Source organism: Gossypium hirsutum, chromosome A03 (assembly GCF_007990345.1).
Source record: "Gossypium hirsutum isolate 1008001.06 chromosome A03, Gossypium_hirsutum_v2.1, whole genome shotgun sequence".
NCBI lineage: Eukaryota > Viridiplantae > Streptophyta > Magnoliopsida > Malvales > Malvaceae > Gossypium > Gossypium hirsutum.
In genome coordinates this window covers 111,465,905-111,526,852 of record NC_053426.1, presented here as the reverse complement: position 1 = coordinate 111,526,852, position 60,948 = coordinate 111,465,905, and the positions used below count along the sequence as shown (strand labels likewise).

Here is a 60,948-nt window from a genome sequence, read left to right as displayed (position 1 = left end):
GAAAAGAAGGGATTAATGGAGTGTTATAAAACAGTTCTAGGGATGACACATGATAACCCAAAAAAGAAAAAAAGGCTAATTCAATTAAATGCCCTCAAATTATGGTATAGATTTTAGATTGGTCTCTAAATTTTAAAGCATTTTAATTTAAAGTGTTAATATTTTATCAATTAACTGAATTAAGTCCTTTTAGATTAACCATTAACTTGGTTGCTAAGATGTCAATTCTAATATGACATGGAACTTATTTAAAACAAATCAAATTGTAAATGCCTGGGCAGCTATTGCAGAGTAGGGTAACGAGCTTTGGCCTCTCTAAAATGGTAAATTTATATTTAACCCCTTTAAAAATTATGTAAAGCTATATTTGACCTCCCTTCAAAAATGGTAAATTTCTACTTTAAAACCCTCTAAAAGTTGTAAAATTCTATGTTAATGCAATTATTAAAAAAAACATATTTTAACCCCCTCTAAAAATTTATAACTTACTTCTAGTTTCTTAAAAAATTTCTAATTTCACCCTTAACCAATCATATGAACAATTCGGATCAACGTGTTAAAAAACAGCAGCCCTAAATTTGATTTATACTTGTTTTATATTTTAGCACGTCAGATTTAAGTACAATAAATATATATATTTACAATTCGATCCTCATATTTTAAACATGCTTAACATTAAATCCAAAGCATCATTTGCCACTTAAATTAACAAGTAAACTAAAAGGACACAACATTTCAGAATTTGAACAATAACTTAAGAATGTTTGATGCAATTTACCCGAAAAAAGACTCGGGATGGGGTTGAGAGGGGTTGAGAGAATGATATTTCATGGGAGTTTCTACTTTTTATAGGGCCAAAGAACAGCTATTGGGAAAGCTGAAGCCTCGACAGCTCATAGACCGGTGGTCCTCGGGACACATCGTTATCCATTTGATGCTCAAAAAGTTGCATCAAATCTGTAATGTGTACATATATATATATGCATAGCCATTGCAGACCAGATGGGTCTGATAGCTATCCCACTAATAACGAGGACATATTCAATGCACACAAATCTACAGAGAAACTTCCAAATGGTCCCCCTAAAACAGCCCGTCTAGAAAATGGTTAAATTATGATATTAGTCCCTGTATTATGCATAAATTATGGATGTACTTTTTAGCGAAAAGACAATTTTCAAATTCATTAAGTTGTATTATTTTCAAATTTTAATGTGGTAAATTTAAGAATTATAGCGATTAAGAATTATTCAATTAGAGAATATAGACTAAGTTTATAATTTTATACATAATGCATGACTAATTAAATTATTTTTTAAAATTTAAATTTATTATAATATCATTTTTTAATACATTGCTTAATAGTATTAACAATAGGACTTAAATTTTAACATCTTAAAAGTACAGGGATGACATTTTAATTTTTTCTTTATTAATTTGTGGTCCAAGATTTGATACACTTTTTTTTTATCTAGCATCAAAACTAGATTGATAAGTGATGTTCATACTTTGGAATGTGACCCTTTTTTTGGGTATTTATCGGAAATGTTATGAATAGGTTAAATGATTTGACAATTATCTCATAAAGTGAAAAAGATTAGTTCCCATTATCCAAAGTTTATAAAGGGTTGTGTTTTTAATACAAATTTCAAGGTTTGTATAATAGACCCACCAGATGTTTGTTTAAATGCCTCTTCATAGATTGTAATCATGTGTCCAAAATGAAAATCCCAAAAAAGTGAAATACAATGTACCATCCGTTGGAATTAGCATTGTGAGAATACAAGGTATGTTTCATGAAAGATTTCGAAATTATTTTAATTATTTTATTTAAAAAATAAATAAATTAATTCATATATATTAAATTAAAGAGAATTAATCTTTCTGTTAAAAATTTTATCCCTTTGTTCCATTAAAAACTGATCCCTGTATGTTAGCACGAGATAAATGTAACATGTCCTATGTCGTTATCCGATTATTGCCAAGCTAATTTTTAACAGTACAATGAGGTGAAATTTTTTAACAAAAAAATCAAATTTACTCTTTGATCTAATATATAAGAACTGATTTGCCTTTTTTTTAATAGAAGAGACAAAATGCAATCCGAGTCTTAATATAGAGATCTCCATGTTACTTTTACCAATATATTTCAGTTGGAGAAAGGAATTCTTGCTTTGATTACGTGACATAATTTGAATAAAAGTGATATACGTTGGCATGGTGTCACCGTTGCATGCAATCCTTTCTTGTTTCGATAGCTTATCTCTTATCTCCAGCACACTGTGCCTACAAGGGTTAATCAGGATCTTGTAACGAAACAAGTGCTCAATTTTGCATCCCACGTCCGCAAGTAGTGGACCGATGCTGAAATCTCCGGGATCTTCGATCAAAATGATGAGTTTGGATCTTCTTCATCCGAGTCAAATTCAACCTGCAAGCAAGTTACAAGGGGGAAATGGCGTCACTATGCAGAGATCATAAATCACAAGTGACAATAACAAATATTAAAGCAACTCAATTAGCACTTAGCAACCCAATTGAGCCTTAACTTAGTTAGCACAGTTGCTGCTGCATTTAAGCGCAGATTTTCCTTCAATTTACGGGTTTTGGAAGGATTAAAATAGCACTTGGCAACATGTTTACACTATATTCAGGGGAAAAGAAGCTCACATTTTCATCTTTGTACCATTTACCATGACAATCACGTTTCCAACCTGCAGATGTAAACTTAAGTTCTCTCTCTCTACATTCCCGGAAATTCAGATGGTTCTGTATTAGCTTGTGGGATGTTTCATTCGAACAATTGTGATCCCGAGAGAAACCCAGTGTTGCATTTTTAACATCATTCTGTCTTGGTACCACTGTGTTGTGGTTTTCGTTTCTCGAGTCAACCTCGAGTCTTTTATTACCGAGTATCTCAGAAGCAGCCTTTTGTGCCATTTGGATCAATGGTTTGCTTTTGCTAGGTAAATGAGCATTTTGCTTGGTGGTACTCGAGTTAATAGAGGAAGTAGTTGAAGAGCCTTCCAAAGCTAGTCTCTTGTTTATTTTGTTTCGTCTCGTAAGTTCCTTTTCTTTCGCCTTCGACTTTGCAGCCAAATGACGTGATCCTTTGCAATGCATCTGCATAAATCACTTCAACAATCAAGAAAACAGGATAAACTATATTACAACCAGACAGGAAAGGAAAAAAAAAGTCTCAACTGAAGTTCAAATTTCGTAAGTAAACCTTAAAGTTTACGAGTTTGGTGCCTCAGAAACAACTTCCCCTACTCTTCCACCCAAAATCCCAGTGAAAAAAAGGAACAAAACAAAGTCCATATTCCCAATTCAAGCAAAACAGGCAAATAATTCAATCTAGAGAGAAAACATAGAAAGATGTATTCCATTCTCAAATGGCTACAGAGAAAAGGAAGTGACATAGTATGTTGATATTCCTACAACTAGAATTCGAGGACTATGAAAAATCATAAGAAAAACAACATAACATCATACACATATCCATATCCATATTCAACGTTAGACTCAAAACGTTAATGGGTTAATTGCACCGGATGTCCACAAACTATAACCCAAATTCTAAATTGGTCAAAAACTTTAAAACATTCTGATCGAATCTTCAAAGTATTTGTATCGTATCAATCAAGTGCTTCAGTCAACCTAACTATTACCTCGAGCAATAAAAACCAGCTCAAATACAACATGCAACACATTTAAAATACTTGTCTTAAATTGTAAACATGTATGTACTTACTATACAGACAGGCCCTATTAAATTTTATTAACACATCATATCCAAGCTATCCATGCAGGAAGCACACATGTGTTTTAATTAAGCACAACATAGTATCCGAACCAGAATTTAACACCCAAGTTGACGGCCAAGCTAAGGAAGGACATCATCAATACCATACCGATATTGCAAGGACTCAATTAAAATGTTTTGAAGTTTAAGGCCAATTTAGAATCAATTAACCCAAACATTAAGCATAACTAGAACAATTAGATAAAAAGGATTTTCTTCCTTCACTCTAAATTATCTTTCCCAATTCATGAAATTAAGCAACAAAAAAGCCATTCTAGTCAATTCCCAATAATCAACCTATCCTATATAAACTAAAATACCATCAATTCCCCCCCTAAAGTTCAATTAACATAATTATAAACATGGGTTTTTTACAATTTTGCAGAAAATTTTCATACGATAATAGAAGTATAGAAGTTAAAAAGAGTTAAATAAAAGCGAAGCTAAGCTTACCGAAAGCATGAGAGGAGTATCAAAGATGGGATTTTGAGGGCAGACAAGACAAGCGTATTTGCCAGAAGCGAGCTTCTTGTAAGAAGAGCCATGCCCATCATCAATTTCGATCCCTTCTAGAACAACTTCATCGATTCTTCTCTTTCGGTATTGTGCTTCTCTTCCCCAACTATCCCCTCCATACACACTCATTCTTCTTTTTCCCCCTTTTTTTCCGTTTTAAAATTTCCAAAGCTTTTTTCTCTTTGTTTCAACGCCGCCTCTTTGTCGGGGTGTTATTTAGAGGGGTTGATGGCCGGCCCGCTGCCCCTTAAATGTAAAATTTTCAATTTATGATTTATAAAATTTTAAATTAGTAACGGTAAAATTTCACTTTGACCCCCCAAAATAATAAAAAAAATTATTTAATCCTCTAAAAATTTTAAAGATAGTTATTAAAATAGAAAAAATTACATTTTTACTATCATAAACATATATAATTTAATTCCGAATCCAAAAAAAAAAATTCTGACTTCGCCCTTGTCGACCCGATGAAATTCGAGTCAGGTTTACCCTATCATATTAGTATACTTAATGATTCTCTAAATCTAACTCGACGAATCTAAAATTTGTCTAAATTCAATCATATTTATAAATAGATAACATTAATTTGTTTAGTCTTAAGTCCTTGTAGTTTTCTTAAATTTAAAATTTAGTCTCTATATTTTTAATTTTAAAAATTCAATCCCTCTACTTTTTAGTTTTTAAAATTCAAATTAAATCGTTAATACTATTAATTTTTTTTGTTAAATTCAGGTTTATTACAATGCTATTTTTTAGTTATATGACTACTAAATGAGCATATATTGACAAATTATACAAAATAATTTTAACAATGTTAACAATTAAATCTAAATTTTGAAATATGAAAAGTAGAACTAAATTCCTAGAAATAAAAGTATAGGGACTAAATTTAAATTTTAGAAAGAATACAAAAACTTATTGCATATTTTAACTAAATTTCAAACATAGGCATGTATAGTATATTATTGTATTATATTTTTATTTTTATTTGATATATAAATTATATGATATATGAAAATAAAATAAAATATTATAAAAATATAAAACGAGCCAAATCGAATGAAATTGGATTCAAACAAATTAGATTCAAACACTTAAACCCAACCCATATTTTAAACCAACTTATTTTATAAATCACTAAACTCAATAATCCTTCAAATCAAATTATTTGTATATTAACAACTGGAAAGATGACCCATCACTTAGGCATACTTTTGTCTCAAATTCATTGGGTCTATGCTTTCTTCCATCTTTTTTTTTTGGGGGGGGTAAAATTCTATAAAAGGTCCCTCTAATTTGATGTTATTATTCATTAATTTCTTCAAATTATTTGACATGACATTCTTTTTTAAGCATCGTTGATTTATGTCTTATTTATTATATTTTTATCACTCCCATTTGCCACCTCTAATCATAAAAAATATATATCCTTTTGAAAAAAAAAATTCTGCAGGCCCCAACCAAATATAAAAATGGCTTTATACATAAATTCATCCCTAAACTATAACTCAATTCCCAGATTGGTCCTTTCTTCTTTTTTCGAAAGTGACCCTAAACCATCAATTTTATCAGTTTACCCAAAAAGTACACGACAACATTGTTTAAAAAAACTACTTTTGACCCCTAAAAAAACTTTAAAAGATCAATCCGAGAATTGAAGCATATTTTAGGGGCTAATTTACAATAAAGCCAATAATAAAAGACTGATAAAAAAAGAAGGTAAAATTTCCATGACACCCAACTAAAAAGAAATTGTTCCATTGATACAAAAATTCTACACTTTTATTTTATACCAATTGTTTTAAGAAAAGGCCTAAAGGATCTTCTGAGGTAACTTTTTCATCATATCTTTTAATCTAAAAACAATTGGTTCAAGCCTCATATTATCACAGTACAGTTTTTGCTTGAAATGCTTCCATTTGAAACCTGATAAAATCAACATAAAACATTCAATTTCTAAGATTGTAGATAAGCCTTCACAGTTTCCAATTAGTTTCTCAAACAGTTTCACCAGAAAAGCAGACACGGAACATCTGTATACCATACCTACCTAGTATTTTGTACGAAAGGTAAGAGACTATCTTGCTATACGTAAAACAGCAAAAGGTTATTGGTTATCTGCACCTGCATTGTACATTCGCATATAACATCAGGTATCGTTCATGTCACAAGTGGAAATAAGAAAAACGAGCAAAGCCAAAACCAGCACACTCGACATACCGATTGAGTTTGGTTGGAACATCTTACGGTACCTCCTTCTCTCCTCGTTGCGTCGATCATTGATCTGTGCTCACCAAGTTTCGTTGCGTAAATACAATTTGTTTTATATATGTTTGAGATTGCCACAAGATAATATGAATTCGGTTTTATCTACCAACCTTTTTCATAGCAACAGCAAGCTCTTTCTTTATTCCACCTGAACGCAGAATACATGGCAAAGAGATAGTAAAAAGTCTCGATAAGTTCTAATGTTGACGACCAGATAACATTAACTATACTTCCTGGGAATCTCATAAACTTCTAAAAGGGAGAAAATCCAATACTAAGTTGATTACTGACCATCATTTGGCTCCAATTGCAAAGCTTTCTTGAAGCTTTCAACAGCAGCATCAACATCATTAAGTGCCATGTGTGCCTGGAAGATAATTATCACAATCATTAGGGCACGAATAAGCTTGAATTAACACAAAGTAAAGCATAAGAAAGATAACCGAAAAGGTAGCTTCCAAGGAAGGTCTACAGTATGCATCTCAACAAATTTTCCTGGAGAGATGATTAGCTTAAGACTGAATATAAGCTAAAGCCGCCAGCATCGAAGAGATTAAACTCGTTACCGACAAGAGACATACTAACCTGACCTTGCCGAAACAGGGCTTTCACGTTGTTATCTCCATCACGCATAGCAAATTCTGTGTCCAATAGTGCTCCTTTCAGATCCCCTAGTTTTAGTTTACAGGCCTAAAGCCGCATAATCCATAACGCAGTATAAAAAAAATGCAAGATAACTATGCTTAGTCCGAAAGACAAATAGAATAAACAATAACAGTCTACATTTAATCAACTCTAGGATAACAAGCTTAGGGGAATCAAGCTTACAGAGCTATTTGTGAATATCTGGGATTTCATTTTTCTCAAACTCGAAATCTTCTCTGCAAAGACACAACATAGTATATGCACGGTGAATCGAGAATCATACAATACAATACCCTTTAGAGAAAAGAAATGTAGTCACCTTCGTCGATGCCAGCTTTCTCCCAGCAGATATCTAGATATCGTAGAGCCTTCCTGTACTTTCTAAGAGCCATCTTATAGTCTTGCTTCTGTTAAGAACATTCATTAGCACAAACGAGAAACAATGAGCAATAAACTGATGAAGCACCATCAAGAGAGCACAATGCGGCAATGAACCGAATAATTCATTAACACATAAACCGATTACCTTATAATGTTCATTTCCAAAAGCCTTAATAGACTCTACAGCAGTCATCCACCAAGAGAGCTCGTTGGGGCTCTCATCAAGGTCAGCAGGCCAATCAGCATAAATATCGCCGTCATTGAAAAAATTTGATATCCCATCATCTGCCCCCCCAGGGATTTCTCCACAATCAGCAATTGTAACATCGACAGTGGGACAATCAGCTTCACCGGTTGTTACGTGTTCAATTGATCGAACAACTCCCATTCCTTTGACTACCTTACCAAACACAACATGTTTCCCATCTAAATGAGAAGTGCGAGTTGTCATGATGAAGAACTGAGATCCATTGGTATTAGGACCAGAATTTGCCATAGATAACATTCCTTTCCTTTCATGTTTCAATTCAAAATTTTCATCTTCGAATTTCAAACCGTAAATTGATTCTCCTCCAGTACCATCTCCAGCAGATATATCCCCACCTTGAACCATAAATCCTTTGATAACTCGATGAAAACGAACTCCCTGGAATAAGAATGGGAGAGATGATCATTTTTTATCCTAATACATAAAAACTAATGCTTCCAAATTGGAATGATGAGAGGAGAGAAAATGAGAGAGATGTGTATGTTAGTTCAAAATTATGCATTTTTCAAATGTTTTATTTTCTTTACTTTCATTTTTCGACTCTACCAAGCAGAATGCAAATAAAAACCTATGGAAAAAGAAGTTTATATTTTCCATCTTCCTATTTTTCTTCCCCTTCAATTTTCCAATTTTCTTTTCACTATACCAAGCAAAGCTTAAGGGTTTGCTTGATTTAGTGGAAAAAAATGAAGGATTGGAGGGAAAGGAAAAGTTGAAAGAAAATAAATTTTGAGTGTGTTTGGTAGGGGAAAAAACTGAGAGGAAAGAAAATAAAAGAGATGACAATTTTCCATCCTAATAGATAAAAATAAATCATTCCAAATTGGAACGATAAGAGCAGAGAAAATGTATGGAAGTTCAAAATTATGCATTTGTTAAAAATTTCATTTTCTTTCTCTTATTTTTCAAATCTGCTAAACAATAAATGGAAAGAAAATTATAATTTTTCTATCATTCCAACCAAAAAAATTATGGAAAGAAATTTTATATTTTCTATCTTCCTATTTTTGTACTCCTTCAATCTTCCAATTTTCTTTCCATTCTACCAAACAAAAGGAAAAAGCATCATAATACATATCTTAAAATCAAGAAAAATCAATTAACAAAATTCAATAAGCAACAACTATCACCAAATGCATACATACATATATTAAACTCAAGAAAAAAACTTATAGATCTCACTCCAAAGAAACTAATTCAAACAGTTAAAAACAAGTCAAATCTTCCATTCCAAGAATACAACCAGAAACAAATATATATATTCCCATGGCTTTGAACAAATCATTTAATATAACCATAAACCAAAATAAACCCAGATAAGCAAACCCCCCTACATCCAAAAATACCAACAAATAAAGAGAAAGAGAGAGGCAGAAGGACCTTATAGTGAAGAGGCACACCAGTGTTAGGACCAATGCCTTTTTCACCAGTACATAGAGCCCTGAAATTCTCTGCAGTTTTGGGTACTACATCATTGAACAGTTCAACTATTATTCTTCCTTCAAGCTCTTCTCCTATACTTATATCCAAATAACACCGTTGCCTCTTCATCATATTCCCAATGTATATCGCTCTCTAATGACTTTTAATTTTTCTCTCTGTTCTTGCTGATACAGTTTGTATGTTTTTATTTATATAAATATACATACAGCAAATTACCTAACTCTTTTATTTCTCTCTCTAGAGACTTCTCTTCATCTTCTCTGTAAAACCCTAATTCCGCTTCGTTCGTTTTAATTTTTTTTTTCTCCCCCAAAATTTTCAAATATAAAAATGGGGGTTGACCTTCTCTTTGGAGTTTGGGTAAGCATTTTGTCTGTACCTCTCTGTTTATTTGTTTTTTTCTTTGATGTATAATTTTTGGATAAATTACATTACTAGTCATCCGATTATGTTCTTTTTTCTTTTTTGGTCACCTTAACTATGAAAAGTTGTAAAATAGTCACTCAAATATTTAATTTTATATTTTTTGTCACGCAACTATTTTGAGTTTTGGTTATTTGCATTTTTACGTTAGTTGGCTGGTGAAAAAAAGAGAGACAAAATTGAATAGTTAATGACAATTTTGTAACTTTTCATATTTAAGTGATAAAAAAAACATAATTGGGTGACCTCTTCTGAAGTTTACCCATAATTTTTTAGTTTAAATTCAGGTTGATTACAATATTATTATTTTTAGTTACATAGCTACTAAGTGAGTAATGTTCCAGATTTAATGAAAATTTTTAACAGTAATAATAATCGGATCTGAATTTTAAATTTTGAAAAGTAAAAAATTAAATTCATAAAAATAAAAATATAAAAACTAAAATTTAAATTTCTAAAAAGTATAGAGACCGGTTGGACATTTTAATTTTTTTCGATAAGGAATAAAAATATGAATTGTCCAAAAATTAAACTTGTATTAATGTATAGTTTGTTTTTTTTTAAGGTTTAGTCTATGGTTTCTATCCTTATTATTACTATAATAAATTTAGAACTAAATTCACATGTTTACATGAGATGAGACTCAAACATAAAATCTCGAAGTTATAAAAAATTTTAATCTTAAAATCGGTATAAAGTTTTTTTTTTCAAACAATTAATATTATTATCTATTCGAGTTAGAATATTAGTATTGGTCTTTTTTTATCAATGCCCGTTTTAATTTATTATGTTAACGCGAATTTTTTTTTATGTTGGAAGGGCCATGTTTAAGAAAATTTCACATTTGAATCAAATTAGAATTTGCTTGGAGTATCAGTTCGAAAAAAGGCATTGGATCGATTGGTCTGAGAATCAATACGGACCAGTTGACCAGATTTTTTTATGAACTTTTAATAATTTATTTAATTAAACCAAACTAATCGATCGAACCAGTTCGACCACTTATCCAAATATGAAAAACTTGAAAAAATCACATTCACATTTTAGTTGAAATGATTAGCAGCCTTGACTATTTAGATTAACTTGAATCATTATAAAAGCATGGGAATCAAATTATAGAAATTAAATATCAAATCTTGAGTATAATAGAGGGACCAAAACTACAAATTGACATTGATTCCGTGACTTTTTTTATAATTCTTTGTATTTTCTTTTCAGGACACTATTTTTGTGGGTTTATAATTTTTACCCCCAAATTGCTGTCACTTCATCTTTGAAGTCTAGAACATCCATTGGCCATACCTTAATAAATTATTTTTCTATAATTTATGGTTGAATCATATAGATTTTATTTAAACCAAATATAATCTTAATTTATATTCTTGCTCAATTCCTAATTAATTTAATAATAAGTATGATAAATTGTAAAACTATTTATGAATTTTGGTCTAATATGCATTTTTATACAATAATTTTAATTTTATACAATTTTATACATAAATTTTTTATTTGATTCGATTCTCATAAATTATTAATACAAATATTAGTATAGTATCATTTTATGTTTATATATTGCATGCATTAATAATTATATTTATCAGGTATAAAAATAAATTGATATATTTATTTTTACAGATGTATACGATTGAATCAAAATTAAGATCTTATGTATACATTTGAACGGCAATCAAAATTTCATGTGTACAATTGCATAGATTTAAAGTTAATGTATAAAATTATACATTAGACCAAAATTTATATATAAATTTGATGTTTATCTCAATTCCATTATGAAAAATTAAAGTCATATCTATATTGAATTAAATTATTTAATTTAGTATTTGTAATTATCGCTTTTAACTAAAAAACTTGTAATGAAGTTTTTTTATGTGCAATAAAAGTCTTTCACTACAGCATCTATGGGTAAAAGTATTATGAAGACGTTTATATTAGGAGTCAAGTTACATTTGTTCTCTCTACTTAAAATATGGGAAAATTAGTCTTTATACATTATATCAATAAGCAGATTGGTTAATTCTGTGAAAAAATTCATTCATTTTTACTGTTAAAAACTACCGTAGCTGACAAAACAACTAGACAATTACATGTGACATGCCACATATAACTCATTTTGCACATATGAATCAATTTTTAACAGTAGAAATGGATGAAATTTTTAACAAAAATGATCAGTTTGCTCTTTGATTTAATGTATAGGGATTAATTTACTCATTTTTTATAGTAAAAATGACAAAATACAATCTCACTATTAGTGTAAAACATCCATGGTATTTTTACCTATATCGACACTAAACCAATTATAATTTATTTGAATAATGTTTCATTTGGCTAATTGACTAGAAAATATTGTTGTACTGTCGTTATCGTTTTGACATTAAAATTTTCACTTATTATCCAAATAGAACATTGTCAATAACCTTTTTACCCTGCAATTTAAAAAAAAAATTAATCTTCCATTTAAATTTTCATCTTTTTGGCTTTTAAATTAGTTTTTTTTGTTAAATCACCCTAAAATGAATGAAAAAATTTACATTTTTTAACTTTGTTGACTTGCATACACGTGGATGACACGTCAACATTTAATTAATTTTATAAATTTAAAAATTTATAAAAATTTATTTTTAAAATTAAAAAAATCATTAAACATTATATTTTTTAATATTTTAAATAAAATAATTAAATATTGACATGTCATCTATGTGCCAATCCACGTGTATGATATGTCGACAAAGTTACCAAACATTAATTTTTCTATTTATTTTGGGATGATTTGACAAAAAAATATAATTTTAAAGACTAAAAAAGGCGAAAAATAAAACGAATGACTAAAATGATTCTTTTTATAAAACTGGAGGGCCAAAAAATCATTATACCTTATTATAACATTGTTAAATATGTCAATGGTAACAGAAAAAATAATGTGTAGTGCTACTATGTTGTCCTCAAAGTGGCCCCACACGACATAAATATAAAACAATGTTTAACCAAATTTCAATTGGGGTGGCGGTGGTAGTAGTGGCGGTGATGGCGATGATGGTGGTGGTGGATGATTTTCAAATGACAACTTGCAGCCACTTATATCCAATGATCATGCTTCATGATGGCCTGCATTTTGGGTATGTTAAAATTGATTCCATGTGTGTATTGATATTTTAGGATAATTATTTTATACGCTATCGTTGAAAGGAAAATATAGGTTAGATCGATTTTTCAATTTAATCTCTATTAATTTCGAAAGTAAACAATTAAAGATAAATAATCACAAATTTAATACCTTTCATCAATTGTACATAATATTGATTAGTATAATAACGAATCTAGCTCTCAATATTTACATATTTTATCAATTTAATATTGATTCTAAAAAATTTTAATAAATTTAACCTCAATATTTATAAATTTACACAAACGTTTAGGGCAAAATTTGTTAGATCAGGACTACATTGACAAAATGGGTACACATTCAGGGCTAAGTTTATTATTATATTAATCAAAATTACGTAAAACGCTATAATTAATTGTCTTCAGTAGCTCACTTTTGAAATTCACAGGAATTAGATTGCTTCGATTTTGTTGAAATAGACCTATTTACTCAATTTCAAAATTGAAAGAGATTAAAGAGATACTTTTACGAAAAGAATTATAAATGGGTTTACGATGCTATTATGTGTATTTTTTTTGTTTTATAAATATATATATGTATATATGACAATATTTTAAATTAAATTATAGTTTTTTTATTTCACGTATAATGTATAAAATAATTACTCCATATTTTATTAAATCACTTAATTGACTAAAGAAAAGTTGTGGGGTTTTTGAGAATGAGAAGATGAGGCAATTATATTGATAGTTTTGATTAAAAAGTAAAAATTGGATAGAAAGAAATCTTTCATCAACACCCACCCATGGGACCTTAGAAAAGGATTGATTGATGATTATTACTTTTTTATTTAATTTGATTTTTTTTTATTTTATAAATATTGAGAAATTTTTTTATTATTTTGACATGTGAATTTTTTTTTATTTTATAAAAATTGAAGAGTTATTTTTTTAATAAATTCTTTAAGGTTTTGATCATATATACTCTTTTTGAAAAGATACCTAGAATTATCTATACTCTTTCTCTAATCCATAAATTGGAGGATAATACACTTCAACGCACCCACGTCCTCCTGCATTGATAACAATATTCATACCAATCAAACTAAAACTCAATTGGCAAATTAAAGAGTTAGTTCAATTGAGTAATATTATTCCATGCCTTAAATCACTAACTTAGAAATAACATGTCAACAATTTATACGAAAGAAATTAGTAAAAATTAGGAATTTAGTTGGGTATATTTTTAAATTTTTATAAAACACGAAACTATATTTTGATGAAGTGAAATATAGAAATTAATTTTCAATTTTTTTTTTGGTAAAATAGAGAACTAACTTCATACTGAAAGCGATTGAGTATTAGTTCAATTGGTATGAGAATTGTTGCAAATGTAGGAAGACGTGAGTTCGATTGCACTGAAACGTATTATCTCCTATTTATGAGTTGGTGAGTGACTATGGATAATTCTAAGCATTGTGTAAAAAATATATATATATATAATCCAAAGAGAAAAGATCATAAAAAAAATCATATAAAAAATTCATAAAAAAACAAAGTGAAAAGAAATATATGATTCATATTATATACTAATGAAAATGTTTGAAATGGGCCAACATGAAAGCCCAATTTTCAGCTCCCAAAGCCCATCAACCCAGCAACAGGTTTGTAATTTTATTATTTTGGGTACAATTGGACTAGTTCGGTTTGGATAAATTTATTTTTATGAAAGTGTTACGGAGAGTTAAATTGTACTTACTAAAAAATAAGTGAATTAATCGCCACCCTATATTTGATTTGATTATCGGATATAAATATATGATATCGTATTTTATTGTCAAAATAATTCATGTCAAATAATACTAAAATTCATATAAGTAAATTACAAATACATATCAATCATAATCTAATCAGTTAAGATTTAGGTTGAGTCTAATACGAGATTAGGAATCAAATCCAAATTCTTTTTTTTTAAGTTTTAACAACATATTCGAGATAGGCCTCTTTATAAATTTTGAAAATTTTCTTTGATATTTACAAGTCTCGAGGAAATGAAGTTCATGCCTCGAGATAAATTGTTAAATTGCTTATATTTTTACTAATATTTTGTATATTAATTTTTTAATTTTTATAAACTAAGGTGATGAAATTCATAAATAAATTTTAAAAAATAAAGTAGAATCAATCGTGATCATTGCAAAAATTTCTTATAATATTTTTTATATCGAATCGATGATCGAATTACTTAATTATTAATTTATGGGTTTGGTTAATTCGATTCAATAGTTGGTTGAATCTATTTGTATATTAAAAAAAATACTACAAACTGATAATAATAATAATTGAGTTTCACTCCTACTTTCATGTTGCTTTTGTCCTTTAATTCGAGTACCTTTCTTCACTCTTTTCTTCCTTGATTTCTTGATGAGTATCCTCTATAGGAACCGTCACAACCGGCGCCTCCCGCGGCGGAGAAATGTCGGGTCGACCGTCAAGGCAAGAAGAGCACTTCCTCTCGACCCAACTTTCACAATCATACGATGGAGCATGGCCCATGATACGACGGCGGCCTGAACACAGTCTCCCGATCATTGCAGCAATGATACCGAGGATTGTGATCACTGTAAGAACGGCTATGACAGGTCCAACCGACCCTTGACCCTTATGAACCGTGTAGGCTTGTTGGGTCACTCCTCCATATGGTGGTGGTGGTGATTGCTGCTCTAATGGTGTAGAAGACATCAGCAAAAGGAAGAGAAATTTTATTTATGAATAAATGTAAATATTTGAAGGGTTTTTTTTTCTTAATTAATTTATGGTGGGTTTTTATAGGGTTTAAGCTTCTTAGTTTGTAATAAGAATATTGGATGAAAATGAAAATGGTGACTGATTTATTGGGGTTTTGCTTATTGGACAAGTTTAGTGTCATGAAAATGAAAATTAAAAAGTCAATTAAAAAGGAAAAAAAAAGTTGATTGGGCATGGAGGAGAGATAAACATCATGTTATTGAAAAGGAAGTCATACTGATTGAATCGTAGTTGAAGTGATATAGTTATTACTGTAACAATAACGAGAACATAGATAGAACATGTTTAAATATGTTTTTCTTAAATTTAAAAGATTGAGAGAGCTATAGGTAGAAGTAGATATTGTATAAAAAAAGTATTTGAGTTATTTTCTATATTTATTCTAATTAGTTAGAGTTAGATTTGTTTATAGGTTGGGCCGAGCTTGAATAAATTTTTTTATACTTTGACTTGATTAAGTTGGAATTCAATATAAATAATAAAATATATAAAATATTAATATACACATATTTTATTATCTTTTGAATTGTGAAACGAGTTTTATGGGTAGGTTGGGTTGGGCTGGAAATGGGCTTAGGCTTGAAAATTTTTTGGAGCTGAGTCACAGCTCGGCCATCAACAGATCTAATTAAAATTTAGTTGTTAAGTTAATTATGCTTAATTCCAATTGATATGTATAAGTAATTTATGTAGGAGTGAGTATTCGATTGAATTGTGTGAAAAAATTTCGACATAATCGAGTTGATGAGTCCTATTTTATCATCCTAATTTGATTTGAGATTTTTTCAAATCGAGTCAAGTGAAATAAAATTTGAGTCGAGTTGAATCGAGTGAAATTGTTTGAATTAAATTAAAAAATTAAACATGTCAAATTAAAATCTTATTATAGTATAACTAATTCCACGTTAGAGCACATAAATTTGAAATTTTTTTCAAAGCAAAATAATAAAAAATACATAGTACGATAAACTTGAATAATTTGTAACTTTCTTCATATATTATTTAGAATTTTTTAAAAATTTTTATAATTTTTTTTAAAAATATAAATTTTGAAATTTTTATAAATATTTTAAATTTTAAAAATTATTTAATTTTTTTTTTGTAATTTTTGTTCAGAGAGAGACTAATTTGTTCATTTTCAAAGTTGACAGGGACTAAAGGAGTATTTACACCAATCTATTAATAAAATTGTAAAATTCAACTCGAAACTCAAATTATTTATTCGAGTTGACTCGAATAACTCGAAATTTAATTTTTTTTTCAATTTTTTTAAAATCGAATCGAGTTTTAGTCACTAAATTGATGTATTAAGTTAGGAAATACTTTATTTAATGCAGTGGATAGAGACTGAACTGCCTTACTCCATAAGGCAAAGCAACTTATTAGTTTATACAAAGTTGTTTTTCTATACTTAATTGCCATTGGATTTAGATGACTGTGCCTTTGTTAGAAAGGTCATAAAGTTAATGTAACATTATATAATTTTCCCTTTTTCTATAAAAAAATGAAAAGAAAAGAAAGTTGGAATTAAAGTTAATGTAACATTATCTAATCTTCCTCTCTATTTAAATAATAATAATTGTCCAATGTTCTTCCTCTCTATTCAAAAATAATTAAAAAAAAAAGTAAGGACACTTTTAATTTAAAAATGGGGTAATATATAATTTTGCCTATAACTTTTTTCATTTGTACCTAGTTGGTCCTTGAATTTGTATTCCGGCAACTAGTTTAGTACCTCCGTATTAACATCATTAGTTTACCACATGGCACCATTGGATTACAGGTACAATGGCGGAGCCTGAAAATTTTTTTGGGAAGTTGGAATTAAATTGTATATTTTTACTATAGTAAAAATGTAATTTTATCATTTTAATGGTCTATATTTTTATAATTTTTAAATGATTAAATCAAAATTTTATCATTTGGGGAGAGAGAGTGCAATTTTACCATTATAATTTAAAATTTTATAAATTATAAAAGACCTAAATTAAAATTTTACCATTTTAGGGCCCCCTATTACTTTCTGTCACTAACTAGATATAACCCCTCCCTAACCCTTAAATAGGAGAATAAAACATGCTAGAGCACTCAAACTTATATCCTCTTACACTGATAACAATACAAATGCTAATGAACTAAAACTCAATCAGCGTGTTTCATAACTTTCTATAAGTTTAATCACAAACAGTAAAATCCAAAATTTTTTGCAACCATAAACCCTAAACGTACGTTAGAATCCCCTCAACATAAAGTTGGGTGGTGATGAAGATGGATCAACATATTAGTAATGTTGCATTTGCTTAGCAAAATGGTTAGGAAAAAGAGGCTAATTTAAGCTTTTTGTAGTAAGAATCGAGCTTAAAGTCACACGTGATTAGAGCAAAAGTCTTGACCTGTAATACTCTTATTCTGTTGAACTCGTTTCCATTTAGACAGTCTTAACTATTCATGCTCTCAAAAAAGGAGACAAAACCTTAATAGTAGACAGTACCAACTTGTTCCCAATGAACCGTACTTCGAATTCTTTCAAAGAAAATCTCTCGATACTTTCATATTCGATTTTGAATCTAAGCACATATTGTTGGCCTTTTTATTAAATCTATACACATTTCAAATTGTTATAATAATTAACCATTAATTTGCAGCAGTTTTAAGATCTCCTATCATTGCTGTATCAAGGAGTCTATGGTTTTCAAGCAATCGAGAGAGCCGAAGCGAACGAGTGCCGAGTTGGTTTATCTGTTTAGGTCATGTTTATTGTTCAAAATAGACGTAATTTCACCGGTTTGACAGAAAAAGATGAAAAAAACCGTACGCGACGTTTCCGGTCTTATTTCGGATACATTACAGAACCAAAACAGAATGATGATGTGCCAAAAGAAAATGGCTATCTAAGGAAGAAGCAGTACTAAACTATACAACCTTGCATTATTGGTATAACATATTATATAGGCCACACTATGCATGGCTACTAAATCATTTCAATAGTAGTTTGGTTAATGTAGATTGCAGACAAGAAAAATGAAAATGAAAATAATGTGCGGTCGATCACTCCAATAGCAAACTTAACGGTTTGCCTCGTCCCATAGTGAAACCCCGAGTTCCATCCGGCATTCTCGGTCCCTTGGTAATCTGTTTCACAGATGCCTCACATTGGACTGCATTGCTAGGTTGAGGTGATGCAGCGAGTAACCCGCGCCCGCTGTGGTTTTGGGCACATCCCCGGACTTTCCCGCGCCCTTTAGACCATCCCTTTTTCGATCCCACTGTGTTATCTTCAACCTACCGGAAGAGGTAAATTTTTTATCCGGTCAACTCTTAACACGATAGTCTAAACTTAGTAATGGACGTGATTAAGGAACATTGATGCTTACAATGTTCTCAAATGATTCAGCATTGTTTGGTGGAGAAGAACCTTCGGAGTGTTCACCTCGTGGTGAATCATCGTCGTCTAGTATCCCATCGAATTCCGATTTTCTAGTTTTCAAAACGGATTTTGGCTGCATTTTCATATCAGAATACTTAAACAGACCGTACATGAATCGTGAAAGACGCAATGTAATGAATACGTAATCCAGACATACCGAGAGTCTAAGCAACAACCTTACTCGGAGCCCTTTCCTCCAATTCCTTTCATCATTTAACTTCTCAACCTGATTTGCAAAAAAGGAACTTATAGAAACAATTTGATTAAAAACAAGAAGTTCTAGCAAGCTATAACGCTTTTAACATACCGCCTTCTCGGCGACCTTCGTCGACTCGTATTCCACAAGTGCATGTAGCTTAAAGAACAAGAAAAGGAACCATAAGGCCAAGTTGTGTAATCATCTTTTAGTCTTTAACTAAAAAAGCATGTTTGGTCCCTACTTCCATTACCTTGTTAGACATAACAAAGTCGTTTTTCGAGCGAGACGAATTCGATTCTTGGGGATGACATATTCGGATGTTCTTCACACTGTATCGAAAACACTAATAGCATGAGTTGCAAGCGAAACTTTCCACACATACAGAAACAACAAGAAACAAGAAACCGAAAGTGACGAAAAACCGAACCTCCCAACAACATTAAAAATTTTGTCAAGGTTCTGATGAGAGTGATCTTCAGGTAAATTCTCAACAACAACGGTACGAGACTGCACTTGTTCTCGTTCTTTTTCAGTGAATGGGTGCTTACGACGGACCTTCTTGCCGTCGTCGCACACAACCTTATACCGTGCATTGCACGTCCAAAGAGAAAATATATCACTTTAAAAAAAGAAGGATTTTTGCAGTTGAACAAAGAACAATGAAACTAAAAGAACTTACAAGCTTTAAAGAGGAACGAAGTGCTTGAGCTAGCAACTGGTGATTGGTAATAAGGGATTTGATTTTCTTTGTTGAAGCAATGAAAGATATCGGCACTAAAAAACAAGGCCATGATACTTTTTAGATATTGAAATTTCGGGTTAGAATATACTCTAAGTTCCTCTACTCTAATGATATTTTGAAATAATAATAAAAACGATAAAAGTATTATATAGGTCTTTGTATTAGGATTCGATTGCATTTTACTTTTTTTACTTAAATTAATCATTGTATGTTAAATCAAATAGGAAATTGGTCAAGATACATCAGGATGAGGTACTGTCTGGTTATTCTGTCAGTCATTTTAACTTTAAACAGTAGAAATGGATAAAATTTGTAACAGAAAAGACCGGTTTGCTCTTCGATCGAGCATAAGTAAAGGAGGTAAAATATAATCTGACTTTTAATACGAGATCGTTCATGGTACTTTTACAAATAAAAACTCACTTGATAGCTATATGTAACTAATAAAATGATGTTTTAATATTCAGGAATTTAGCAAAAGGATTTTACCAAAATTAATAATTTAATTTATATTTTTAAATCCAGAGAATAAAAATATTAAATTCTTAAAAATAAAAATAAATGACTAAATTCTAAATTTACGAAAACTATAAGGATTTAGAGCATATTTTAACCCCACAACAAATGCTAATAGATTCATAAGTTTCCTCACCATAACCTTCAGGATCTTTACTTGTTTGCTTTGACAAAGATTCATTTGCTAGAAGACTCATGTCACTGAACTGGTATTCCACCTGTTTTACACTCCCAATTAGTATCATATTCCTGATTAAATTAGTTTATTTATTATTTAACAGAGTTGTATTTTAATATTATAAGATTAAATTGATCTATTTAATATATAAAAAAACTAAAGGAGATTTAGATGGGTAATTGAGTGCTGTGTTGTGTATTTAGTTTACTTTTTGTCTTACACTATAATATCTAATCTCATTGCTACCGTTACTTTTACACTAACCGCAGATAAATATTCCGTCCATCCAAATCCACTCTAATTTTATCCAATCACTATACTAGAGTTACTTCACAGTTACTTTCACACAACATTTTCACACCACATCTATGCATGGATACACCCTTTCATTGTCTTAAAAAGGAAGGGTTAATATAATTTTTAATCTCTGAACTTAGTAATTGTATTTATTTTGGTCCCTAAATATGGCAAACGTGCAAGTTTGATGATGTGGCACAATCATTATCAAATCTTAATGGAATTCAAGTTTAGGAACCAAAGTAGACATAGTTGTCTGGACAGAAAAGTATAGGTACCAAAGTGAACATAATTACCAAGTTTAAGGACTAAAACTTATATTAACCCTAAAAGGAAACATAATTAAACAATTAATGAATCATAAAAAGAAAAAAAGGAAAAAAAAATAAAGAAGAGCCAGAATGAAGATAGACCTGTTTAATGATCTTTTGTCGAAGATCATCAGTAAGAACATTCTTAGAAGAACAATTAGGTATGGAAAGATTAGGGTTAGAACTCAAATAAGCAGAAGGTTCTTGTTCACCAAGAAAGAACCAATCGGAAGCAGCAGCCGCAGCACCACCTAGGTAATGAAAACAAGGGTAGTAATAACCCGAAATGGGCATTTGTGTATGTGATTTAGGCACAAATTCCGGTGCATGTGCATTGAATTTGAACGTCACACCATTACCATTACCATTACCACTACTACAACTAGTCCCCTGTTTAGCAGCAGCCATGGAAATGGCATTATTATTACAACTGGATGTAGGTTTTGTAGAAGAAATCATAGTAATGGTTTGGGGTTCTTCTTTAATCTTTTCTTCAGGTTGGATTTGTGCCATATTTTGTTGTTTTTTCAATGGATTAATTACAAAAAGAAGAAGAACTCAAAGTAATGTCCTGTTTTTTTTTCTTTTGGTTCTCTGTTTTGCTCTGTTTCATTTGTGTTTTTTAAGAATTGTTGATATTGTGTATGTCTGTCTGTCTGTTTGTTCTGGTTTTTGTTTTTGATCTCCTGAAGTTTAGCTAACTGTTAAGTTTGATAAATTTGAGTGCTTTGAATCCACATTTGGTGGCCAAAGAGACAAGAAACAGTCGATTTTCTTACACGTTACCGCTGCTTTTTTGGGGTTTGACCCTTTCTTGAAGGGTCTGATTTGGCTATTTGCTGAGGAGGATCAGGTTCTGGTTAAGGTTAGGTTTAATTCTACTTTCAGTCCTTTTACTCTTTGGTTTTTTGAAATTTTGTCTCTTTTTTTAATTCTAGGCAATGAGGACTTGGCATTATTTGCAAAGGCCAACCCATGTTTGAGTCTCAATGTGTAATTAATTGTTATGTGAGAGTTGAGTGACGGAACATGACATTAAGTTTTAAGGGTCTAATTAAAATTTTTAAAACTTTTGAAATGCTTAGTGACAACTTTCACGTATTTTTAACGTCATCTAGCTCTCATTACGTCCTACCACCGTGTTGGTCTTCAGTCTCACTATGAGCAGTTGTGATATATGGATTTTGTCCGATAATATTTTGATTTTTCGTCCGTTTATAGTTTATATTAATTTGATTATATTTCATAATTATTCGAGTATATATTTTTACAGATAATTGTACTATGTTTATATTTGTGAACTTCCATAAAAAAATTAGCTTAGAATATTTGAATATTAAAATTATATATTTAAATTTAACAGAAATTTTTTAAATTTTGATTTTTAAATTAGGAAAATAAAAATACTGAATTTATAGAATTAAATATGAAAACTAAATTTACAAATTTTAAAGAATAGGTTTGTATTTTATTATTTATTTCTCAAGGTATCTACTAGGGTGAGCTCAATACTTAATTTTTCACGTTCTACGTTTTGTAAGCCTATTAAGAGGTAGATGCTGGCCACGAATTTTAAAGTTACTCCATACTTAATGCAAGGATCAAACCCTCGATCACTGAATGATATATAGTTCATGAATAAAATACATTGATTTAGTTTTTATGATATTTAATATATTTAATATCTACAGTCAACCCTCTCTATAACAGACTCATTTGTTTATCCATATTTTACCTGGTATAGAGAGATGGATAGTTTACTACAGAAACCATATCGTGAATTTTCATCGAATAAAAAAATAGAATTATGTTTTTAAAAAATAAAGTGAGAATCAAATCAACAAAATTACAAGATGTATAACAAGTGCATGTATTATTACATTTATGCATATTTTATTTTTTATTCTTTCACATGATTAATTATACAGTTCATAAGTTTAATGAGTTCAATTAATCAATATGAATTATCAAATTAAATTAATTAATTTATCACTGGTTACTAAATTCAAGTAATCAGCTTATAAGTTTACGATGTTTCAAATTTATAGTAGAATATTTAGTTAAGAAATTTAATAGTTTATTGTATTGATAAATTTCACTCATTCACATTAAATTTAATCGTTTTATTGAAATAATAATTTAATTAAGATAATTTTCATTTCATATATGATAATTAACAGGGTTTTTATATGAAATGACTATAATTTTATTTAAAATTTTAGTCAATATGTTGTTATTTTAAGTGAAAAGTTGTTTGAAACGATTAAAATAAAAATATAAAAAATAAATTATGCTAGGAACCTGGTTGTTACAGCAAGTTGTCCTAGCGAGTGGCTATTATGGAGAGGGATTACTGTATTTGATTATTGACAAAGTTGTTTTCTTTTTAAAACTACACTGCAGGTCACTCTAAAAATGGCATTGTTCCTCTTTTGGTAACTGTAAAATTTTTGTCAATTTAATCACTTTAATTAAGATAATTGCTTGAATTGGTCACTGCCGTTAAAAATTTCGTCAATGCAACAACAAATTATTGATGTTGCATTTTTTTAATTTTGACTAAACTTGGGGATATCTCTATAATTAGGCCAAAACACCTTTTTTAGTTTTTTTTTATAACATAAGAAGCACCAATACTCATCACCGTCTATTCCCTACTCACTCATCTATATTGCACCTCACTCCATCTTCCCCACACCATAATAAACACCTTACACAACTGTTTATGTTAGCAGTGATGGCAGCTCCTTTTGAAGATGTCTACATTCCATAGAAATTTCAAGGTTTTGATAAATATTGAAATGGCAGGAACTATTTTAAGATGAGGATTGGTGCTTGTTGCAAATAAATGATAAAAAAAGGATTTTGGGTTAATTATAGATAGGTATTTAGTTTTAGTCAAAATTTTAAGAAAATGTCATGTCAATAATTTATTAATAGATTAACAAAATGTTTAACATAGTGATCAATTCAAGTAATTATTTTAATTAGAATAACAAAATTAAAAAAATAAATGATTAAAATAAAAACGATGCAATTTTAAGGTGACATGTGATGTAGCTTACCCTTTTATTTACTGGATAAAGTTCTTATGTTGAAGTGGTTAGTATGCATATGTACATGAGTAGTTTGATTATCAAGTAATTAATATATATAATTTAAAGATGAAGTTGGTAAAATGTGATTTTCAATATAGTTGGAGAAGGATCCACTTACACAGATATAAAATTAAAATAATTTTTTATTTTTTAAAATATTTTATACGGTTAATATTTTAGCAATCCAATCGTTATATTTCATACTCTGTTAATATAAATTATAAATGTTAAGTTTTGCGTAAATTAAAAAATTATAATTATTTATTTTATATAAAAAAAATTCAACCATTAACTATTTATTAATATAGACAATATTTTAGATCGATATAATAAAGATATCGGATCGATTTAAAAATTTATATGTATGACATACAAATATCTTAATAAATTCAATATTTAAGTTGTTGAATATAAAAATTACTAAAAAAAATTAAAATCATTTTAGTTTTACATGTGGATACCACCCTTTTAACTTATTAATATACGTAATTCAACATTCAAAACTAATTGCAAGTTAAGAGTATAAATAAATAAATGATAATGTATATAGGTAGTGTTTGAAAAGTCACCTAATAATTGAATTTAAGTGTAATTGTTTGTAATTACACAAAATTGATATGCTCGGGTAATCATTGTAATCGATGGATTCCACCGAATTGAGTGTAATTGGAATTCTTCAATTACACTTTTCAATTCTTAAAGGGAAATGTGTGAATTGAAGTAATTACACAGATAATTACACCCAAAATCAATTTTTAAAAATTATTTTTATGCAATTTATAAAATTATATTATAAGTATGACATGTACGAGTGTTTTGAATAGTCATTGCCAAAAATTTCTTATATTACGCATCCTAAAAAATATATTATAAAATAATGCGTATTTTATAAAATTAAAATAAAAATATATTATTTAAATCCTAAAAAAATTCTAAAGCTACGGTTAAAAATTTTATTATAAAAATATAATTTACATGTTATAAAAAAGTCATAATATATTTATTTATGATAATTTATGATCAAATATAGATATAACTTTTTTATAAAAATAACTTCTAAAAGTAATAACAAAAAATTATATTATTTAAAAAATGTGTTATGAAAATTTTGGACAACTTATAAAACATTTTTTTATAAAGGTTAAATTTTATATATTTTATATCATTTTAAAATTTACATATTATAAAAAATAGATATAAACATAACATAAGTCTTTCTCCAAATTAAGTTTATATAAATTTTTATACTTAAAGCTACAAATTATTTGAACCATGAATCTAAATATTATAAGGTCAATGTTAATTATGCAAATAAAAAAAAAATTATACCGCATGGGGTATGATACTATTTGAAAAAATAGTACCAAACACAAACACCATAAACAACTCACAAACTCTTTAATTTGACACATTAAAAGCTTCCGAAATGTGGTTGAAAAGACATTTACTATTTTAAAAAAATATTTCTCATATTAACATTACATTACCATAGCATAAAAAAAATAGATCATACTAACATTTTGAATATTTTACAACTTTAATCATAGGTGAATTGAGATAATTTATATATTTCGAAGACTATATGAAAGATGAACACGATAAAAAAACTAATAGATGATAAAAAGTATATCTTAAATATTAAAGATAGAACAATCCAATAAATATGCACCAAAATAATTAGATAAAATTATATACAATGTTTATTTTTTTTGCTAGTTTTATAACATAATTTTATTTTAATTTTTATTACTTGTTTAGAAATTAATTTATCATACTAATATTTTTTATATGATTTAATATTTTTTTTAAATATAAATCATGTAACTATATAATTACAATTTGTATTACTACACATAAATATAAAGATTTACAATGTAATTGCCATAGAGATATCTTATCAATCAATAATCCTTTAATTAGTTGAAACTTTTACCACCCAATAAATTAAAATTCACTAAAACTTATTTTAAAAACAATTATTAAAAGAAATATCAAACTAAAAATTTGATAAATTAACTAAAAATATCAAACTATTATTTTAAAAAATCCATTATATCACATGGAGGATAATAACAATAATAATTTATATACAAAACTATATATAAATTTGATAAATGAAAAACTATACAAAAATACACATACATACCCATGTGAGGAGCTAATTTGAATGATACATGAATTGATAGGTTGATCATGCATTTAGTCTCAAACACATTTTACCTATTAAACATGCATGCATAAAATTTGATAATCATCAGGGCTAACAGCATGAAGTTTTTAAACAACTTTCCTCAAACATGCTGCTTTCCATTTCTAGCACATAAAATTAAAAAGAAAGTAACAATTACCAGACAACAGCAAGAACCCTATTTTTCATCTCCAAGCAAAATTGCCCATTTTTTAAATCATGGACTTTATGTTTATGTTTTGTATATACAGAAGAAAACGGACTCACTGTTCCATCTTGATGAAATGGGTGGTCAGAAGCTTTGTCATAGCAAAGCCATTGAAGGAGTCCACCTCGAAAAGTTCTTTGAGCTTATCGTCGCATAAAATCCTCCTCTTATCAGATGGATCCTTTTGGAACACCAAAAATAAGAAACACCATAATAAGATAAAGAGTTCATACTAGACAATAGACTCAAAAATTGCAGATAAAATTCCAAAATGCTGATACGAGGTCTGAAAGAGACAACTTGACAAGTAATTGTTATAAAACTTGGACACTATTCAAAGGAACAATATCAATATCAAATGCACCAAACACAGTTCAGGTAACCGAATGGTTTTTTTAAACTTACAACAGCACTACAACTTCGGGCATATATAGGTAAAAGTATCATGAAAGCCCCTTTACTAGAAGTCAGATTACATTTTGCCATCTTTACTTAAAAATGGGCAAATTAATCCTTGCATGTTATATCAAAAAGCAAACAAGTCCTTTCTGTTGAAAATTTCATCCATTTCTACTATCCATTTCTACTAGTAAACACTAAAAATAGATGGAAATTTTAACAAAATAACTACTTTGCTCTTTGATCTAATGTATAGAGACTAATTTGCCCTTTTTTTTAGTAGAAGGGGCAAAATGCAATCCTACTCCTGGTACAAGGGCCTCTATGATACTTTTAACAGCATATAGATATACATATACATATACACATACACATATATTGCATTCAGTGCCTAGTTGTAAATAGTGCATCCCCAACTTAGGCAATGGGTAAGAAGCCTGGGACTAAATCATAAATTAGGGAGCTTGGCATGATATATTTATCAAAATAACTTTTGGAAGAGGTTCAGATGCTCAATGCATGAAATGGAGATCTTATCATCCAAAACATGTTTAAAGTTTACCAAAAATCAGAACCAATAACAAATAATGATAGAAAACAACAAGGCAAACCTGTAGATCATTCTGTTTTATGTACTCCCACATTTTCTTCACAACATCAGCACGAGATAATGCATTTTCACCAGTAGCGAAAAATTTCACTAGAGCATCTGAAAGAGGAAGAGGAGCAAGAAAACCAGATGCCCCTTTCTTCTGCTTCTTTTCTTTCTGTTTTGGTTCTTCTGCAACTGATAAGTTAAAAACATAAAAACAAAATTGTCAGATAGAAAACCTCACATCCATCATCAGTAAACCAAGGTAAGTTATTCATTGCTTCACATAGGCAGCCGAAATCTTGTAGGAACCTCGTAATTAATAGAATGGAAAATTTACTCACCCCGTTCCCTTGCTTGTTTAGATTTTCTTTCTGTTTTTGCAGAGTCAGCTTGAACTGCCACTTCAAGGAAAAAACACCAGTGTAGTGCAAGTCAAATGGTAATGCATATGAACAAACCCGCAAACAAATATTAAAGCTATCAAATTTCAATAAAGAAAAAGTATTTGGGTAATGTTTCTTGGACAGCACGATACAGAACCCAATTGTTTTGAAGGAGTAAAAGTTTCAATTTCTACTATCCAAATATGCATGCTTGCAATGAATGAATTCAAATCTTCCAATGAATAAAACACAAAGAAAAACATAAGCCCTTCAAGATACATGCTCACCCTTCAAACATAGGTATATACAAATAGAAGAGTCAAAGGATCCCTTAAAAGAAAACTCTACCAATTTTGCATTTAGAGAAGTAATTTGAAAGGGCTAAAATTGCTAACTTTGCAATTATACAAAATATTTTGAAAAGGCCACCTTGTTCAAGACTTAAAAGCAATTGATAGAATAAAAGGTAGGCAAGAAGAGTCCTGATAAGCTTTGCCAACAAGCCAACATGTGATGTTAAAAAAAAGATTGAATAAACATTTATATTGAAGTCTCATAATCTAATAGGGGAATTGTGTTAAGTGATACCTTCTTCCTCATTTAATGGCCATATGTGTTTAGACAGAGCTTTATTCATCTGAAACATGTTGATGGACTTCACACGAAAAAGAGCATACAATGAGTCATCACATAATACATTTCTTTTGTCCTTTGGATCTTGCAAATTCTTCTCTCGGATATAGGTCCACAATCTCTTGACAACCTAGAATTAAAGAAAGAAAAGGCAAGGAAGAAAAAAACATCAACAGATAACCAATGTCCGATTTTGATTAGAAAAAAATTACTTGGTTAATACAGATTAGCGTGTTGAAATGGAAATTTCTAAACCTCAGTTCTGGCCAACTCAGATTCTCCAATAAATGCCTGAAGCTGTGGAGAAAGACTACACAATTTAGTAAACCCACCTCCTCTTCTCTTCACATCTTTATCTCCTTTAGATGACCTACAATAATTTGTTAGAAACTTGCCTTAGCAACGAGTAGCTTAAAAAATATTTTCCCTTAAGTAGATACTCAATAGCAATATATTGCAGAAATAATCTATTTTCACTTATCTAATGGAACCAGGATAACCTAAACCACAGAATCCAGGGATCTTGCAAGTTCACAACTTGATAAAATGTTACAAACCTTAGCAAATACATAAGCATATAACAGAAACTAACAGTATAGTTGCATTAAGTACAGTCTATCTGACAATTGATAATCTAGTTTCAAAAGGAACATGCATCACATAAATACAGACCAACATTGAGCATATAAATTTGACAATGAACTTGTACAACTTGATCAATGGTTAGGAGAGTATAAGCAAAAACCAGCAAAAGTTACAATAAAAAGGGAAAATAAACCTTTTTTTCTTGCTTCTACGTGAATTACCCTCTTGCTCTTCTTCTTCTTCTTCGTTGTCCTCCTCCTCCTCCTGCTCCCCTTCCTTTTCCTCTTCTTTCTCTTCTTTTGAATTTTCAGCATTTAAAGATTCAGAATCATCTTCTTCCTTTTCCTCTTCATTCTCTTCTCCCTTTGCACTTTCAGCATTCATGGATACAGAATCATCTTCCTCCTTTTCCTCTTCTTTCACTTCTCCCTTTGCACTTTCAGCATTCATGGATGCAGAATCATCGTTGTCTTCACATTCCATCTCATGATTTGAATCTTCTGAATTTAAATTGATGGGACAGCATCAAAATTTAAACAACCACAGAAATTATGCAAGTTCACGACAATGCCTTCAGAGGAAAGACATAAGAAAATTACATTATACCATTAGTGGTACAAAACTGTAGTTCAATGTGGAAGCCTGTTTGAGGAAGTTGAAGTTGAAATTGCAGAAAAATGTAAACATCCTAAGGTAATCCAAGACTGGAAGAAATAGATTAGTTTGCACATTGGAAATATTACGTATGACATCCATTAGAAAGAAAAATGACCGACGGAAACAAAGAAAATAATGAGCATAGAAATTACTATCGATACATAATCCCTAATTTTGAAATTTTCTCCATTTTACAGCAACAGGTCATATATATTTTTGTACATTACTTATCCAAGTTGAATTAAATTTTTATAACTGTTTCAATTTTATCATTTCCTGCACAACTTTTGGAGATAGGTCAATAGCGAAGGCACTAGGGCCTCATAGTTAATGGAAAGTATTGCTTCAAAATTGCAACCATCTTAGCTAAGACTAGCATTAGCAAATTATAACAAACTGACATAAATAACATGTGTTCATTTAAATTGGAAAAAATGGTGCCTTACAAGTTACACCTCCAGTAGAAAGTTCTCTCACCAAATATTTTCAGTCAGATTAACCGCAATAAAGGAGTCATGATAAAGAATGACAGCATTCCTCACAGTATTTGCAAGTAATAAATACAGAGAAAACTTTTAGCAAAGTTAGAATTTGAGATCCTCGTGTGTCATGTGTCCAAGTGTCATTTCATGAATAATTGTTTGATTGCAATGATCAATGTATAGACATAGAAGGTACTCAAAATGAAATCACCCTGATAAAATAAATATAAGTCACATAGGCAAAAAATTTAAGAAAATGAACACTGATAGCAAATAACATTAACTGTGTTTAAAGTAAATACCATCTTCTACGCTTAACGGCCAGATATGCTTGGTCAGGGCTTTATTCATTTGGAACATATTAATAGAATTTACTCGAAAAATGTCATAAATACAGAGAAAACTTTTAGCAAAGTTAGAATTTGAGATCCTCGTGTGTCATGTGTCCAAGTGTCATTTCATGAATAATTGTTTGATTGCAATGATCAATGTATAGACATAGAAGGTACTCAAAATGAAATCACCCTGATAAAATAAATATAAGTCACATAGGCAAAAAATTTAAGAAAATGAACACTGATAGCAAATAACATTAACTGTGTTTAAAGTAAATACCATCTTCTCACCAAATATTTTCAGTCAGATTAACCGCAATAAAGGAGTCATGATAAAGAATGACAGCATTCCTCACAGTATTTGCAAGTAATAAATACAGAGAAAACTTTTAGCAAAGTTAGAATTTGAGATCCTCGTGTGTCATGTGTCCAAGTGTCATTTCATGAATAATTGTTTGATTGCAATGATCAATGTATAGACATAGAAGGTACTCAAAATGAAATCACCCTGATAAAATAAATATAAGTCACATAGGCAAAAAATTTAAGAAAATGAACACTGATAGCAAATAACATTAACTGTGTTTAAAGTAAATACCATCTTCTACGCTTAACGGCCAGATATGCTTGGTCAGGGCTTTATTCATTTGGAACATATTAATAGAATTTACTCGAAAAATGTCACGAAGTAATTCATCACAGATAATATTCCGCTTGTTCTTTGGGTCTTGCAAATCCTTCTCCTTGATATATGCCCAAAGTTTCTTTACAACCTGGTAGCATAATGAAGTGGAGAAAATAAAAATTCAAAATTAGGATTCAAATAATCCAACCATCCTGGGAAACTAAAAGAATAAAAAAATATATTATATATATGAATCATACCTCAGTTCTAGCCAATTTAGACTCTCCTACTACTCTTTGAAGCTGAGGAGAAAGGCTACACACTGTCTGAAAACCACCTCCTCTTTTCTTCGCTTTCTTATCAGATTTACTTCTCCTGCATAAAGGAGAAGGGCGGAAACTATCCATAATATTAATACCAGAAACTTGCTACCAGAAACAACTATATATACTTGCATTTTTTTATGACAAATCATTACTTATAAACTGAACTAATTATTGTCATCGACAAATCTATTCTTATGTGAATGAACTGATTATTGAAATGCAAATATAACTGACAAGAAAAACCCAAATTATATATAACTTTTGCTTAATTCATTCTTCAAAGAAAACAAATTACTTTAATTTTTAAATAATCGAACTCGAGAAATCATTGCATTCAAAATTGAACACTGAACAGTTAAAGCGCCCAATTTCTGTACAAAATCACTATTTATTCAACAACCAAACAAAAAAAAAAACCTGCCTTGTATTTTGACTTCCTTCTCCCTTGCTTTCCTCTTCTTCTTCATCATCGTTTTCTTCTTGAAGCTCCTCATTTTCAGATTCCGGCGCTTGTTCGTCTTCTCTTTCTTTTTCATTATCTCGATTTAGGGTTTCTAAGAAAATGTCGATTTGGTCCCTAACGAAACTTTTCCTATCAGATAAGTCGATGCCGAAATCTTTCTCGAGTTGTTTCCTTACGCTACCGGCGGTGGCGGTGTCGAGGTCCGAATCCCGGAGGATTTCTCGGAGCCGGGCTACGAGGTCCGAATCCGATACCATTTTCTTTTTTAAAGTATAATAAAATGAATCCGGTTTCTTCCGGTTCGGTGATATTTTTGCCGGTAAGAAAAACGAGCCGTCTTTTCCGAAAAATGGAGTCGCATGCAAGTTAAGGCAAATAAGCTTTAAAAAGAACAAATAAAATATAAGAAAGGTCAAGCCAAATTAGGGGCATTTTTGGAATTTCCTTTCTTCTAAGGGAAAAATGAGAACGACATTTTTAATAATAATATCCATTTGTCCGAGATATTTTTTTTGACCAAAAAAATTTTATCGTTGGGTTTTTGGGTTATATTTTGGGCTTTGAACCCTCTTGGCCCATTGGTTTGGGCCGAAGCCTGCTAATTATATTTTTTGATTTTATAATTAAAATTAAATCATTATAATATACAAATAGATTAAAATCAAAATATATCCAATTTTAAAGGGAAATAAATTTGTCAAGTTTTGCTTTGAGTAATGATTAGAGTTCTTGTTTAACACTTAGATGACGCAAGGAGAAGGGCAGGCTCTTAAAATTAAAGATTATAAATTGATAATGATAAATTTGCATTTTTATCTTCTTAAAATAATAAAATTATGATTTAATTTTTTTAAAAATTATAATTTTTTTAATAATCTCGTTATAAATTTTGATCATATCTGTTCTTTCTTAGACAATACCTAGAAATACACATATCCCCTCCTCAACTTTAAATAAGAGGATAATACGTTTCAACGTACTCAAACCCAAGTCCTCCTACATTGACAATAATGCGAATGCCAATCAAACTAAAACTCAATTAGCAAAAGTTATAAAAATTTTAAATCTATAATAAATAATAATAATTTAATTTCACCTCTCTAAAAAAAATTTTGACTTCACCCTAATGCTTTTGCTCAAAGTCTTAAAACAACATAAATGTAGAAACCAGTTCACGAGGTCTAGTGAACCGTAGCCCAAAGTATATATGTATCTCTCAAGCAATGTTGAGCCGAATCAACTTGGCTAAGTTAGATGATTTAAATTTTTTAAGGTTAATATATCATTTGGTACTTATATTTATCTTCAATGTTCAATTTGTACCTCAAATTAAACAATATCATGTAGTTCAATAAATATTTGACATGTGTGTGCTCTAGTAAAAAATATGTACTTAATTGGAATAAAAAGAAAACTTAGGAACCAGATTAAACATTAAAGTAAAATTTAAGTACTTGTATGGAATAAAGAAAAACTCAAATTTCAATTTGGAAAAACTTACATACCAAAATTCAAATTAAATATTATTATTCATTACATATCTGAATTAAAAAGAAAAATATTTTGATTTTATTAATATTTTTTTGTACATCTAAATCCACAAAAATTCAATTTTAAATTTACATTCGTTACCCAAATAAGCAATGCAAATTTATATAATTCGATTTTCATAATATCTATTTGTATTTACTCTGAATTTGCTATAAATAGTATTTTTAAAATTCAAATTTTCAATATATAAATTCTCAAAAAATTCAAATTAATATTTACGAATATTCAAATCTCCATAAACCCGCTTTAAAAAACTAAATTAAGTAGAACCCTATATAATGGTTAAGGGTATTTACAGCCGCAAGTATGACTTAAATTCGAGTTGCACTAATCGCGTTTGTTGTTCGGGCTTTACCGCGTCATTCAAAAAAAAATTAAGTAGTAATTACTTTAGACATCAAAAGTATTTTTCGAATCTAGAGATATTTCTATTTCAGTCCATGATTTAATCTTTTTGCCATAATTTAATCCTCAAAGCTCTTTTCTGTTGGTATTAATTAACTAAAAGATCATCACAAGCCTGAATTGCAAAAGGCCCATTTTCACTTAGGTTTTATTCATTATTTGGTCCCTGAACTATATCTATTTTTCTATTTTGACATCTAGACTTTTTTTTCATCTCGCTTTGGTATTTGAATTATTATTTTCAACCCATTTTACCCCAACCGATGACCAATAAGAATATGTCATGCTTCACATTTTTCATTATTTGGCCCTTGAATTATACATGTTTTTTTATTTCAGAGCCTAAACTTTTTTTTGTCTCACTTTAGTACACATTATCATTTCCATCCATTTTAGCCCCAAATTTACCAATGTTCTTAGTAACAACCTTTTAATTTCAATATAAAATGAGACGAAAATGATAGTTCATGTCCCAAAATGAAAAAAAAAGTATAATTCAAGGACCAAATCGTAAAATTAAACTTTTTACATAAGAAATTTTCATCTCTCACAATTAAGCCACTATATTTTTGACACATGTTGAAAGCTCTCTAGAACCTATATATGATTCATAGGGCAGACAAAAAGTAGTTCCTTTGGATAATGCATGGATAACTTTATAAATTAATTTGATGGGTTTTTTAATTAAGGAAATCACAAAGTTTCCATTTCAGCCAAACAACATAATATTAATGCTTGGGCTTTTCCCTCTTTGATAGGGAAACCCTAAATTTTGTTCTTCTAAAAAGTTCCAATAATTTGGGGGCATCAAATTGAGGTCCTTGTAGGCAAATTTATATCTATATCTACTTTTTGAACTGCAAAATCCCCACCACCAACTTATAACTAAAAAGCTTGAAAATGACTCTCATCACCTGATCTGTTGGGCAATTTTTATGGGTTAATTTCATCAAGTGTCCTTGAACTATTGTTCAGATTTTAAATTTTAAAATGTTTTAATTAAGTCTCTCAAATATTAGTATTGTATCAATAAAAGTCTCTTAAGGAGCTGGAGCATTTTTTATGGGTTGATTTAACCATGTGTCCTCGAACTATCGTTTGGATTTTAAATTAATTTTTAAATTTTAAAACGTTTTATTTGAGTCATTAAAGTATCAATATCGTATCAATAAAGATCTTTCATCCATCTTAGCCCTTAATTTAGACATTAAATGCTGATTTGGATATGAAATGGAACATATTTGAAAGGCTTGATATAACATTTGGTACCTGAACTTGGTTTTTTTTCTAATTTGGCATATAAACTTTTATTTGGCCCAATTTGATACTTGAACTTGACACTTTTTCCTAATTTGATACCTAAACCTTTTTTTAGCCTAGTTAGTTCCTAAACTTGACATTTTTTTCTTAATTTGGTCCCTAAGCTTTTTAGGATCAATTTGGTACCGAAATTTATTAAATATTTTACAAATTACGCAAAACACTAATGGTATTAATTTTTTTTATTACGCTACAAAAAATATTGTTCGCATTAGAGGAAATTAATGTTAAAAAATAAGATATTGAGCTATACTTAATGAAATAATATTAAATAAGAAAAAAAGAATTTTAAAAACCCAAATTGAAATAAATTCATTATTTTCAATTAATAAAATAAATAAAACTAAAAGTTATTGAACATATAAAATGCGAAAAAAATATCATATCATCAGTCATATGTCAATCATACATTGATTATTTTTGCTACCTCATAAGAAAAAACATTGTTAGTATATTGGAGTATTTTGTAAAATGTTTGACAAGTTTAAGCACCAAATCGAATAAAAAAAGGATTAGGTACTAAATTAGGAAAAAGAATCAAGTGCATGTACCAAATTGTACCAACTTAAGAAAAACTGTCAAATTTAAGTACAAAATTAAGAAAAAGTGTTAAGTTCATGTACCAAATATTAAAAATAAGTGGATCAAACAGTTTGGCTACTACATATACAGCTTGAACGCGACGTGTTAAAAAAATAGACAATATCAATAAAATTTAAAGGGCTAGCTATTAATTTATCTATACAAGAGGTACATATCTATTTTAGTTAACATTTAATACCCAAATTAACCGTTAGATTAAAGAAAGGACACCTGATATAATACTATTACTTTAAAGACTCAATTAAAATGTTTTACGATTCAGGGACCAATTTAAAATTTAAATAATATTTAAGGGCATCTGAGGAAATTAACCAAAGAAATTATACTCTCTTTTTTTTTTTTCCTATTGGGGATTTGGGGACTATGAAATAAGGATACAAAAGGCAATGCTGAAAACAGTGGGTCGCCCTTAGTTTAGCAATGACAGGCTTTTCTATGTTTGGGAATTTGGTCACGGCTCAATCATCACCTTTGTATAAAACAATATATTATAAACTAAAAAAAAACCGAGAAAGTCTCGAGCCTTAAATGTTTGAATTTGAATTCAATCTATATTTGAGATAAATCTTTTTTTTTATTAAAGTCCATTGTCTAAACTAAATATCAATGGTGGGGTCAGGAGGGCTAGTAATTCTCGAACACCTTAAAATGAAAAGTTTCTTTATAATTTATAAAATTTTAAATTAATAATAATATAATTACAATTTGACCCCTAAAATAATAAATATTTAACTTAATCTTTTAAAAGTTATAAAGATATAGTCCATTAAAATGATGAAAATATATTTCTATTATCGTAAAAATATACAATTTAATTCTGACTCCCCAAACAAAATTTTCAACTTCACCCTTGTTTAATACTTTTGCCGAACACTCTTATATTTCGGACGAACTTTCAAACTTAAATAGAAAGAAAATAAATAAATTAACTTAATTTTTCAAAACTACTTTTAATAAAATAAAAAATCCATTGTTTAGCATTGTTATCCCGATTTTCTCGAGACATTAAAAACAATGCCAAATACATCCTAAACGTTTTTCAACGGCAACAACAATATTAAACTATCGATTAAACTACATTAATTTTATAGTAAAGAGATTATATAATTTTTTTATTCGTGAACTTGACAATTAAGTTCATTTTGGTACTTGTATTTTGTTTGTCCACTCTAGCATTTAAACTTGATAGTTAGGTCCATTTTGATCCATAGTCTGGAAAAATATAAGACTTTGATGATATGACGCTATGAGATTGTGTTACGTCATCACTTGAAAATTTTAAATATAAATTTTCAGGTGATGATGTGGTACAATCGCAAAGTAGCACATTCAATTTTTTAGTAATGATGGTTGAATAGGTCAGACCACCGGTTCTGAATTCAACTAATTCGATTGGTTTGACTGTCAAACCAATAATAATTAAATAAATACTTAAAATTTCATAAAAATGTAAAAAATTAAAAACTGATAAACCGATTTAACTTGTTCAACTGTTGATTTTTGTTTCGGTTTTCAATTCTTACCAATTTCAAGCACTTTTTGAATCAATTGGTTCAACTATTTTGTTCAGACCGTTACATTGATCGGTTCTCAATATACCTGACTTGGTATTGTTCCAGTCACATTGATCACATCATTAAATATTGACAAAATCAGAGTTTAGGGATCAAAACGGATATAGTTTCCAAGTTCAAGGATCAAAGTGGACAAAAATAAAGCATAAGTACCAAAGTGGACTTAATTGTCAAGTTTAAGGTCTAAAAATTATATTATCCCGTAAGTTTGGTTCAGTTTCCGTGTCAATCCAGAAAGAAGTTGGCCTCGTAAGTTGCAAAACCTTATCCAAGTGAAGTAACATCATTTGTCCCTCACTTGAAAAGAAAATCCGGGACATTTATGTAATTCCACCACACTTTATTTTTAGTTTAATTCTTTCCTCGATCTATATACTCTTTCAATTTTTGTAATTTAATCCTTCAGTTGGTAATAGGTTAAAATACGCTCCAAATCCCTGTACTATTTATTTATACATTTAGAATTTAGTTCGTCTACTTTTAATTTTAAGAATAGAATTTTCTTACTTTTAAATTTAGGTCCAATTGTTAACATTATTAAAATTTTTCTTTTAAATTTAGGTTCTAGAACATTTTTTTCTGTTACATGATTATCAATTGAGTATTTTATTATTTTAAAATGTCATAACAACGAATTTAATAGAATGATTTTACTGATGTTAACAATTAGACTTGAATTTTGAAATCTAAAATGTAGATGGACTAAATTCCTAAAAATAAAAATAAAGGGACTAAATTTCACAAAATGGAGAGTACACATTTGAACTATCAACTGTGGCAGAGCCAGAAAGTTTTTTTTTGGAGCCGAAATTAAATTGTATATTTTTACGATAGTAAAAATACAATTTCACCATTTTAATAGTTTATATCTTTTATAATTTTTAAAAGGATTAAATCAAGTTTTTATCATTTTTGAGGGGTCAAAGTATAATTTTACTATTATTAATTTAAAATTTTATAAATTATAAATGGCTTAAATAGAATTTTTTTATTTTCTGGGGGTTTCAACAAAAGAATTTTATCGACTTAAATTTCAAAATCTAAAAAGTAGATGAACTAAATTCTTAAAAATAAAAATAAAAATAAAAAGACTAAATTTCACAAATGCATATATTAAAATTGAATTTACATTATCAATTAAACTTTAGTTTTAAAATTAAACCAAATTTAACCAAAGAACATTAATAATGTTTTAGTTGAATCGAATAAGTTGAGAGATTAAATTCTTAAAATCAAAAGTAAAGTGAATAAAGTTTTATTTTTTTAAAAATGCAGGGACTTAATCCAAAATTAAACCAATCTTTTTTTTTTCACAGTATTCATAGACCAATCATCGTTCATAAAACTTTCTTTCCACTGAGAATTTTTCCCAAAAAAAGCTTCCTTTCTGTCACACTTCATGTCAGTTTTGGATAACCAAAAACAAAAGTTGGTAACTTTTTTTTTAAAAAAGAAGATCACAACCTTTTTTTATTATAAAAGGAAGGTAAAAAAAAAATTGGGATCAGAATTTAGAAGAACGAAAGGCAAAAAAAAGCCACAAAATTTCACGAGTTTTCTTCTGTGTTTATTTCTCAAAAATCTGTCATCAGACCCTTTTGAATTTTTTTTTTCAAGTTGGTGAAGATTTCACGGACAAAATCCCATTTCATCACCAACCAAAGCTTAAAAAAAATTTAAAAAAACCCATCAAACGATTCTTGTATTGCCACGTTACCCTCATCAACATCACCGCCAAGCTTGATCCCAAACTGGGTTTATGTTTTTTTTTTCCCTGAAACCACCACATGATGATAATGTGAAAAAAAGCTTTGGGTTTTGCCTCTTTTTAAAGGTTTAAGCTTTGAGTTTAGCAAATGGATCGATCAGCACTTACAGTGGGACCAGGGATGGATATGCCAATCATGCATGATAGTGATCGTTATGAACTTGTTAAGGATATTGGTTCTGGGAATTTTGGTGTAGCTAGGTTGATGAGAGATAAACAAACAGAGGAGCTTGTTGCTGTTAAGTATATCGAGAGAGGTGAGAAGGTTAGTGTTCTTTTAATTTTAAAAAACCCTAAAATTTTTCTAAAATTTTTAGTATTTTTTCTGGGTTTTTCTTGTTTTGGTGATTAAGAGCTTGAATGGAGTTTAATTTGGTGAAGAGTTAGGTGAATTTTTTGTTTAGTTTATAGCTAGTTCTGGTGATCAACTTAATTGAATTTCTTATTTGAGTTCAATTTTGCAGCTGCAAATTTTGATTCATACTTCCAATTTATTACATAAATGGTATTCAAATTTAGAAATTTCATGTTTATCAGTTTGATTTTGTGTTTATTTTCATTGTTTTTGTGTGTGAACAGATAGATGAAAATGTACAAAGGGAAATTATCAACCATAGATCACTAAGGCACCCTAATATTGTTAGATTCAAAGAGGTTTGTTCCATTGTTAAATGTTTATCATTTTTTATTTATTTAGGTTGATGTTTGCTTAACTACTAATATTATTAGTATGTAAAAGTATCATGGATGCTTAAGTCAGATTGAATTTTACCTTTTTTACTCAAAAAATAGGTAAATTAGTTATAAGATCAAAAAGTAAACTAGCCCTTTTTGGTAAAATTTCATCCATTTTTATTGTTAAAAACTCGTGTAGTTGATGGAATAACTAAATAATTACACGTGGCGTGCTATGTGTTTTTAACAGTAGAAATAGATGGAATTTTTAATAAAAAGGACAAGTTTGCTATTTGATCTAACATATGGGGACTAATTTGCTCGTTTTCCAAGTAAAGGGGGCAAAATGCAATCTAACTCTTAGTATAAGGGCCTTGGTACTTTTACCAAATTAGTAACATCAAAAACTGGGGAAAGGGATGCAGCGTTTGAACCTGTATCATCTAATTGCCAGACAAAAGCTCTAAACACTGCTTGAAGCAAGTCTTGGCAATGTTTATCATCCTCGAGAAAGGTTTTTAAACTTGTGAAACTGTTATGTCACATATAGGTAATATTAACACCAACCCATTTGGCTATTGTGATGGAATATGCTTCCGGTGGCGAGCTATTCGAGCGGATATGTAATGCAGGCCGGTTTAGTGAGGATGAGGTTACTATCCTACAACCCCCGTCTTTGTTGTTTTAGTGATAGTCATGTGGAATTTTCATTTACCTGTCTTGGTGTATTTGCAGGCACGTTTCTTCTTTCAACAGCTTATATCGGGAGTTAGTTATTGTCATGCAATGGTGAGTAACTTTGGTTCTGTTTGTGCCTTATCTGAAAGAGAATTCGAGTTGTGATTCAACTGACCTCCCTTTTTGCTGATTTTCTATTTAAAGCAAGTATGCCATCGAGACTTGAAATTGGAGAACACGCTACTCGATGGGAGTCCGGCTCCTCGTTTGAAGATTTGTGACTTCGGGTACTCTAAGGTACAAGATATGTCTATTACCATTTGCTTGTACTATTATTGATTATTGCATCAAAGGGTGTTTGCAAAGCATGCAAACATCATTATCTTAATTTCCTGTATAAATTTATGTTGACATCGCATACTTTTTTCCAGTCCTCAGTGCTGCATTCTCAACCAAAATCGACGGTCGGAACTCCTGCTTATATAGCTCCGGAAGTGTTACTCAAGAAAGAGTATGATGGAAAGGTAATATTGCTTTGTATTTTCCTGATTTAAACTTCTGTATACCAGTGGTAGTGCAACTTACCTCTAACTACGAACGTTATGTTCTCAACTAACTTATTCTAGTCTTCCGGTATTTGCACCCTTTTCCTGTTGTAAACATTTGATAATAGCATTAATGATCTATTCCGATTGTCGTTTATTAGTTGCCATACTCTCCTGTCTCAATTATTTCATTGCTATACTGTTTTTCTGGCTTCATGTTTTAAAGTTCTTTACCTATCATTTCGGAGTGATAACATTAACAGTATGTTGGCAAAAGGATTATGGAAGCCCCTGTAGTAGGAGGCAAATTGCATTTTGCTTCTTCTACTTGAAAAAATGGGCAAATTAGTCTCCTATATATTAGATTAAAGAGCAAACTAGTTCTTCTGTTAAAAATTCCATCCATTTCTACTAATAAAACTGGTCTTTGTATGTTAGCATGACATACATATGGCACGCCACATGTTACTGTCCGGTTATTTTATTAGGCAAACAAGTTTTTAATAGTACAAATAGATGAAATTTTTAATGGAAAAGACTAAGTTGCTATTTGATCTACTGTACAATGACTAATTTGCCTATTTTTTGAGTATAGAGTGCAAAATGTAATCTGATTCCTAGTACAGGAGCCTCTATAGTGCTTTTACCCCGTATGTCTTACTATAATGTGGCCGAAAATGAACAGTGCAAATCTCAGGGGTTAGGCAATGTAAACTGTTCAACACCAAGTTTGGTCCATGTTTTCCATGCTTTTATGTTACTACACGTCTTCTACAATGTCTAGTTTGGACAGGTTAAGAATAGCCGCTAGCGATGCATCCTAGCAATTGTGACAACTTGATAATATGTAGAACGAGGGATTTAGAATTGTTTGAATCATCGATAGCCGTAATGGTTATGGTTAGGATCAACAGATAACATAGGACTGTAGAGGCCGATTAGAAATGTAGTCTGGCAGGAAAGACATTGTCACTTACTTGCCGGGGTTATTTTTAATAGCTTCAATGGTCGTGTCACTCGATTGTTGCTCTGCTTAAGGTTTTATGGTTAAAATTATACGCTAAAATCTTCTTTTCCGACGAAATATGTCAGATTGCAGATGTCTGGTCTTGTGGGGTAACCTTATATGTCATGTTGGTTGGAGCATATCCTTTTGAAGACCCCGAGGATCCTAAGAACTTCCACAAAACGATTCATGTAAATGCATTCCTTCTTCAGTAACCAAAAATGGAAACTACTATAGAATGTTGACTGACTGATATAACCGATTTGTTCTTGCAGCGGATTTTAAATGTCCAGTACTCGATCCCTGACTATGTCCATATATCTCCCGAGTGCCGTCATCTGATCTCGAGGATCTTTGTGGCCGACCCCTCACAAGTTAGTTCTCTCTTTATTGAAACCCAAGTTAATTTTTCTTGCCTTTTGTTTCCTAAATTCTAATTGTAGGAACTTCGATTCGATTTTTTTCGCAACAGAGGATATCCATTCCCGAAATTAGGAACCATGAGTGGTTTCTAAAGAACCTACCGGCAGATCTCATGGACGAGAACACAATGAACAACCAGTTTGAAGAAGCTGATCAACCGATGCAGAGTGTCGACGAAATCATGCAGATCATTTCCGAAGCTACTATCCCTGCGGCCAATACGAATAGTCTCAATCATTATTTAACCGGTAGCCTTGACATTGACGATGATATGGAAGAGGACCTGGACAGCGATCCTGAACTTGACATTGATAGTAGTGGAGAGATAATATATGCAATGTGATTGTGAATCTTGTCCGTATGCTGAGAAGGATGATCATCTGATGTTAATCGAAGTGTGTACCCTTTGAACAACCTTTTCCAGGGACAAAAAATGAGAGACCGAAAATATGGGGTAAGGGATTTCTGTTTAAAATGTCCATTATGTACTGTCTTTTGTAACACAATGTAATGAAAGTGTTGAAATCTGTCTTTAAACTGCAAGTGGTGGTGTGACTCATTGTCTCCATTTCTGGCAAAGTTTGTTATATATAGACTTTTACAGTTCATGAAATGAATCCTATGTGCAAACCCTAACTGTGCTAACCGAGCACCTTGTAGAAGTAATTATATGAATGAACTGAATTAAGGTAGGAAGTTATCTATCGATACGAACATGATGTGAGAAAAATGATTAAAATACAGTCAGAAGTATCAAGAAATTTTTTGTACAAAGAGTTGCATCATATTTTAACCCATTTTTTTTAAAAAAGAACAAATTAATCCATTACATTAAATTAAAGAATAAACTAATCTTTTTATCAAAAATTTTATCCATTAATTCATTACGTTAAACACATAGCATATCACGTGTAACTATCTAATTATTCTATCAATCACATTTATTAGTAATTTTTTTAAGAAAAATTTTCAGTTTGCTTTTTTGTTTAATTATAGAGATTAATTTACTTATTTTTTTTGAATAAAAATAAATTGCAATTAAACTTTTAGCATAAATTATCTCTATAATACTCAAAATATGTAGTTTTGAATGAAAGAAATCGCGATGTATACTTTCTTTGATTAGATATACAATGTCAAGGTTTGTGTAAAAAAACAAATAAAATAGATTAATATATATATATATATACACAAAGTGTAATAATTAAGATCAAATGGCTATCGATCTAATGTGGAAAGAAATGGCCTTTTCGGGGTATGACAGTTTTCATCTGTTCTTGCACTCGCCGGAGGTGAAGTCTGCGGCATTAGTTCTGACAATCTGTTTCTTTCACTATAAATCTTATTCTGCACAACAAAATTTGTTTATTTATATCAGTCGAGAAAAATGTGTATGCATGTATGAAACTTGCATGTAATTACACACTTGCTATCATAAAAAATTTAATGTAGATTGAATTAACTCGAAAACCGGCTTCCGGTTTATAACAATATAATCAAGTAAAAAGCTAGTGTGTTTATTATTTACATACTTCTATCCGACACTCATCACAAATTCGGGCATATAACAAGCATGTAATTAGTTACATGCTATCATCAGAAATTTATGTAGATTGAATTAATTCGAAAACCAACATTCAATATTTAACAATATAATCAAGTAAAAAGCTTATCTGTCTGTTATTTACACACTTTTTATTCAACCTGATCATGAGTTCAGGCATATTGAAAGCATGTAATGTAATTACACACTTGCTATCATCAGAACCTTAATGTTGATTGAAAAAACTCGGAAGCGGGCTTTCGGTGTCTAACAATATAATCAAGTAAAAAGCTAGTGTGTCTGTTATATTTACACACTTCTATCAGACTAATCGCGAGTTCAGGCATATAGCAAGCATGTACATATGCATGTGTATGCATGTATGAAACTTGCATGTACATATCGGACAATAATACTTCTATCCAACACTCATCACGAGTTCGGGCATATTAGCATGCTTGTAATGTGATTACAAGATATAACAGAAATTTAATGTCAATTGAGTTAACTCGAAAACCAGCTTCCAGTATTTAACAATATAATCAAGTAAAAAGCTAGTGTGTGTCATTTACCTTAAGTGTCAAACTTTGCAATTCTCTTTCAAGTGAGATTACTTTATTCTGGAGTTGTTCAAGTGCCTCTTCAGCAGCCGCAGGGCATATATCAGAAATAGGCATTGTTATACCGGCAGCCTGAAAGTTTGGTTTGAATGAGATAAACGAAATCTGTGATCGTGATAAAAGAAATCCTTAGACATCAATCACCATTGACTTTACCTTTAAAACACTTGTACACAATGCCAATAACTTGTGCGCTAGTTGCACCCGGTCTTCATCAGACTCCTGTAAATGATTTAAAGATGATTTTAAACAAACTCTTAATACTCTGCTAAGCCTACTATAAAGAGGACATCTCTAGGGACTAACCCTCAGTTTGTTATTCAAACGTTGCTCCTCGTCGAAATTAACGCAAGGGCTTTTCCCAATAGAAGCACGATAATGACCGAGCTCTTCTCTTACACGTGAAAGTACAACCTCTGTTCGCCGCAGCTTGACGCCGAGCTCTTCATTTTGGATTTTTAGCATGTTATTTTCTTCCTAATGCATTGTTCAAAACATAATAAAAATAGATTCAGAATTGGCATTGATTTTGAAGGAGATAGTCCACCAGAGGAAGAAAATGCATAAAAACTTGCCTTAATTTTGGCATGATGGTGAATTCGTTGTTGGAGGTTTTGTTGGCCAGATAGTTTCTTCACTTCTCCTTCAAGTTCCAATACCTTTTTCTTGTAGTTTACATTCTCCATCTGCAGATAGTATAGGGAATTAGGTCCAGGAACCAACTAAACTGACACTTCACTAAGGATGAATGTACCTGAGAGGTCCTTGTATTATAGGGACTGGATTAAATTAGTCCCTCTTCTATTAAATGGATCAATTAGTCCTTGTACTACTAAAATAAGTCAAAATTGGAATAGAAATAACATTTACTATTTACCAGAGTTAATATTTTTAAAATTATTAGGATTTTGTAAATGAAATTTTTGTTTGGAATTGAACTGCAATTGAAAAAAATAATTTTCAAAACATTTTTTATACAATAAATATCAATTCTGTTACAATTTGGACTTATTTGATTCTTTTTACCAGTATAGGGACTAAATTGATTCATTTAATAATAGAGGGACTAATTTGATCCAGTCCACAGGACATTCAAGGTATTTTAACCCTTTATTAAGTACAAAAGTTCAAGATCTTAACCTTGAGCATTTCGTTTTCGATTTTAAGCAACTGATCTCGCTGACGAACATTCTCCAATGCTACGTGCACTGCAGTTAGCTCAGCTTGTTTTCTATCAATTTCCTCAAGCCACCTGTCAAAATAAGATGCAACAAAACCTGAACATACTGAACAATATGAAATAGCTAATAGGTTTATTAGCCCACATTAGCATATCATAAGTTCTATTGGTAAAGTTATGTTTGCTCACCCTTGCCTCTCCTCAACAAATTCATTGAGCTGCTGCTTGAGCTTGACAACCTCGTGATCCTATCGGCATGACATAATTCAAATAAATCTGAACAGATAATAGTGCCCAAAATAAATTCAAAGTAACCCAGAAATCCATACCTTCACTTGAGATTCTAAATTATTAAGTCTAGCCTTCTCTGTTATTTTCTGCACTTGCTGATTATCCAACAATGACTGCATTAAAAGGAAGAGAATAATAAGATAGGAAAATTTGGTTAGACTGTTGTTTATTTTGCTGGGGGCAGGGTGTATTATTGAAATTCTTCCAATGAGGAAAAAGTAATTTCTTCTTTGATCCGGAAATTCAACATATATTATTAAGTTCCAAGACCCATTGTTAAAATGATGGATATAAGTAAATTTGGTTACCACATAATTGGTCATGTCCAATTTGACTCCCAACAGATCTCGAATCACATCATGGGTCATGCTCTCTGCAGCTGCTAGTCTTGCATTGAGAGAAAATATCTGTGGCAAGTAACATGTTTAGAGAAAGTAATTAGCGAGTGCAAACTCAAAGCATAGTTGTTGGAACTGAACTGGCAGGTATACTGGCCTGGGTTAAGAGGTCGAATTTATTGGACTGCAAACAGTTTTGAACCAGTTGTGCCGACGGTTAAACCAGGTTTATAACTTTTTAATTGAAACTAGACTGACGGTCAGACCAAGAACCGGTGACCTGACCAGTTCAATCACCGTCCGGTTCCAAAAACCATACTCAAAAGTTTCTAAGAAAGTTGTAAAATCAGCATCCATGTGATAAAGCCTACCTCTTTCTGGCGATTTGCTGCTAAGGATTCTAATTCTTCAATGCGCAGCCTTGCAGCAGTAAGATCCTCATCTTTCTCTAATTTCATTTGTTGTGCCAAACCCAAACCAATGCATTTGAATGGGGAACCAGAGCCTCGAGGCTTTGCCACATTTTTCTCTAACTTGTTTGATGAATGACTTTGGGCATTGCTGGCATAACCTTCAGGTTTAACTTGTTCTGCCATGGCTTCCAATGCCTTGAACTGTTTCCAATTTTAATAATTCTTGAAATGGTTAGAAAATCAAGGAAAAATGGCTAGAAAAAAAATGCAGCAGAACAGCCTAATCCTATCAAGAACCTTTAGCATACCTTCTGCTTATACTCCTTTGCCTGGGCTTCGGCATGCACATTTAGTTCAGAAATATGTGTTATGCATTGGGCAATCTGTTGAACAATAATGAAGACTTACCAATAAAAACACAGAACATATCTTGAAAAGCAGAAACCAAAGACGTCAAGAATTTTTCAGAAAATTGAATTTTCAGCATTATAAGCTCAAGAGAAAGTCAATGATAACTAGCTAAACCACATCTAAACAAAAGGGTTTTCACCTCTCTGTCCTTGTCAGATATGTCAGTTTCAAGAATTTGTATCTGATCAAGTGCTTGTTGAAGATCCTTCGTCTTCTCATCCAAACACCTACAGATAGAAAGAAATCATATATTGCCAATTGGAACAATTTGTCATCATTTAGCAAGGGTATAGGCATTACAAATGAGATAGAATTGGCAAACCTTTTCATGTCTGCATCAGCATTTTTAACATTCTGCATCTGAACTTTTATAGCATCCAGCTCTGATTCTAGCTCCTCTCTTTGTAATCGCTGACGTTCAGCTTCCCCTTTGATAATGTCAACCTAAAACAAGTTTGGGATTTATTAACATGGTTTTGATAGAAGTAGTACCTTCATACAGCTTTATCATTGTTCGACATCTTACCTTGTTCTCCAATACATTTATAGTACATTCTAGCTCTTCAACAGATCTCTCTAATAGTTTTACCTCAGCTTCCTTCTCTTCAGCATAGGTCTTCTTTGATTCAGCCATCTATCATCAAATTGTATCCATACAATTATAAGATAAGATTATATATTAAAAGGAAACAGAAATAATATTTTACACAATGTTAAAATAGACCATACCTGTTGAGCTTCCATTGCATTGGCTTCACTTTGTTTCGCCTCAGCCTGTGCCTTTCTAAGCTTTTCTTCCAAGCTAAGCACCTCCATGTGAAGCTCATCTCTTTCACCCGAAACTTCATTTAGATTACTACTCAAGAACTCTATGGTATCTTTCATTTCGGAAAGGGTATTATTCATTTCTGAGATTTCCACCTCTAAGCTCTCAGTGATCTTCTTTCTCTCTGTTAATTCATCTTCAAGAGAACTTTTTACTGCCAAGGCATTCTCAATATGAGATTTCAGCTCCTGATTTTCAGAGTAGAGAAGCTTCAAAGACTCACGTTCACCTTTAATATCCAGCTGAAGACTGGTGATCGTCTCTAGCTTCTCCTGCAGTTGCACTTTGAGCATATGACTATGACTAACAGCCTCGTTAAGTTCACTTGATTTTACAGCAAGCTCGTCTTCTAAAGCCTCCAAAGTAGAAACCATTTCCTCCATTTCATCTTTTTGATCCTTGGTATTAGAAGCAGACTCTTGTAGCAGGCTGAGATCAAATAAAAGACCCCTTAAAACCTCATCTTTCCTTGATAACTCTGCATGAAGATTCATATTTTCAGATTCCAGCTCTTCAGTTCGGTTCTCTAAGAACTCAAACTCTTCTATAAACTTTGATATCCTTTCCTGCTCCTCCAATAGCTGCTCTTTCAAAAATGCATCTACTTTTGCAAAAATTATTTCTTTCTTTAAACCATCAATGACAGCATAAGCATTGGTAAGCTTTTTTCCGGTGTCTGCTTCCTTCTCGTCCAAATTCTGGAGAAGCAGACAGTTTTCTTTCTTCATCTTTCTTAACTCAATTTGTGCTTCTTCAACTTTTTCTTGTAGAAAAGACAACTCACTTTCCTGCTCCACCAATAGCTGCCCTTTCAAGTATGCATCTAATTTTGCAAAAATCATTTCTTTCTTTAAACCATCAGCGACAGAATAAGCATTGGCAAGCTTTTTCCCAGAGTCAGCTTTCTGCTCCTCCAAATCCTGGAGAAGTAGACAGTTCTCTTTCTTCAACATTCTTTGCTCAACCTGTGCTTCTTCAACTTTTTCTTGGAGAAAAGACAACTCACTTTCCCGCTCCACCAATAGCTGCTCTTTCAAACATGCATCTAATTTTGTAAAAGTCATTTCTTTCTTTAAACCATCAAGGACAGCATAAGCATTGGTAAGCTTTTTCCCAGAGTCAGTTAAGTGGACAATCATTTGTTTCATCTCTGAAGAGAAAATAAGAGACTCAAAGTCTTTTGTACATAAGTCTACCATAGAAATCTCAGCCTGAGATTCCAGCTGCACTTCTTTATCTTTGAGCAGTTGCTCTTGATCAAGAAGGGAAGATACAAAATTTGTGTTACTCAAATCTAATTCCTTCATTAAAACTGCAAGCTGAGATCCCATATGGTTAGACCTTTGCAACATAACTTCCTCTTGAAACTGTAATGCAGATATCTTTTTCTCGAAAGTGACTAATTTGATACTAAGCTCACCGGTTTCCTCTTCCTTCTTTGATATTCGATCAAAACTATTCTTAATATCAGCTAGAAGTTTTCCCTTAATATCTCTACACATTTCAAGCTCTCTTCTTGACCTGGAATTGTGTTCCCTCAAATTAGCTATAACAGCATTTGACTCTGACAATCCATGCTGAAGCAAACCATTTTCTGCATTCAGCCCTGTCAAAGTTTCCAACAAAATTCCCATATGACACAAGTGAAGAACTGACACTGCACAGTCTTTCACAATTATCTCCGACCAGACATCTTCAAGCCATGAGCATGCTAGCTTCATTGAATCAAACAGAAGAGACTTAAGGCAATGACTATCACAAGCTACAGCCTTGACACTCTGAGAAAAAGCAGTTTTCAGTTCAGTGATGAGACCCTCCAGTTCAGCAACCATAAACCTCGTCTCTGTCAAACTTGAACCAAACTGCTCTTCAAGGTCTTCAAGTTGCTGATCCTTCACAGTATTAATAGATTGCAAACTTTTAACCTGATTAATTAGTTCATCCCTCTCATTTAGTAGCACAGTTTCCACTTGCTTCCGCCTCTTGATATCAAGTTTCATTTTTTCATTAGCAATCATGAGCCCATTGATCATAATATCTGCTTCTGTTATGGTATCTTGCGCCTCTTCAAATTTAGCGAGAATACAAGAAGCCTCTGAAGCTTTCTGAGTTGCAATTATCTTTGCATCACCAACTTCAAGTTCAAGGAACTGCCCAAGAACATTGAAAAAGGAAAATATAAGGTAATTATTATTTAAACTAAAATATGGGTTACTTCTACTTATAAGGTAAAAGTAAATGAGAATGTGTTATTGTGATTGTCCACTTGACTAAGCCACTCCACTCTTCTCTTGCAAAGTGCTCTTTTGTTGGCTGATTAGTGGATAAAAAGCTCTGTGGATGATGAAACGGCCAAACCAACCAAAATAGGGGAATGGCTAGCCTAAAAACTAACGGGCAAGAAAAATCTAACCCTTGCAAATAGTCACCTTTTAAAAACACTCAGAGACGTAAACAACATCAGAAATTTTTGTATCATGGTTCTAAAATTATACATCTAAACATTTTAAACAATTTACCTCTTTTTTCTGGCACCAATGAGTACTGATTTCTTGCACGGTTTGCTCAACAGTATTTATCTTTTGATGGACAGCTCTAATCTTGACTTCCAACAGCTTTCCGAAGTCATTCATTGCTTCTTCCAGAGCAAGTGCATGTGCTGCAAGGCACTGTAGGCCTTCCTTGCTCTGTTTCTCAGACAACCGAATCTCCTCTTTTTCATTGCATATTCTGGCCATCTCAGCTTGAACCTCTTTTAAGCTTTCCATGGCAGATTCTATTTCCTTTTTCAGAAGAATAATAGTCACGTCTCTATCGCACTTGTTCTTGCAAGTGTTTCCAGACTCAATAGTTTTCTCATCACATCGAGATCCATGTAGACTCTCTACAACTTTTAAAGAACAATCAGGTGTACCAGTTTCCTGCCCCTGAATAGAGTGCAAATTCTTGGCATCTGCCCTTTTGTTTGACTGCAATAACATCCAGGTGGAGTAAAAAAATCGATCACCCATTTCAAAGAATAACTACAACAGAAGTGAATATCTGCAGTGAATGAGCTGTCTATCAGAAACCAAGAGCATTAGCTTACCCGTCTTTCATCTCTGCCATCATTAGAGGTGTAAAGGTTTTCTTTAACACTTCTTTCAGGGCTTCTGTCACTATCTCTATGCATGCCCATGTGAGCCCTGAGTGAGGATACACCTGTTCTTAGCTTAGACAGCTCCTCCTGTGTCTTCAAAATGTCATTCTCCACCATATCTTCAAGCTTTTGTTCAATAGCAGCAGCATGCTGCCCCTCCTCAAAAAGCCTTTTCTGGAGATCAGTGCAAACTTCCTCTGACTTTGCAACTTCAATTTTAAGGGAACGAATATTTTTTTCTGCTTCTTCAATCATGGTAGCTTGGTCGATTAGAAGAGCATCCTTACCCTTCAATGCATTGAGATGATTATGGTTTGCCTCTGATAATCTATTCACAAGTACAAAAGCAACAGTTGCACAAGTAGATGCATTTCTTAGGTCATCTTCAGCCATCTTCATTCTGTCCTCAAGTTTAGACAGCTCCTCCTGTGTCTTCAAAAAGTCATTCTCCACCATATCTTCAAGCTTTTGTTCAATAGCAGCAGCACACTGCTCCTCCTCCAGAAGCCTCTGGCGAAGTTCAGTGCAAGCTTCCTCTGACTTTTCAACTTCAGTTCCAAGGGAATGAATACGTGTTTCTGCTTCTTCAATCATGGTAGCTTGGTTGATCAAAAGAGCATCCTTACTCAAGATCGCCTCCGCTGATTCTGCAAGTTGTTTGTCCTTACCCTTCAATGCATTGAGATGATTATGGTTTGCCTCTGATAATCTATTCACAAGTACAAAAGCAACGGTTGCACAAGTAGATGCATTTCTCAGGTCATCTTCAGCCATCTTCATTCTGTCCTTAAGATTAGACAGCTCCTCCTGTGTCTTCAAAATGTCATTCTCCACCATATCTTCAAGCTTTTGTTCAATAGCAGCAGCACGCTGCTCCTCCTCCAGAAGCCTCTGGCTAAGTTCAGTGCAAGCTTCCTCTGACTTTTCAACTTCAGTTTCAAGGGAATGAATATGTTTTTCTGTTTCTTCAATCATGGTAGCTTGGTCAATCAAAAGAGCATCCTTACTCAAGATTGCCTTTGCTGATTCTGCAAGTTGTTCGTCCTTACCCTTCAATGCATTGAGATGATTATGGTTTGCCTCTGATAATCTATTCACAAGTACAAAAGCAACAGTTGCACAAGTAGATGCATTTCTCAGGTCATCGTCAGCCATCTTCATTCTGTCCTCAAGCTTTCTAATGATTGATGTTTTTAAGTTCAGTTCTTTCTTCAGTAGAACAATTTCTTTCTCTTTTTCATTGCATTCTTGCTGCTGTGCTTCATTAAGAATCAGTGCAGCACCTCTTAAAGACTTCAGCATGCACTCCAGCTCACTTCTTTTATCTGTTGCATCCTCCAGGCATCTTCCAAGCTCTTCAATCAGTAATTCCTTTTCAGAAAGTACTCTGACCACCCTACCAACTTTCTCAGAAATCCAAATCCTTCTCTGTGGAAAAGAACTGGAAAGGAGTTCCAGTTGATTACCAGCATCAACAAGTTCCTCGTGACCATCAGCTAGTATAGTTTCAATCTCAGAACTTAGCAGTTCCCACTCTTCCATTAATGTTCTTAGTTCCCCATCTTTCATTTCAAGCCTTCCAAGTAACTGTTTATTATCCTCAGTCAACATACCTACCTTTTCTTGCAATTCCTTCAACTCAGTTTCTAAAAAGACTGCACCATTTTGAGCCTCCACCTCCTTCAAATGACAATCTTGGATTTGTTGCTGAAGAAGAGTAAGTTCTTCCTGCAAACAGACAATAACCTCAGCAGTTTCAGCTTCAGCCTGCCGACAGATTTCATCCACTTCTTCTTCATTAGATGCCATAAAAGCACGATCAGTTTGGTACCAAATATTCATCTTTTTGGCATTCTCAAGGGAGTCATGCATCCTCTTCAATTTCAGCTGTAGGCTGGATTCTTCACTCTCTATCTTTTTAGGTGGAACAGCATCTTTAAAAGTTCTACCAGAAAGTTGCTTTTTCAAGGCAGTAATTTCAGCTTCCTGTTCACTCAAAAGCTTTACAAGATCACTTTTGCTTTTCCTCAAGTCCTCCATCTCGTTGATTGAAAAAATCTGTTGGGACTCAAGTGCTTCAATTACAGACTTTGCCTCCTCTAGATCGCCATTTGCATCCTCAATTTCTTTGTTCAGCATCACAAGTTTGCCTTTTGCCATCTCAAGATCTCTAGTCAAGCAGTCCGCTCTTTCTTCAACTGCAGCATGAGATGTTTTCTCTTCTTGAAGAATAATCTTTAGTATATCCAATTCCAACTGCAAATCCATAATTTGTTCCTCACTTGTCATTTTCTGAACTGAACTCATCTCCATTGTTTCCCCATTTCTGTCTGAATCCTGAAATTGATGTTTACCTCTTGTTAGCAAGTAGGTTGCAAAAATAAAAGGCAACAAATGGCTGGTCAAATACAACCATTTTGTTAGGAACATAGGTATTACAATCATCCTTAAATCAATAAATAAACTCGGCACCTGTGTGTGTTCTTTTTTCTATCCTAGTTTGAGATCCCGTAAGCTAAAACAACAGAAATAGCAAAACAAAAAGTACCTTTACGGCTTTGGAGTTGCCATCTTGATGACAAGCTGAAGACTTGAGGCTATTTAACATAGCATGTAAATTGTTAATTTCTCTGCAGAAGAAGCAAGAGAAAATTGCCTCAGACAGAAAGAAAATGCCTGTTTTAAACATTCAATAAGGAAAGACATAGTTTAGCTGAAAAGAAGACCAGATTATCTAACCTACTAAGTTTTGCATTCTCCTCCAAGCAAGAATTAAGGTTGTGCCTGCATTCTTCTAACTCATTGAGAGTGTTCTTTAACTGAAACAATTAACAAAGAACAACATGTAAGCCCCAAAGACTAATCTTAAATGCATATTTCTGCCGAACAATGAACAAACAAACCTCAGACTGTAGGGAGTCATTTTCTTTGCTGATGCGAACAGCTTCCTGCATTAGAAGAAAAATGAAATAAATCCTAGGTAATCCAATATTCATAAACTTTGAGACCTCTGTTTCCATTCAAAAAACTAATGTAAAGAAAAACAAACTTGTCCTTCCTCTTGTAGGTTCTCTATACAAACAAGTTTGGGTGACAGAAAGTGTTAAAAATATTATAATAGGTTGTATTAAAGTGAACCTGCAGACGATCATTTGAGCTCGGGCAGCTAAGATGATTAGACTTCCCATCAAGAAATCGCAGCAGCTGCATGTAGAAATTTTGCATTATGCCATTATCCAAAAAAAAATCAAACAAAAGAATAACAAGATTTTGGGCCAGATAGAAATACCTGATCCCGCAATTTGGATATTTCGTCCAATAGTATCTCTTTTTCCCCTTCCTCGTAGAATTCTTGAAATCTATAAGTGCCACAAAGAAAATAAATAGAAAAATAATTTGTAGAATATCGGCACTATCATCTGTTTTTAGAATCTACCTTCTAAGTTGGTCTAAAAGCCTTATATTCTCCAACGCAAAACGAGTTACTTCAGGATTTTTATCAACTTTAGCCTGAAGTAACTGAATCTCTTCAGAGAGTGCTTTATTCTCTTCGAGCAAAAAAGAATCTGCAGGTAATGAGCCACGAACAAGTGATTCCATTCTTTGAATCTTGTCTTCACGAAACCTAAGCATCATTTTACTGCTTCTGGTGTCTTCTTCTCTGTGACGAACCTGAAAAGTACTTGGTGTTGAAAAATTAAGGTAGCAGTTTTTAAGATAGAACAGAATTGAAAAGTCAGGAGGCACAAAAGAAGACCAAACGATTCAGTTGTTCAATCTCTGCTTCAAGCTCTTTGATAGAAGTTTCTGCGTTTTTCTCCCTTCTCAAGGCACCAGCAAGTGTTGCTTCCAAAGAGTTTAACTGCAAAGTTTTCAGAGTTCAAAAGAGCATAAATGTTAATACACTTGATTTGACACTCTGTAAAAGAAATAATAACCACAATTGCAGCACATGCCAGCTACCTGCTTAAAGGACATTCTCACAGTGCTTTTGGATTCATATCCCAAATCATCCTCTTCCAGACACATATCATACGTGTTACCATCATCAAGACTTTCTTCCAATTGCACTGTACCAGTGATTGCTGCACCAAAAGACAGGGACCGGGACACATTCTGACGTTTAAGAGCAGAAAGCTCTTCCTGTTTAAGAAAATCAGTTCAGAGTATAATTCATATGAATTTGGAAAGAAAAAATAAATACACTATGATGAATGTTCCACACCTTTAGAAGTCGTATCTGGTTTTGTAGTGCAATGACATCTCCAGTGGAATCTTCGTTCACCACAGCCTACACCATCAACAGGAGAAACTTGAATAGTGAAAATTGAAGTATTTTTATACAATATGTGAAAACATGCAATGGGAGTAAACTCACGTTGTTTTGTATTAATTTTGCTCGCTGAGCAAACTTTAGAGTGTTAAGCGTTTCAATTGCACAGCTGAAAAAAAAGGAGAGAGATAACATAAATGTAAGATAATGGAAGTTAATCAGAATCACCGTAGATATTCGTGTTCAAGTTGGAATTGTCACAAATAGAAACCAACCAGATAGAAGGGCTGACATTAGCAATTATCATTGTTTTAGAATTTCCACCAAGTGAATCCTGTATCACATTTCAGATCAAACGTTACATCATAAACAGTAACCACAATACATAAAGACAAAGAATAAAAGAGAATCAGAAACTGACCTGAAGAAGAAAGGTGAGCTTTGAGTCTCTATATGGAACATGTCGTTGCTTTCCGTTAGCAACATCCACAAGAATCATAATTACATGACTGCAAATGATAATATGTACTCATAATTTGACTAGCAAGGACTATAGGTAAAGCAAAGGCGATATATAAAAAAACATCAATATCTGATGAAGAAAAATTGAAATGGTTTTAAGTACCCAAGTGTTGATAGAGATTTATTTATGCTAGCTGCTTCCTTTAAACGCTCACCCTCAGCCCCAGAAGTTTTTTGCCTGTAGTAGAATATCAAACAGGAATCTCATTACACAAATACAAACTAGAACATATATATATAGACACGGATGCAGAGAGAGAGTTCAACAAACTGGTTTAACCGCACCTTTCTGAACCAGCAAGATCAACCAGGTTTAATCTTGCAAACCGTAAATTAGTTGTGGAATCTTTTTCCCACCTGCTCTCAATAACACATGTAAAAACACTATGTGAACGACTGCTCTCCCTGTTCATATTTGTTGCTGCAACTTTCCTATTTAGAGAACCCTATGCAAAAAAAACATACAGCGACTTAAAACAATAATATATATAATTTAAATAAAATGTAATGAGAGAGTAAGAAGTAGTTTCCTACTACACAAAGTGTTGATAAGGATTGTCACCTGAGACAAAAGCTTCAAAATATCGCTCACGGTCTGAACTTCAAATTCAGTGAGATTTTCCACGTACACTCCTTTCTTAACATCTTCCCTTAGCTAAAAATTAAGAATTACATAATGAAAAATAGCTGGGAAAAAAAATAAATGGCAAAGGTAAAGAAAGTAGTAAACTCACAAGTAAGTTGGTAGCAGAAGGATCAAGAAGATCAGTTATTTGTTCATTGTAAATCTCAAGGAAAGAGCACTTGCAATTGTATTTTAACTTCTCATCTCTTCGGATTTCCTCTTCCTGTGATGAAAGAGATAGAGAATCGTTAAATAAAATGGTTTCCAAGCTTATGCATTAAAATTCAAGAACCTAGCATGAACTTCAGACAATTACAGCTTGAATTCTTGCAAACAAAAACTCAAATATCCGTGGTGTCATTCCCCGTTGTGGACTTGGCTTGACTTCCAAATCTTCAATCTCTCCGAGCATTGTATATGTCTTTCCACTTCCTGTCTGCATATCCAAACACAGTAATGTCAAGATAACTGATATAGTTAAGAAGAAGGGAAAAAAATATTTGTTGCATCAGTGGCTTCAGTCATGGGAGTTGAACTAAGCAACCAATTCCGATCTTTGGAATTTGGATACTGGAGGATATCATTTTCTTTAGTCTTGTGATAGAAAGGTAAGATGCATGGTGCATATCTTTCCACAATTAGCAATGAGAACAAAAGTTACCTAACAAACAAAATTACTTTCCTTCATAAAAGATAAGTTTTTTTTCCTAGTTCTCGTAATAGTTTTAGTAGATACATACTATTTGAAACTCTGACAATGACACTTAAGGTACCTGGACAAGGGTGTTACATTATCATGGTACAAGCTCAAAAGAAAAAAAAACAAGTTGTAAGGAGCATATGGCACTTGATTACCCAACACTGATGTAGTGATTTCGTTAAATAAGTCTATAATATCACAGGAAACCAAGTTGGGGATTGCACCTATATTTTTCTCACCCACACATGCCGAACTATTACTGCTGGCTACTTTGCTGTTTAGCAACACCAGCTAAAACAAAAATGATATGAAATTATGATAACATCCTAAGCTTTAAAGAAAGTACCTGGCCATAGGCAAACATACAGCTATTATAGCCTGATAAGCAATTTTCAACCATTGGCAGACCAGCCATCCTAAAAAGCATTTCCTGCAAAAGATAATGTGAAAAATAGATTACAGAAAAAGAAAATCTTTCTGCATACAAATGTGAATTTGTCTTTAACCAAACCTGGTCTACTGTTTCACATGCCACATGATCAAACGTGAATCTAGTTTCTGGCTGCCCAATCCAAGCGATAGTCTGAGAATTTTCTTGCTTTAAGCATCTGTTATAGCCATTTGTGCTCTTCTCTACTCCATTAAGAGGACGGACACGAATAAGAACCTGATAAGTTTTCACATTCATCACCAAAATCAGCAAATTAGTCCAGAATTGTCCTTAATTATCACAATGAACTATAAATTGGGCAATTGAGACAACAGCCATTCCTATTTCTATACAAAAAAATCGAAAAATTATGTATAAATTAATGTAAAAATGGATTTTAGGATTATTTACCTGTACATTGTGATCCATCCAAAATGAGGGGTCTTCCTTAAGGTCGAAGTGAGGAACTTCAACAGTATTGACAACAGTAACCGGGCCACCAGAAGAACTAGGCACTCCTCTGTACAATGCAGCAAAATTCCCTCCACGCATCCCTCCATTCCCATCAAATTTGTTCCTAAAACCCGAAACCGGAGGCTTACTAACACTCTTTGTTGGCGTACTCTGTGTTGAATTACTCTCCGAATAACAACTCGAAGTTGCCTTCCCTATTCCCCTACTCACCCTTGGTGTCATATTTGTAGTCCCCGCATTACGCGAATCCGATTCAGCTGCTTCATTCTTCGCCCAACCATACCTAGTTTTCGACAAAAACCCATGTTTATCTGGTGTTTTGAGAGGCAATGTCGAATCCGGCAGTTTAGGTTTAGGCTTAGTCGGAGTTCTATCGATTCGGCTTCGAACACTTCCTTCTTGCTCCAGTTTCGGTTTTGTCGTTGGATCTTGAATCGTGTTGAGAGGGGGCCTACTCGATCCATCATTGCTCTGTTGAGAAGCTAGTGAATCTCTAGGGTTTACTGGAACATTCTCCACTTCCTCGTTCTTGCTTGTGTTTCGCCTCAAGAATTTGAAATCTCTCAACATTCTGCTAAAACAATGTTAGAAAACATAAAAAAAAAGTGCTGAAAATCCATAAAAAAAATAAAAAATAAAAATTTCCAAGAATAAAAAGATTAAAATGTGAACCTGAAAGTGGAATTGAAAAACAGAATACGAAATCGATTTCCTGCAATTATGTTCTTGAGATAAGAAAAAATAAGATATTAGGGTTTCATTTCATGTCAGATCTTGGAAGATTTTGGTGATGAATTAGCTAAGCTATAAGCTGGTTTTGCTTGTTACTGGATTTTCAGTGAAAGGGGTCCATTTGGATGGGAGGAAAAGGGGGTTAAAATTTAAAATGGACGGTGGAGATTGGGTTCTAGATTTTGAAAAATTGACGTTATTGGCGGTTCTTTTATTTGAATTTGGGAATCGCTTTGGGTTATAAAAAGGGGAAAGTACGAGGGTGTAATATGCAATTATGACATATATTTAAAATTTTTCAACGGCTAAAGTTTCAAATTTGTGGAATTTCTTTTGGTTGTACTTTAGGCCCTAGGGATGAGTTAAACTTTTTTATATACATTCAAATTTTGAATTAAAATATGCTTAAATTACCAATAATTTTCTATCCTAAAGTGATGGATATTACGCGCTTAAGCACATTAAATTTTAGGTCCTTTAAATTATTACAATAGTAATATCATCAACTAAGCTAAGACTCGTTTAATAATTATTACAACAATGTAATGTAGGCTTGAAATAAATCAAATGTCAAATGGTTTAAATGGCATGCAACATATACTACCCGTCCAAGCTTGAAGACTCGCTTGACATTTGGGAGGTTTTGGATAAAAAAATTAGGCTCATTTAAAATATAAGTCAAGCTCAAAGCCCTAGCCCGGCCTGACACGTCCTGTTTTAAGTTTATAATACATTATATTATGTTGATTTTATATATTATGTAATTTAAAACACATTAAAATAATATGGTGAGCCTAAGATGGACTTGGTTTAGTCTTTTGCAAATATGGACGGGTTTGGACAAAATTGTAGGCCTTGATTTCAGGTTGAGTCGAGCTTAAACAAACATAAAGTAAGTTAATATCATGCCTAGGCTCGACTTGAACTTGACCTAATTCGACCCATGAACACCCCTAATGTTGCTCTATCATTGTGGTCTAACTTTTATGTTTTTTCTATTGTGATTCGTGATGAAAATGGTTCATTTGTAAAAGGCTACGTAAAAAAACGAATAAAATAAGTCGATTAAGTCTTAGTTCGAGTAGCATGGACATTGTTGCCAATGCAAGAGGATGTGTGTTTGAGTGTGCTAAAGCACATTATCCTCCTATTTATGGGCTAGGGATGGGCTATGGATAGTTTTAAGCATCGTATCAAAAAGAATAGATATGAGCATAATCTATAATGAGATTATTCGGGAAAAAAACTAATAAAACAAAATTGTTTAGGTTAGTTGGATTTGTTGATATTATAATAATTAGTAAGACGTGTTTAAGTGTGCTTAAAACGTATTTTTACTCCAATTAAGACATAAAATCAAACACATTTAAAAGCGTATTTTTAATTTAAAAGTTGTGAAAGGTTCATGATAGAAATAGGTAGTATATCAAACTCGCACACGGTAGGACAACTATATAACATAAGCAATATTGTTAGTTATGTTAGGATGTTTCCTTAGCCTAAAACCCTTTTTCTTTTGACATTATAAGCATAGTTCTTTCAACTAGATTGATTAA

At 31.7% G+C, this 60,948-nt stretch overlaps 7 protein-coding genes across 15 annotated transcripts; 1 reads left to right on the top strand and 6 right to left on the bottom strand.

Moving 5' to 3' along the window:
• Nucleotides 1–2,055: 2,055 nt before the first annotated feature.
• Nucleotides 2,056–4,570, bottom strand: LOC107927839 (sodium channel modifier 1). The gene is made up of 3 exons (XM_016858965.2): nucleotides 4,259–4,570; nucleotides 2,671–3,123; nucleotides 2,056–2,431 (listed from the first exon to the last, which is right to left on the bottom strand). The coding sequence occupies exons 1-3, from the start codon at nucleotides 4,448–4,450 to the stop codon at nucleotides 2,387–2,389; spliced, it is 690 nt and encodes a 229-aa protein (XP_016714454.1). The 5' UTR covers nucleotides 4,451–4,570; the 3' UTR covers nucleotides 2,056–2,386.
• Nucleotides 4,571–6,063: 1,493 nt separating this feature from the next.
• Nucleotides 6,064–9,688, bottom strand: LOC107928012 (peptidyl-prolyl cis-trans isomerase CYP40). 2 transcript variants are annotated; one of them, XM_016859171.2, is made up of 10 exons: nucleotides 9,264–9,688; nucleotides 7,761–8,261; nucleotides 7,554–7,641; nucleotides 7,418–7,470; nucleotides 7,175–7,279; nucleotides 6,881–6,956; nucleotides 6,700–6,737; nucleotides 6,542–6,605; nucleotides 6,372–6,445; nucleotides 6,064–6,247 (listed from the first exon to the last, which is right to left on the bottom strand). In XM_016859171.2, the coding sequence occupies exons 1-9, from the start codon at nucleotides 9,435–9,437 to the stop codon at nucleotides 6,429–6,431; spliced, it is 1,116 nt and encodes a 371-aa protein (XP_016714660.2). In that variant the 5' UTR covers nucleotides 9,438–9,688; the 3' UTR covers nucleotides 6,064–6,247; nucleotides 6,372–6,428. The 2 variants fall into 2 exon arrangements, with proteins under 2 accessions (XP_016714660.2, XP_040958340.1); XM_041102406.1 differs by lacking the exons at nucleotides 6,064–6,247; nucleotides 6,372–6,445; nucleotides 6,542–6,605 and having other exon boundaries at nucleotides 6,707–6,737; nucleotides 7,175–7,230; nucleotides 9,264–9,677.
• A 5,408-nt stretch (nucleotides 9,689–15,096) lies between these two features.
• On the bottom strand, nucleotides 15,097–15,753 carry LOC121222237 (uncharacterized). Its single transcript, XM_041102400.1, has one exon. The coding sequence runs from the start codon at nucleotides 15,612–15,614 to the stop codon at nucleotides 15,252–15,254; it is 363 nt and encodes a 120-aa protein (XP_040958334.1). The 5' UTR covers nucleotides 15,615–15,753; the 3' UTR covers nucleotides 15,097–15,251.
• A 2,727-nt stretch (nucleotides 15,754–18,480) lies between these two features.
• On the bottom strand, nucleotides 18,481–22,003 carry LOC107927911 (la-related protein 6C). The gene is made up of 9 exons (XM_016859034.2): nucleotides 21,453–22,003; nucleotides 20,701–20,782; nucleotides 19,986–20,080; nucleotides 19,734–19,885; nucleotides 19,557–19,635; nucleotides 19,415–19,462; nucleotides 19,265–19,333; nucleotides 19,055–19,180; nucleotides 18,481–18,962 (listed from the first exon to the last, which is right to left on the bottom strand). The coding sequence occupies exons 1-9, from the start codon at nucleotides 21,861–21,863 to the stop codon at nucleotides 18,729–18,731; spliced, it is 1,296 nt and encodes a 431-aa protein (XP_016714523.1). The 5' UTR covers nucleotides 21,864–22,003; the 3' UTR covers nucleotides 18,481–18,728.
• A 4,643-nt stretch (nucleotides 22,004–26,646) lies between these two features.
• LOC107927955 (YTH domain-containing protein 1) lies at nucleotides 26,647–32,702 on the bottom strand. Of its 6 annotated transcripts, none has more exons than XM_041102388.1 (10): nucleotides 32,286–32,702; nucleotides 31,799–31,913; nucleotides 31,594–31,686; nucleotides 30,881–30,962; nucleotides 29,633–29,939; nucleotides 29,110–29,224; nucleotides 28,810–28,984; nucleotides 28,180–28,239; nucleotides 27,855–28,030; nucleotides 26,647–27,025 (listed from the first exon to the last, which is right to left on the bottom strand). In XM_041102388.1, the coding sequence occupies exons 1-10, from the start codon at nucleotides 32,582–32,584 to the stop codon at nucleotides 26,900–26,902; spliced, it is 1,548 nt and encodes a 515-aa protein (XP_040958322.1). In that variant the 5' UTR covers nucleotides 32,585–32,702; the 3' UTR covers nucleotides 26,647–26,899. The 6 variants fall into 6 exon arrangements, with proteins under 6 accessions (XP_040958322.1, XP_040958330.1, XP_040958329.1 ...); XM_041102396.1 differs by having other exon boundaries at nucleotides 28,180–28,233; XM_041102395.1 differs by having other exon boundaries at nucleotides 29,633–29,936.
• A 6,433-nt stretch (nucleotides 32,703–39,135) lies between these two features.
• Nucleotides 39,136–43,488, top strand: LOC107927985 (serine/threonine-protein kinase SRK2E). 3 transcript variants are annotated; one of them, XM_016859128.2, is made up of 9 exons: nucleotides 39,136–39,813; nucleotides 40,128–40,202; nucleotides 40,774–40,875; nucleotides 40,959–41,012; nucleotides 41,106–41,198; nucleotides 41,333–41,425; nucleotides 42,539–42,643; nucleotides 42,728–42,826; nucleotides 42,925–43,488. In XM_016859128.2, exons 1-9 carry the CDS (start codon nucleotides 39,637–39,639, stop codon nucleotides 43,216–43,218), a joined length of 1,092 nt encoding a protein of 363 aa, XP_016714617.1. In that variant the 5' UTR covers nucleotides 39,136–39,636; the 3' UTR covers nucleotides 43,219–43,488. The 3 variants fall into 3 exon arrangements, with proteins under 3 accessions (XP_016714617.1, XP_016714618.1, XP_040958316.1); XM_041102382.1 differs by having other exon boundaries at nucleotides 39,557–39,805; XM_016859129.2 differs by lacking the exon at nucleotides 40,128–40,202 and having other exon boundaries at nucleotides 39,142–39,813.
• Nucleotides 43,489–43,956: 468 nt separating this feature from the next.
• LOC107927937 (kinesin-like protein KIN-12D) lies at nucleotides 43,957–59,533 on the bottom strand. Its single transcript, XM_016859070.2, has 38 exons — nucleotides 59,333–59,533; nucleotides 58,598–59,231; nucleotides 58,268–58,423; nucleotides 58,103–58,186; nucleotides 57,373–57,492; nucleotides 57,166–57,279; nucleotides 56,994–57,086; nucleotides 56,717–56,877; nucleotides 56,535–56,609; nucleotides 56,331–56,418; nucleotides 56,185–56,243; nucleotides 56,015–56,078; nucleotides 55,862–55,927; nucleotides 55,600–55,779; nucleotides 55,394–55,498; nucleotides 55,073–55,308; nucleotides 54,926–54,995; nucleotides 54,775–54,840; nucleotides 54,540–54,584; nucleotides 54,376–54,455; nucleotides 54,185–54,266; nucleotides 51,586–53,973; nucleotides 51,017–51,466; nucleotides 48,401–50,647; nucleotides 48,198–48,305; nucleotides 47,994–48,115; nucleotides 47,811–47,898; nucleotides 47,569–47,643; nucleotides 47,219–47,461; nucleotides 46,818–46,916; nucleotides 46,548–46,622; nucleotides 46,408–46,466; nucleotides 46,179–46,290; nucleotides 45,614–45,724; nucleotides 45,345–45,515; nucleotides 45,195–45,260; nucleotides 44,991–45,110; nucleotides 43,957–44,222 (listed from the first exon to the last, which is right to left on the bottom strand). The coding sequence occupies exons 2-38, from the start codon at nucleotides 59,228–59,230 to the stop codon at nucleotides 44,094–44,096; spliced, it is 9,240 nt and encodes a 3,079-aa protein (XP_016714559.2). The 5' UTR covers nucleotide 59,231; nucleotides 59,333–59,533; the 3' UTR covers nucleotides 43,957–44,093.
• Between the last annotated feature and the right edge of the window lie 1,415 nt (nucleotides 59,534–60,948).

Excerpts from the sequence above, each read along its gene's own strand:
- LOC107927955 (XM_016859091.2), bottom strand. The coding sequence starts at position 32,584 with ATGGTATCGGATTCGGACCTCGTAGCCCGGCTCCGAGAAATCCTCCGG. Across the intron at positions 31,687-31,798 it reads CTAAATTGGCTAGAACTGAG|GTTGTAAAGAAACTTTGGGC; the intron begins GTATGATTCATA and ends TTATGCTACCAG. Across the intron at positions 28,240-28,809 it reads GCCATTAAATGAGGAAGAAG|TGGCAGTTCAAGCTGACTCT; the intron begins GTATCACTTAAC and ends TTTTCCTTGAAG.
- LOC107927839 (XM_016858965.2), bottom strand. The coding sequence starts at position 4,450 with ATGAGTGTGTATGGAGGGGATAGTTGGGGAAGAGAAGCACAATACCGA. Across the intron at positions 3,124-4,258 it reads ATACTCCTCTCATGCTTTCG|ATGCATTGCAAAGGATCACG; the intron begins GTAAGCTTAGCT and ends TGATTTATGCAG. Across the intron at positions 2,432-2,670 it reads AATGGTACAAAGATGAAAAT|GTTGAATTTGACTCGGATGA; the intron begins GTGAGCTTCTTT and ends ACTTGCTTGCAG.
- LOC121222237 (XM_041102400.1), bottom strand. The coding sequence starts at position 15,614 with ATGTCTTCTACACCATTAGAGCAGCAATCACCACCACCACCATATGGA.
- LOC107927985 (XM_016859128.2), top strand. The coding sequence starts at position 39,637 with ATGGATCGATCAGCACTTACAGTGGGACCAGGGATGGATATGCCAATC. Across the intron at positions 40,876-40,958 it reads GCCGGTTTAGTGAGGATGAG|GCACGTTTCTTCTTTCAACA; the intron begins GTTACTATCCTA and ends GTGTATTTGCAG. Across the intron at positions 41,013-41,105 it reads TTAGTTATTGTCATGCAATG|CAAGTATGCCATCGAGACTT; the intron begins GTGAGTAACTTT and ends TTCTATTTAAAG.
- LOC107927911 (XM_016859034.2), bottom strand. The coding sequence starts at position 21,863 with ATGGCACAAATCCAACCTGAAGAAAAGATTAAAGAAGAACCCCAAACC. Across the intron at positions 20,081-20,700 it reads TAAAGATCCTGAAGGTTATG|TGCCGATATCTTTCATTGCT; the intron begins GTGAGGAAACTT and ends CTTGTTTTTTAG. Across the intron at positions 19,636-19,733 it reads ATTTTTAATGTTGTTGGGAG|TGTGAAGAACATCCGAATAT; the intron begins GTTCGGTTTTTC and ends TTTTCGATACAG.
- LOC107928012 (XM_016859171.2), bottom strand. The coding sequence starts at position 9,437 with ATGATGAAGAGGCAACGGTGTTATTTGGATATAAGTATAGGAGAAGAG. Across the intron at positions 8,262-9,263 it reads GTGTGCCTCTTCACTATAAG|GGAGTTCGTTTTCATCGAGT; the intron begins GTCCTTCTGCCT and ends TTCTTATTCCAG. Across the intron at positions 6,957-7,174 it reads CCCTGTTTCGGCAAGGTCAG|GCACACATGGCACTTAATGA; the intron begins GTTAGTATGTCT and ends ATTATCTTCCAG.
- LOC107927937 (XM_016859070.2), bottom strand. The coding sequence starts at position 59,230 with ATGTTGAGAGATTTCAAATTCTTGAGGCGAAACACAAGCAAGAACGAG. Across the intron at positions 58,424-58,597 it reads GGATGGATCACAATGTACAG|GTTCTTATTCGTGTCCGTCC; the intron begins GTAAATAATCCT and ends AAAACTTATCAG. Across the intron at positions 55,928-56,014 it reads CAAAATTAATACAAAACAAC|GCTGTGGTGAACGAAGATTC; the intron begins GTGAGTTTACTC and ends TTGATGGTGTAG.